The 51172-nt window shown below is 40.1% G+C and overlaps 1 protein-coding gene and 1 long non-coding RNA gene across 3 annotated transcripts in view; one reads left to right on the forward strand and one right to left on the reverse strand.

The window, feature by feature from the left end:
* Positions 1-499: 499 nt before the first annotated feature.
* LOC103396335 (uncharacterized) lies at positions 500-40263 on the reverse strand. Of its 2 annotated transcripts, XR_003048714.1 has the most exons (5): positions 39944-40263; positions 39752-39854; positions 9353-9459; positions 7948-8016; positions 500-1575 (listed from the first exon to the last, which is right to left on the reverse strand). It is a non-coding gene; the product is annotated as an uncharacterized LOC103396335 (long non-coding RNA). The 2 variants fall into 2 exon arrangements; XR_523341.3 differs by lacking the exons at positions 500-1575; positions 7948-8016; positions 9353-9459 and adding an exon at positions 22081-22230.
* An 8786-nt stretch (positions 40264-49049) lies between these two features.
* cdh2 (cadherin 2, type 1, N-cadherin (neuronal)) overlaps positions 49050-51172 on the forward strand; it is a 54344-nt gene continuing 52221 nt past the window's right edge. The window contains exons 1-2 of the mRNA XM_008334377.3: positions 49050-49115; positions 50715-50820. Coding sequence (XP_008332599.1) covers positions 49050-49115; positions 50715-50820 — 172 coding nt within the window. The remainder of the gene's footprint in view (positions 49116-50714; positions 50821-51172) is intronic.

A 51172-nucleotide genomic window follows, 5' to 3' on the forward strand; every position in this document is an offset into this window, starting at 1 on the left:
TGGAAGTTTGCTTTTCATTTCACACCGAGACATAAATGGATGGAAATGTTTAATTCCGGTGACATTTTAAATCGCTTGATTTAACAGTTTGAATTAAAAATACTATTAGTTTCTCAGGGGCCACGGCATCTAAAGTAGCACCTCTTTCTCTAAACGCCGCAATTTAGCCAATAATGCTAGTGGATAATGTGGAGTCGGACTGCGTCTCCTGCCAACACGCTATTTTACTTCAAAAGGGGCAAATCATAGCTTTGATGTATAATTGCGTTGCATGACCTTTTTTATTATAACAAGAGGAATTACATCTCAGTTCCAATCTCTTAATGTTTCTGTCAGAACCATGTGGTTTGAGCTAATGTGGACTTAATATTTCCCACAGTCCACAGCAGAAATACTGGCAAAGCCCAGAGGGAAAACCCAAGTCCGCCTAGCCTTTAATGCATTTGACAGAAAACTGAAGTAGATCAAAATCAATTCAAGATCTAAAACTTAAAAGAATCTGTACACTGTACAGGATTTAGTGACACCTGCTGGCAAGGTTACGTACACATTGTGGTTTAGAATCACAACAACAGATTCCCTTTGAGGCAAATTTGTGGTTACCATTTACCCACTAAGAGTATAGAGTTTGTTTAGTATTGTGACCCAACATGGTGGTCTGCTTAAAGCAGAGGTTCCCACAGTAGGGGGCGTGTCCCATTACAGGGGCAGAAGCCAACTTCTTCCATCCCTTTTGTCAAAGACATCCCGGTAATCTCGTGTTTTATTCCACAAGGCAGTTTCAGATTCATTTATTTATAAGAAATTCTTAACCTTGCACCTGTGATGGCATTCATTTGTAGACGCCATTGAAATTCACTCGCACTTAAAACCAGCCATTGTGGAAGCATTTTAATGCAGGGAAGTTGAAGGAAAAAGATTAATCAAAACGGAAGGTCACTTGTTTTCAATGGCTTGTGATTGTTGCATCCAGGAATGAAAACGGTGACGAAGAAGCTGCGAGTATCAAATAACTGCTTAAGTTTGACCTTTATATGTGATGTTTCATCATTTCAGTTTTATTATACATTGGTAAGTAAGTACCATCTAACACAAACTTTACTTTCTGGCTGTCACGGCCATCAGCACCGGCTCACACAACACATTTGGTGTAAAACGTTCTCTTTTAATCCTAGGAATAATTATTAGTTTTTATCAGCGGGTAAAAATAGCAGCGTGACAGATTGCTGAGGACCAGCAGACCACCCATGCTGCCTGTGGAATTTCACACAGCAGCACTTACTGCTGATTCGTTATCACTGAGGTAACTTCATTACACTCACTCAGGAGTTTTTTTTCCCTTTCACCAAGGTCAAACCGGCACGCTGTTAATTGTCTGTCATTCAGGAAGCACATGACTGAATTCCAAAAGAAACACATTTTTGAATATAAAAAAGATCTTACAAAATGAAAAACAACGCTCACCTTGGCTCATACGGTGGTTGTTTAGATGTTAGCATCAATAAAGCTGTCTTTTATTCCCGCAGGATAGTTTGGCCTCATGCTCCCTCTGTTCTTCTTTGTTATTGTTGTTACCTTTTCACACAACAGCAAAGAAATAGAGATAATGAGCAGAAAATAATGCAAGAGAAATTACTTTAGCTTTAAAAATACAAAAATGTAAACGACAAGTTATACTTTGGGGTCTTTAACTTTTTTATATGATTTATGGCAGTCAATCAAAGGGAGGAGATTGACAGTGTACACTTTTAATATTAGAACATGCTCACAGTTAATACAGAACCAATCAGACATCATGAAGGAAGATACGGCCGAGCCAAAATATTGATAGAAGCATTTTAAGTTACGTTCAAGTGTCTTCATTTTAATTTTGTTAATATGAAGTGAATGAGTGACGCCCGAAGCCAGAACAGATATTTAACAGGATAAAAAACACACACTGGAAATTGAAAGTTAATTTAGAATTTGTTAAAGGGAAAAATATTTTGCAAACCAATTACAATCATTAAAACAAACAATGTCGCACAATCCAATTATAGACTGTAATTTCACAAAATGAACTGTAATTCTATAAACAAACCAAAGGCCTCAACTTGTTAAACATTTTCAGTAGGAATGAGGAGTAGAAATATTAAATCTATTCAGACTAAATTAAAAGCTTCATTTATAAATACATTATGTATCCCTATATAACCTCATTAATTTCATTTATCAATTATACACACATTTAAATATACATATACTGTATAATTACACTAAAACTTCATATCTGTTTCTGTTCAGAAATCCCATTTTTAATCTTCCTTTTAAAATGATTCCACGTTGAACATATTTTATCTCCACATTCATAATATTCCACAATCGTAACCCTCACGCTGATATTGAAAAATTCATAGTCGGCTACTGTTGATTTAAAACAACAATCCCTGCGAGTTGTTATCTACATTTACAGTCCATCAGGCTCGTCCTCGTGACGACATTAAAAAAACAGAAATCTGTCTGATTATGGAGACTCACTGTAGGCAGCTGCAGCTTCATCGTCAGACTCATCTCTCAACCACTGTCTCGTCTGCTGACCTTTATTTTAGTTTGGGTATTTTCTACGCTCCCTTCTGCTCGAACGAGGGTTGAAAAAAACCCACAGAAATAAAAGCAGAGAGATGTGTATCTACACTGCTTCCAGAAGGCACATGCAGTACACAGTACACAGTACACAGTACACAGTACACAGTACACGAACCAGGTACAGTGCTCTTACACTGTGTTGTTTTCAATGCTTTAAAGGCACATAACCAGACCTTTTTATTTCTCCCAAGTTCAACATTGGCTCATGGTAAATATGCTTTAAGAAAAAGAAACTCTAGAAAAGTTCATACATATTCTTTAGATGTATTGGTTTCACTTAAAAGCCAAAGATCTGAATAAATTAAATGTCTGTAGTTATGTATTTTATCATAAATATAATCAGTTATGACAGACACTCGACTAAAGGAGAAAAAAAAAATCATTTAATGAAGTGAGCGGTGGAGACACTGAGCTGCATCCTCCACATGGATTCCAATTTGTCTTTAAATGTTAGACATAAAAGTTGAGGATGAATTCAGTGCGAGGACCATTTATCCTCCTTATCTGTCTACCAACCACACTGCACATTTTTTTAACGATTATAATTTAGCGCTCTCGCAGAGAAAGAAGATCATTTAAGTGAACTTTTTCTTCCACTTGTGACAGTTGCTCCTAACAGGGAATGCCTCCAGAGAAACCATCTGTCCAGGATTTGTCTGGATTTCTTAATAACCATTAAAACCCAGCGCTTGGTGCAGCATAACACGGCTCTCTATGATTCACATCACACACAGCTTGTCTCTCATTAATGGCACCATCGTGGCCACTGATGTTACACTGGTTACCCAGGGGCCAGAGCCTGTGTGTCTGAAAAAAGAGGAGGCTCAGGAAGGTGTTAAGAGTAAAATACCGCAAGAATATATTGAAGAACTAATGAAGAATGAGAGTCACATTAAAGGGTACCAGGCTCCATGAAATAAGGTTGCCACTTTGCATGTAGCATAAAAGTGTGAGGGGAATTCTGTGTTTCCATGCATGCATTACTAAAATCCTGCACAAAGTGGGTGAGAGAGAGAGAGAGAGAGAGACAATGCTCTGTGTTCCTCGTCTCATACGGCTCACAGACTGCCTACAGACTGGACTGTTATGGCACAGAAAAGCTAGCAGCTGCTCCAAGCTAATTGTGGGCCTCAGGTGAGTTTGGCAGCTGATGCCGACTAAGACACCTGAATGGTCTGACTCAAAGGAAACATTGCCGGAATATTTACAGCAGGAACCCATTTTAGATGCAAACGCATTTTAGTTTGTGCGGAAATAACCACCAAGCCTAGACCAAGACCCATAAGGCGACCAAGACACTGTGTCTCATCTGGTCAACTGACAAGTTTACACAGCCTCACATTTCAGCATACACACATGCACAGCATTACTAACATTAGATGAGTTAGTGCTATTAGCCTTCTTAGCTGTCTATTAGCTGAATCCCTGCACAAAAGATGAACCATATATAACCCACAGCTTTACTGTATCTCTATATAATACTTTTGGCCATCTGTAGAGTAATACTGCTGATTAGGCAATCCTGAGTTCTCTAATACAGAGAGGTTGTCAGGCCAGACAGTGTGTTATTGCAGTGGTGAGCACTGGAGCCTGAGTTTTGAGAGGAAGGAGTCGGTGAGAGCAGCGGGAGGGAGAGGAAGCTGCCACTGATGGCACAGTGTGGTAGAACTTCAGGTCCACTTTAGTGGAGCAGACACAGGACAGTTTGCGAAGAGTGGCACTGTTATGAATGGAGGCAGAGCCGCTAATGGATCCACGGTGATCGCTGCCTGGAAATGCTGACACGAGGCACAGAACAAGTACAATTAAACAGGCCGCTGGAGCCGAGTCTCTACTCTGACCTTTCTGCACAAGTAAGAAAAAGTTAGTGTTAAAGCCAGGAGGAGGGCAAGTTCTTAACAGCTGCTCCGAATAATCAATAAACTTTGCTTTTGTTCAGTCGGAATAAAAGGAACTTCAAGTATCAACACTGTCAATATGGAGCCAAAGATAGATACTTTATTGATCCCAAAGGGAAATTAAGGAACCTTGATGAAAAAGGAACAACATCAAGGTTTTTTTTTGTCTTTGCTGTACTTGTGTTTATTTATTTTTAAATTTCATTTTTACTATAACTTCCAACATAACTCTCAGCAATACTCTTAACAAAAATAAAATACTGATTATGGCTTGATTGTTCTATTTACTTTTTTTTTTTTTTTAAATTCAATAATAATTTATATTTGCAGGAGGAAAAATAGGTCTGTGTTGAATAGAATATTTATTGGCTTCAGTCTGAATGCCTCACACTGACACATTTGCCCCGCGTTTGGCTGGTGACCGAGCTGCTGACCTGACTTTCACCTCACGTCAGATGGGACTGCTTGTCCTCTCTGCAACCCTCAAAGGATAAGGACTGTAGATAATGGCTGCCAGACCAGGACTGAACTTTAATGTCGTTTAATGTTTTGTTGGTAGAGTTTTAATATTCTGCTCTGCACCTGAATAAAGGCTGAGAAGAGAGAAAAAAATCTGATGAACTGCAGACATTTCAGGCCAAGTGTTGGCATAATGGTGTGAAAAAAAAAGTAATTTAATGAAAACACAAAATAGATACCACACAAAAATCTTTGTAAATATAACTGTAGTATTTTAGGTAGCTGTTTACTTTTACTATAAAAACCTTTCACTGTTTTTCAATCAAATAGACTAAGCCATCAGCTATTTCTCCACTACATTAATCAGTTTTCTTTATAGAAAACCTCTGGGTCGCGGACCTATCGGGGGTCACACAGTTTTCAACGACTGCAGCTTTCGCCCTCCCTGACTGCAGAGAAGCAGCTTCTGGCTATTGCTTTAAATGACTGAAAAAAGAACAAGTCTTGCAACAAATGTGTCTAATAAACATAAAGACTGGTGTGGAACTTTTAAGTACTGTACTGTACTGCATGTATATGTGTATACGCACAGTTAAACACAAAAGTACACACTAAACAACAGCAGCAGCCGTTTTGTTGACTACCACGGAATTAATGGAATCTGCGTTCCACGTGCGGTCGGAGAAGATAACATATGTAAGTTTTAATTTATTTTCAAATTAACTGCAGCCAAATAAACGGTCTATACGGAGACAATAATCAGCTTTTTAATTATGACCTTTTCAGCGGGGCTGTCTGTTTTTCCTGTGGAGGGTAAAAGTGGGAAAAAAAAAAGGAACAGAGGGATGAAGTAGTGCTGCTTTATATCCGTTACCCCACTGGCCTGTGGCAATGACATGGTCTGTAGGAGTTTCTCAATTAGTACGCGCTGACCTAATGTAATAAACATCCAGGGCTGATTCCTCCCAGACATGGTGCTTTATCACAGATGATAAAGCCTGCTCTGCTCAGGCGAAGGGGAGGAGTAAAGAAAGGGGGCAGCAGAGTGAGGGGGCATTTTATGTAGGCGGGGGCTTTGGAGAGTGAGTGCAGTCATTACAGACAGCACAGACAGACCATCATGTGTTTGCGTCAGCCTTAAAGCCCGTGTCTCTCCTCCACTTTGTCTACATTCTGCTTCAGTTGTCAGGAAAATTGGCAGGCAGAGGGAATAATAAAAAAAAAAGGATCAAGTCGAGCAAGCGCCCAACTCTGAGGCCATGCCCAGGCACTGGGGGAAAAAAAAAAAAAAAAGGATCAAGTCGAGCAAGCGCCCAACTCTGAGGCCATGCCCAGGCACTGGAGGAAAAAAAAAAAAAAAAACGGTCCTCCTACTTGACAAAACAAGTGAAGGAGAAAAGGGGGAAAAAAGAACTATTTTTAGAGCAGCCTTTACAGCTGTGAACGTTTTAAACTGCAACCGCAAGTGGTCAGATTTGACTACGACTCCTCAGCACTAAGTCAGCACATCAGAAAAGTAGAATCAGAAAAGTAGAACAGTGTGAACATTAGTTTCAGGAGAGAGACACAGCAGTTATGTTCGGACTGAAAAGTTTTGCTCCACTTCGTCCAGTAGCAGCGAGTCCAGTTTTGGAATCTTTCACTTTGAGAAGCTGAGCCGCAAAATGAAACGTAGATTGGAACCGATTATTTAGTGAAGGATTTTCAGTGTGAGTGAGATGACAAATATGTTAAAAAAAAAAAAAGTAGGAAATCACAAGCCTGGGACTGACCCACACACACACACACACACACACACTCAGTCCTGTGTCAATAAATACAGGCTCCTACTAGTATCAAAAGCAATGAGATGGTTTGAGTGTGAAAGCAACAGAGGATTTGGTGTCCTGGTGCGTCAACAGTACCACTGCGCTTTAGTGATTAATAAACCTCCCACAGTGTTGTCTCAGCCAGTGAGAACCGTGGGAAGCCGTGCATTCTGGTCAGAACCCGTCTTAGACGTTCTCTGTGCTCCAATCGCTTAAACCAAGCAGAATTATTAAATGACTTTTGTTAGTTTTCCCTCTCTTTCTCGTTCTTTCAGCTGTGGTTGCATGACATATCAACGAGCTAATCCACTAACTAAAGGTCGTGTGCAAATATCTCCTGCAATCCTTGTTTTGCGTGTTTTTACAAGTGTAATTTGACAACATTTAAATTCCCTATGACCCAGCAATATAATCTAAGATGGTATTGCTGTATTGCTGTTGATCTACCTCGTATCATCCTCCACTTGTCCCTGCACCCATTTTTTTCTTTTCCTCATATTTGTCCAATTGCACATGACAGAAACACGTGAAGGTACATAACATTCGCCGATAAAGTATTTCAAACATTTTCGTCTCGCGTACATGACGAGCCAAGGCCGTTGGCTGACAGGACCTTGTTGCTGTGGGTCGACAGTAACATAAGAAACAGCTGTTTGGCAGAGACTCAAAACAAAATGACTGGAACTGACAGTTAGACGCGTGTGACACAGCACGGTACTTTGTGATGACAGTAATGAAATCCCAGGAGTGGTGCTTTACTTTTCAATTGCAGTGGAGCTGGTAAACAGTATGGTCCAGGTGGCCTAACAGGAGTTGCCAATTTTGTGCAATTAACGTAACCAATAGTTCGATGAAATAAAAGAATTAAGGTGGTGTTTAAAGGTGTCTGTCATTAAGTCGGGCTGCAGAGCCTGATTTTCTAACTAACCTGGGGAATCATGGTGCATTCGCTCTACACTACTTAACAAGATCCATTTCTTTCTAACTTTTTTCTTCTTCTTCCCTTTAAACTGCTGTTTTGGAGGACTTTATAAAGTTGAAAAGTAGCGATCTGTCTGTTTAGGTTTCAAGGTATACCTCAGTTTAAGTAACCGACGGTTCCAAAACTGCTGAAATTTTTATGCCGTTCCTGCAGTTGAGCTCTTATTAAAACTCACCAAGGACGGAGAGAGTGTGCGTGCGTGGTGCGGCAACATAGATCCTCTTCCTCCGGTCGGTGCAGCCAGCTGTGTATGAAAAAAGAGCATTTGATTTCACATTAGCTTGAGCAGCGAAATCGCTCTTCGCAAAATTCAAGGTAACGCTGCCTTTGAATGAAAGCATTTATAAAAAGCCACAGGGTGGCTGTCTCCAGTATTAGTGAATAAATACTAAAGCCTGTATCTCTGAGAGACAACAGGGTGATTCACTGCTAACCATTAGCCAATGTACAGAGCACAAACATGAGGAATAAGTACTTTACTATTTTTTGTAGTACTGATGTTTGTTTATATTTAACTGATATTATAGCACAGAGCACTGGTTCTCAAAATATTTTTGGCCAATGCCCACTTTGAACAAGCCCCACTTACCCTGTCTTAGTTCCCCACCCCACATTTTGACAAGCATGGGCATATATTGAGTTGTCAGAAAATAAAAATATGACCTTTAACCCTAACCCTAGAGGTCGTCGAGCTGCCCCTTTAAATCTCGGGGGAGTCAGCGTGCTCTCCGGGGGAACTGAACTCTCCTTAGCTCCCCTGTAATTCAAACCACGCGTGTTGGTTAATTAGTGCCTCCTCAGGCAAGGACAAAACTTCTTAACACCAGCTCAGCCTCATCTTTGAGCTCATACAGTTATATATTTTTTTGCGCTCAAATTTTTTTCTCCTATTTAAGAAAACCTCACACGAATGGTGGCAACCAGGGTTTAAGGCAAACTGAGGTAAAGAGGAAATAAGGAGGATGATGACATCATAACATTTTTAAGCCTGTCCACGCTGTCATACTTCAGGATCTGATTAGAACTTTGTAAACAGGTCACAAAGCCTTTTTAGACTTTTTAATTTACTGTTTTGACAAGTGTTTTATGATTTTTCTCTGACATTTTTACCAGTGTTTTGCATTAAATTTATGATTTATCTTCTCACCTGCTCTCTGTGAAAAGTTAACACGTTTTTTATTTTGTACCTAAGTAATTTTCACATTATGAAAACATTAAAACTGAGACAGTGAGTGATCTATAAATATCTGTTGTATCCACAGAAATCAAATTTGCCAGTTACTCTGTATGTTTCACCACCATGTCGGCCATTTTGAAGACTGTATAGGTCAGTGATGTGTTTTCAGGGGAGGCAGGTGATGCGGTCTGGGGGGAGGGGGGGGGGGTCATCAGTCATCACTTAAAGAAAATAAAAACTGACATAAAACAGTGTTGTCCATTGGTATTTAGTTGTTTTCCGACTGATCTCTCAGTGACAAGAACGTTGATTTATCATTGAAACTCCCTGGTCTAAATTGAACTGTTTCTCCAAATGAAGACGGAAAAAGCCATTAGCAGCTCACTCACTAGTGACTAATTACCTGACGAGGACAGGATCCAGGATGACCAGTCGTCTCTGCTCCCAGCGCCTGCCTGGTTTGTATGTGAACAGCATCTCTCAGGTAGCCGTGAACTTTTGCTCCTTCATCTGCCAGGAGGGAGATTATGAGGGAAGATTAAGGTGTAATTAACTGGAATGTTACAGATGCACTGCAGTAACAATATACTGTCAGCTTTGCTCTTTTAGTGCCGGCATCGTAAAGGGCTGTAGGTGGCTGCCAGCATCAGTTTATACAAACACAAATACCGTAAAAGGTTGAACTTTATCATGTTAGGAAACTGACAATAACGTGAAAAACAAAGTCTTATTGTAATGATTCAGTGTTTCCAAACACAGGAGAGGTGTCAATTTTTTTTTATGGAAAAAATGTTAGCTTGTTGGAGTGGCAGAGAAGTATGTGATGGTGGGTGATTAATACATTAATGCAAGGAATGTGGGAACATTATTTATAAGTATTATGGAGCACGTAGAGACATGGAGGCAAACTATTGGCCATGGCAAAGTCTTCAGAGGCCTAGCTTAAAAAAAAAGAAGAAAAAAACGTATGACGACTATGGATTTACATCTATTACAGAGTAATGTGACAGTATATGAGATATGCCTATGGAAATACATATAACGTGGTATTAAATATGTATGATTCAAAGTAACATTCAAAGGTATATTGCACCATAACCTTCACAAGTATTTCTGCATTTTTAATTCAACACATGAATATTAACATCACCAGTGTTATTGCACTAATTTCTCTTTTCTCCCGCCTGCTTGACATTCACTCATCTCACACTTGTAAACTACCGAGTCACAGAACATACATCTATTTATAAATCTGTGTGTACTTCAAGTCCCAGGAACCAGTTCTGACGTCGACATAAAAGCTGACAGTGTAATAACGCGGAATTATTTAAGCCTGCCATGATAGATAATGGCTTCTTGACTAATATGAAAATCTCATAATAGGAGTCTAACGGGGGAGGGCTGTAAACTCTCCATCGAAAGTGACATTATTAACCAATTAATCACCAAAGCCATAAACATTCATAAAGTTTAATTTACGTCTCAGTCATTTTCCCCCTGACATTGTTATGATAGTGTTACAGTAGCTGCGGCCCTGAGCTGCTGGATAAGGTGTTCATCCCACAGTTCAGTGCTATCCAGCTTAAGACTCCCACTTGAGCTGGAAATTTTTACTGCAGAGCTATCAAATCCGTCTCCTTGCCGAGAGAGAGCCGCGTTTACTTCCCGCTGACATATTTGCATTTTCATACATCTTCTGACAAATCTTGGGGGATACACGCCATTAGTAACCTGGGCTAAAGGTACTACAGGAGAATGCTAAATGAGCTGTTAAATAAAATCACCGTCCTCGTATTTCCTGTGTGAGCGGCTTGGCAGGCCCTGTCCAAGTGCAAGTTGTGACATATTGCTGCGAAAGAGAGCGAGTGGAACGTGCAGGCTCACTTGCAAAGAGGGGAGGTCGCGATGCTCATGCATTATTCGTGGGCGTTCCTATGATCAATGTGCAGATGCCAATTGTGCACTAAAGCAGGAATCTTTCGAACTTAGTCACCGGCTTGGTGTTTGTAGGTAGGACGCCTTTTTACGCTGCCTCTTCTATTATTCATCATCCATATTTATGTGCTTTACTATAGGACACTTGCCCAAATGAGACACTACATTAGTCTGACTTGTAAAATAAAAAGTACCGCATGATCTTTTTTTGAAGTTTCATGAAGCATCAAAAACAAAAACTCTATATCTATCTAAAGTCTATTTCTGCAGCCTAGCCTAGCATCTCCACAGAAATTGGGGTGTTAATTATTTACGGAATTTGACTGATTAAGAATTTATTCATGAATAAACTGACATCTGCTGCCTTCACCTTATTGGATGTCACTCCAAAACAGTATGTGTGGGTCAAATATAAAACTAAATATTTACACCAGCAGAGGGGGCACATCAGAAATTACTGATGCAAATGAATGCAATTAGCAGCAGGAGAGGAACAAATAAACGACCAGGATGAGAACGGACAGTCCTTCAAAAGACTAATGAAAATATTTGGTTTCTAAAAAACTTCGAGTTAAAAGTTTCAAAATAAATAAATCAGGTTTCCTACTAATTATTTACTCTTACTTTTTGATCAGTAGGTGCAGTGTTTGTACCAAATGGTCACTATGTCTCTGTAACCTGTGCTAGTACTGTGGAATATCAGCCCAATGAAAACCACAGTTGAAAAAGTACTAAAATAGTTGTGTATTTTACAAATGAGCTTCCTCGAAATGGGTCTATTTTGATTGTTTTCTACATAATTTATCCTCCTAATTAATAAAAACAATGTTTACGACAACACTTCAGAAAACTCTGTTTTCCCCTCAACTAATTAGGAAAAACAGACCTCACAAATGAAAATGTGAATTCCCTTTTCTAGTTGAAACTAAATTTTTTTCACAGTCACACTTTACAAGGAAACAATAGATCGTTCTTAAATAGTCCAAGTGGAAAACACATTCAAATGACTCATAGTTCTACTACTATTATAACAACAACATCAATAAAAGTAACAACAACAATAATAATAAAATCTATTTAGGTATTCATTTAAATTTCCTTTTTCCTTCTCAAAAAATGGTTTTGTCAGTGGTTAGCAGTTAGCTTTGATATGTAACTGAACCTGTAACTCCAGTTGTTTACAATAAGGCTGTCAAACCATCCTGCATAATACACGGTGCGTCCAGTTGTCTCTGCGTGTACTCGTAAGTATTCAGTCTGACTCTGTGAATACTCTGATCCAGTATCATACATAGAGCATTACTGCAGTTGCTGTTGTTGGCAGATTCCAGGACTGTGTAGCAACATTCTATTCATCTGACTGCAATTTGTTCCATGACTTGGCCCACATGGACACGTTGGCTGGGGTCCTCGTTCACGGAGTCGTCTGAGTCAAAGATGTGTTTCTTTACTGTTCTCAGGGTTTGGTTTTGATTAACATGCCATGGATTCAGTTGAATTTGTACAATGCAATGTGAAACATTGTCATAGTAGCTGCATACACACACACTCATTCTTTCAGCGTCTACCGTCAGGGGTCGCCACAGTGGATCACCTGCCTCCATCTCAGCCTATCATTTGGCTCCATTATATTTACACCTACAAGTCTCACAAATTTCACAAATTTTCTCTGTGGTCTCCTGGCAACATCTCTGCGTCTGTCCATCTTGGTGAAGTGGAAATCTTCTCCACCACCTCCAACTCCATTTGTCTCTTAACCATAAATCATAGCATTTCTCACAGTAGAACGCAGCAGTGTCCTAGAAATCTTTTTGCTTTGTCTCAAATCACTCATGAGCTTTGTCCACCACTTTTGTCCTCTGTCCATTACTCTGGATGTTTGGAAGTATTTAAACTCATCCACCTTCACGACCTCTTCTACTCACCTCACACGTCTATCAATGAATTCTTTTCTTACAAAACTATATTGATTTTAACATCACTAAACAGCAAAGCTTTCAACAGCAGTTCTCTTGATGTGAGATCACAGTTCTCTTCTGCTAATTCGGCCCACTCTAAACAGCATCAACAACAACAAATGTCTAGCAGACCCATTACCTCATTCTGCAGTTGTTGGTTTTTTTTTCCACCAGGGTTATGAAAAGGCTTTACAGACACATCCGGCAAAGCCAGAGTAATTGCAACCAGGTTTATATCTGGCTAGACCAGACAATAGTGAGGGAGATTTAGTAAAAAATATTTTCCCATCACTAAACATTGGCTTCTCGTCTGTTGTTGATTACATAAACATACACACACACACACACACACTCTCTTCCTGATGAGGCTGAGGGAGAGCTGTGTGTTTTAAATCCAATAAATCCATAAAAATATACCAAATAGTTTTTTTTTTATTTGCAACATATAATATTGAAAGTGCAAAATAATATTTTTTGCAAAGATGATAATGGTTTTCAACTAAGTGGCTGCCGAGACAAACATACACAGGTTTATGTCTCATCTTGAGCTTCATGGTTGTGAGTGAGTGAATGGGTGTGAATGGGTGTGAACGCAGCATTATCGCAACAGTCAGAAGTGGACATTAGGACGAGGAAAGGACAACAGTAGAGTGGGTTTCTTCAACATAGTGTGTTACACTCTTCCCCTCGATGGCAATTATCTAAAAACACATCTCAGCTGTGTAATGTTTTCACTCTGCCTGTGTGCAATTATCTCCACATGCGTTGTGCCTGTGCACGAGTCGTACTCTAAGACGATAATTTCCACCTCCATATTCATGCCTCCTCCTCTACTGCTTCAGTTCCAGCATTGTTTTACAAGAGCTGCATTACAGCGAGCAGCAGTTTTCTCAGCCCCTCGTATCAGTACTCCGCTCCAGTACTCTGCAGCAGTCAGTAAACCCCGGGCTATAAATGTGACGCATTTTAAAGGTAAAACATATTAATTCAGACAAAGCCTCAGGAAGTGAAATGAGTCTTGGCTACTACTCCAACACACACACACGCACACACCGTGTCAGGCTGAGGGTAATGAGTAAGACGTTGAAACACAGCCATCAGTGGGGAATGTGTGAGCGAGGAACATTGTAACGACTTTCACTGGTGGATTAGAGAGTTTAAAGTCGGCCTTGTACTAATATGGAAAAATAACAAAAACAAATGCACGGTGTTTAAGAAATGGTGCAGCAATGATTTACACATTACATGGCAGTATGACCTGGTTCTGACTGAACTCATGACCTCGTCAAAAATAATATTTGTGCTCAACTTATGTGTGCTATATTCAGATACGGATGGGGAATTATTAACTCAAGCTTCAAGTGTACACATATTACTTTATTGGCTTTTTTCAGTCAACACTTTTCTAGAAATTGGTTCTTATTTTTTTTTCTAATGCTGAATTTATATTAAGTTTGTGATTTTCTCTCCAAATCCTTGCTGCTCCTCATCGACTGAACTCCTATGTGTTTGCTGCCTTATCTTTTTGGCAAATACAAGTATTTGGATCAGGCCTCAGTTTTAGCAGATACTCACTGTTAATGAGATCAGATGCAGAACCAAAAAGAAAAAGAAAAAAGAAAGGGCTGATCTCATTTAACATCAAAACAAAGATCATGGAGTAAATATGACCCTGTGTGATTATTGGATGGTTGATTAAAAACCGCCTGGAGCTGGGGCCTCACAAAGAGCAGCAGGTCGTATTCTGATATAATCCCTCCAGTGAATATCACCTCTGGTTTTCAAAGAAAAACCAAGATGGATTCATTCGCCTGCGTCACTTCCCATTTTTATCTGTTATTTGGAGCAGAGAGTCCAACTGAACCACTGACTGGTGACAATAGGTTAATGGAACAGACGTCACCGCTTGTGTATCTGTGGTTAGTGTTAACTCAGCAGTAAGTCTCCTGCACCAGAGATCCAGAGATTTGGGCTTTAAGGTCTTCAGGTTATATTCAAAACTAATTTGTTATTCATTTTGTCTACGTGGCCAAGTAAGAAAAAAACTAGTGGTCCGATTCTGGTTCGGGAGCCAGTGATTTATGCACCACTGATTTAAAGAACACAGCGGTGGTTGGAGTGCTGCAGATGTTACTTTACCGACCAACGACTCTCATTTTATTTACTCTCCTTTTGCCCATTCTGGATTTTTCCACTTTAATTTAACTAATGCAAAAACTGCAAAACATGAAATTTTCATTATTTCAACAACATATGAATAATGACTAGAGTTCGAGAGGCTAAGCTGAGAAAAGCTCTCATTTCTGATTCACTTCCTCCAAAGAGATTTGACCTCAATAAGATTTGGAGGTATTTTATATAATTATATGAATTCCAAAACGAGTCATTCTGCTTGGGGTAAACTTTTTGGCAGACTTTTTATTTTTGTTCCATGTTCCATGTTTTTTAATTTGGATGGAGAAAAAAAACCAAACTCATTTTTAAATAAAACCTGTCATCCCACATAGTCATCATTATGAAGAGAAAAACGTTTAGAAATAACCAACAACAAAATATGTGCTGAAGACTTTTTAATTGGTTGAATCTTCACTGTTAAATGCGCTGTGACCTGGTCCACCAAGTCATTATCCATTTCTATGTCAATTCTGAACTTAGTCTTCTTTTTAAAAAAAGAAAATGTTTGTTGGGTTCTTCTGATTTGTTTCGCACTAGAAATGAAAACAAAACAAACTAATGACACAACATTAAAATCCATACTTCATGTAGCCGACTCATGTGTACTATGATGTTTACCACAGAGACAGAGGACTAGTGGTCAGGTCATGCATGTGATGCTCGTTCATAACCAAAAATAAATGTATCATACATATGAATGTAAACAAAACAGTCTTCTGCATAGATACATACGCCCACGACAACATATTCATCCACTCCGCCCGGCAACTAATTCCTGTGTGAACCAACTTTTTCCAGCATAAGCATTTTATTTTCACCGACACCAATGGGGAGAAAACCTCCTCACATGTTGACAAATGCCGGGATTGTACACGAGTAAACTTCCTTCAACATCCCAGCTGTAACAATGGGCATCATTAGCAATGATTGCTCTGCGGCGTCATGTCTAACTGCAGATAAACCAGACCAGAGGTTTAATATCTAATCAGTTTGAATGAGTTATGAGCTCCTGTCAACTCTGTTGGAAATGCGGACTTGACCACTGCGTTTGTAATTAACACCCCACTGCCCTCTGGGTACAATATATTCCAGGTGTGCCGTGTTAGTCCGCCTGATAAAATCAGACAACCTGCAGAAAAACCTACAGAAAAGTATCAGTCTGTGGGTAAAAGGAGTTCAGATTTTGTACTACTTATGGAGCGATTAGGGCAATCTCTTTATTCAACGGCAGTTGCCATGGAGATGCAGCTTGATTTGACAAGCCCAATGTGAGTGTTGAGTGTCTGCGTGTGTTTATATGAGAATATGTTCATATACAGGAGCCCGTGTGTGTGTGTGCGCGCGCTTTTTAATTTGCACAGAGGTCTGAAATGAGAGACAGACAGTTCTCTGAAATGGGTTTCCTTAGTGTTATAAAAAAAATGCACTAATATTTTATATGAATTCAGGATCTGGTTACTACGGCAACCAGAACCTATAGAGAACAAACGACATACTTCTGATGTTAAAGTCCACACATGGGCTCTGTGTTAGAAGATCCATTTGCCAGAAACATCGTTATTGAGTCAAACTGAACACAGTCTGTATCTGGCACATGGTGCAAGTGGCCCAGGGCGATAGAGAGGGCCTGGGAAACCAGATGTTATTTTGAAGTGACTGAGGGTTTTCAGCTCTAATGGAGAAAAACTTGATAGATAATGCAATCACTTACAGTACGATCGACAAAAACCACCCATCTGCACGTCTTTCTCCTTTGCCTTTGATTTACATGGGTTCGAGTCCAGCTCTGACTTAGAGAAAATGCAGCTCCTTATTTAATTTAACAGCACTTTACTCATCAGCTTTAACAATTAGAATGGCTAATTAACACAAAGAAAAACTTTTAAGTGGAGAAAATAACAAAAGTTTGTAATGGCTGCTGTTACTGTGTAAATGTGTGTGACATGAAGGGAAAAAACATATATCACCTGTGTGTACAGCATATGTCGAGCAGGTGGTTTGATGCTATAGCTCTGACACCCATATGTTGAAGAAACACTAAAGAGAGCTGAGAAAAGTTTCCTTCCTCTGCATGGATGAGTGTCGTTTACCAAAGGATAATACCAGATCTTGGACTATTTCAGCAAAATAAATGGAGCACGATGTTTGACTCAACTGTTTTTTTCTTTGTCTTCTTTTTACTGTCCCTGTGCTGTATTTTAACTACTTTTCATGTGTATTTGTCCAGCATGCAGCTGTCCAGCTGAACCATTAGCAGTAATTATCCAACCTTGAGCGTCTTTGAAAACATTAGCTCTTTCTCTGCCCCTTCAGAGTTGTTTTTTTTTTTTTTTTTTTGCAGCGTTTTTATGTTTTGAAAGCTAACGTCTTCTACCAGCTTAGAATTAATTAGTATTTAATGATTGTTTGGGGTTTTTTGCAAAAAAATATTCCTCCTAATTTGGTATTGTTTAATAAGTTATTTATTTTTGTGATTTTAAAGTCAAGCTCAGATGGTGGGATAGTGGTTAGTGGTCATGCCTTACAGCAGGGGTGTCAAACTCATTTTCACTGGGGGCCACATCAACAATACAGCCCCCCTTGATGGAATATTATTATTCCATAATGTAATAATAAATGTGTCCACAGTTAATTAATATTAATATTATATTAATATTTATTCAAGTTACAAATATTGTTTGTTTGCTCTGAGTAATAAATAAAACTTTACATTTATTACGTTAAGAAACTCTGGAGCATGGACTTTATTATAAGACAAATCTCCCGAGAGCCACATTTGATCTGCGGGCCTTGAGTTTGACACGTGCCTTACAGCATGACTATCTCTGGTCTGGTACCTTGTTCTAACTATTGGTTTTCCCATATGGAGTTTGCTTGTTTTCACAGTTTCCTCCAAAAATATACATTAGGAAACTTGTTTACAGTGAGTATGAATGGTTTCTGTCTCAGTTCTTCCGTCTCGACCTTCTCTCAGTAACAACCAGGATCGGCTGCAGCTCTGACACGGACCAAGAGTAAACTGTAGACGACGGATTCATGAATAAATCTCAAATGTTTTGAGGGCATTTTACCCTGAGCTCCTGATCATTCCTGACCTCAGTCTGGACAGTGAGCAGGTCCCTCCTCTGTCACACGTCAGTATCTGCTTCCACTTCACAACAGTAAAGACAGATGCCAAGTATTTCACCTACGAGGGCGCGTTGCCAATATTACCAAAGTATACCGTCACGTCAAATTAACTCTCCGATGCAAAATTTGACACTGGTGTTCCAGCTGCCCGGCACCACCGTGATACTACACTGAGTTGCAATAGGAAAAAATGTCTCTTTCATTACCACGGACTCACGTACACGCTGGCACTTCAGAGCAAATACTCTCTCGTACTGTACGACAAGCACCTGGATAATCTGAGGTGTCAGAATCAGAGTCAGTAAGAATCATGGCACGCCTAGATCTGTGTTCACAAAATCAAGTTAGGAAAGTAGAAGAGAAGAGAAAGAAATTTGATTTGTGATCATTGGTGGAACAGCACAAGTTCCGGGAGCGATGGATCATGAGAAGTAACTGCAGGCGAGTATTTTCTTTCAGATTTCACACAGGAAATGCACATTGATCAGGAAACCTATACTCCTGTAGGTTTTTACAGGATAACTGTCTTTAAATAAAAAAACTGACGCGTCAAGGATATGATAAAATAAAAGTTTACTCCCTTGACCTGCATTTAGTTTAGTCAGAATCAAAACTAACATCTACATTTTTTTAATTTTTTGCTCTCCAAACATTTCATTAATTATTTCCAAATTCATCTGAAATGCTGTTTTATTATGCATGCGATGAATTTGCACTTTTTGTTTTTAGATAATTACTGTTTAATACACTACTTTTCAGAATTTATTTGGCTGAGTTAGAGCATAAAAAACAAACAGAATTATTGCATTTCCTGGTGGTCACTGATGGTCTTTTGCAATCACAACTAATCACAATTATTCCACAGCTACCCTTTGATTAACATGGTTAAGAATTCCAACTGTTTGACAGCTCTATGTACTTGAATTCGAAAATGAAATTTTAGTTAGAGATAATGAACAGATCCATTTAACTCCAAAAGTTTCAAGGCCTATCGAACATTGTTTCAGACAAAGAAAAAAAAAAAAAAAAAAAAAAAAAAAGCAACAACAATTTAAAACCCAAAGGAAAAAAAGACTGAATTCGAAAATGAAATTTTAGTTAGAGATAATGAACAGATCCATTTAACTCCAAAAGTTTCAAGGCCTATCGAACATTGTTTCAGACAAAGAAAAAAAAAAAAGCAGACACAATGTTAAACCGACAGGAAGAAAAGACTTTGGAGACTTCCTGAGGTGATTCTGAATTTACTTGATCCTTTATTGCTCTGTCCTGCCGAGGAGAAAATCTGCATCATTACAGCCATTAGCTGCAATCACAGCTGACTAGTCTGCTCACTCCGGCTAAGAAAGGCTCCAGGACCGTGGCTAACTATGCAGCTATCATTACATGTGATTAGTAGCAGCTCCTTGACTACTTTCACACCGTGCTGCCGCTGCTAACTTTGATCGTACCGCTCTGATGTATGAATAGACTGCGAGATGAGACGTAGGAATGGGTTTGGTTGTCATGACAGGTGATTAATGAGGGAAGATTATTCATAGGTATTCGCCACAGGTTAATGACCACGCGTGACAAAACCTTTGAAGAGTGATACTTTCCAGCCTTATTTTCTGTCCTGATTGACAATTTACAGCCTTCAAGTGACATGTTTAGGAGGCTGTCTTGATTCTAACCAGGTTTTATGTATAAAAAAAATAAAATAAAAGTCACGTCCAAGTCCTAGTTGCCACGTGAGATCCCTGACTTTATCCTGTATTTTTTCTCAGGTGCGTTTATTATTCTGTGCACTCAGGCTGTGTACCGCGCGGCGGCAGAGGTCATCTGCAGTTGAGTCTGCAATTAACCCTACGCCATTAATTGCTGATTTCAGGAGAAAAGAGCAGTTCTGTTCAATATGACACGTACGTTTTCCAAAGGCTGGGGTTCGATTGGCTTTCACGGGAGTTTGGGCTGAAACAGTTCGTGCGTGACGTGCAGCGGTGTGCATTTGTATGCTTTTAGGTCTCCTTTTGCATATATATATATACGGATGAGTATACATTTGGCTGGAATGTATAATCAAATATGGTTTGTGTATTTCAATTACACTGGACAGAGAGCAGCTTTTATTGTATTATTGTCCAGGCCATCCATTAGTTATCCTCAACTTCCATGAAAATGTATTTAGCCTTCAGCACTCAGTGGAAGTCCGTGCTCTTTAGCGCTTTCTTCTAATTGTCCAGTTTTTGTGGAACTGCGGGTCAAAGTTGCGGAACGGTCAGAACCTCCCAGTGGCCGAGTGTTATGAGCTCTACGTGAACTGGGCTTTGATCTGTGGAGGCGTTGGGGAGGACGGGGCCGACTGTCACAGTTAGGGCTACGATCCTAAAAAGGCAATTAGGCGTCTTTGTCTACGGGAGGAAAAAGACTCAGAGACAGAGCCATCCTCTCACAATTAGCTCAAGGTCTGGCCTTTTCACCGGCAGAAGAAAGGATGCCGTTGATTAATAAAGACAGAGAATAGTTTGCAGCCTTTGAACCATTTTATAAACGACATGGAAGAAACTAATCGTGAGGAATCCAGCAGCCTCAAAGACGCGGAGATGACAGCCTAATTAGTTTGGATCCGGTTTGGTTCTGGACAGAGAGTGCTGATGCTGTGCTGTGAACCAGAGTGTAATGATGAGAGGGCTAGAGTGTGACTGCCAGCGTGGCCCTGAGACCCAGAGGTTTTTGGGAGGCGTGGGAGGAGAGGCAGCCCAGCTCTCCCCGCTGACTTGACAATGTTTGTTTCAGCATCTTATATTTGACATAACGACCGAAAATGTTAGCGTGTGTGTGCAGATCGTGTTTTGCAGTACGCTCGTCTGGTAATAAATGGGCAAAGGAAACAGAGCGCTTCGTCTGGAGCAAGGCACTACAACTTCCTGTCAACAATCTCTAATCACTGAAGACAGGATCCTATTAAAGGACACGGACTGAGACGTCCAGCCCGGTTCTGTTGGCCCTCCGAGTGCTAATCATTACTCTACAACGTGTTCAATAAAGAGATAGCCGCTCCCCCGCCTTCCCTCCCAGCACCGGTCATTAGCCAGTGTAAATATGTAATGCTCTGACATTTAGGCTAAAGGACAGGGTGTGATGTAAAAGCAAAGTTAAACCCAGATAATTAAAAAAAAAAAAAGAAGAGAAATGTGGAGAAGTTAAACGAAAATGAAGTCACAGATCTACCTTCTCCTGTTTAAAAAAGACGAGAAAATCAAACCTAATTTAATACTACATTTAAACAACGCAGCTCCTTCTAATACACACAACAGAAGACGTTCCACCAGGTTTCATTAAGGTCACACAGGCCTCACGACATATCATGGAGTGTGTATTATTTCTGCTAAACTTGGAGACCTTTGACTCTTAAAGCATGTATTGTTTTTACAGTTTTCACCGAGCAGCCAGCGTCATTACTGGCCCCTCCTCCGTCATAGATGTAAAATGTTCTGGTACTAAAATAAATCACTGCACTCAAAGTGTCACACTTTGAGTGCAGTGATTTATTTTAGTTTTACTGCGCCTTGTTGTTGTTGCCTCTAAGTGGACCGTGAAGTCAAAAACTTGGGGAAACTAATGACAAAATAAAGACAAAAAACTCATACATAGTCCTGGACATGTCTACAGTGTGTCTCACGCTCTCCCCTACAGCGTCCATTACAATCCCATGCATATCCTCCAAATTAAATTACAATGTTAATTACCCCGAGACTTTAAGGACGGCCATTAGTGACTTTCCATGCTGAGAAGTTGGCAGCGCTGAGCTGAACCTAAATGAGAGGTCTGGCCCAGAGATGATTTTCTTTAGCATGTTATTGCTGTCAGTTAGCAGCAGCACAGCAGCTGCGTTAGGGTCAACCCCTCCCTCAAGGCACCAACCCAAACATATAATTAAATCTTTTAAGGCCGCCTGTTTATTTTAGCACATATTTCATCGTATTTATTTGTCTTCAAACACGTGTCATGTAAGTCTATTTAAACATTTGTTCCCAGCACACAGTGGAATGCAGGGATACAGCATGTTGGGCTTGAAGGGATTCACACGCCGGATCTTCTGTTTCTGAGGAGCAGAAGAATGCATTCGTCAAGTGTCTCTGGAGGAGCATTCAGAGTGTCCGGTCAAACTTAAAAACCGAGACACGGTTATTGACCCAGACACACTTTATGACACGTTATTACACACTTGTGATCAACATCATTTTATTATCTGCCTCCTATTATTAAATACTATTGAAATCTTCTTTACTGTATGAGTAAAGCCCATTACAGTATATATCTGTGTACTGACACACACACACACACACACACACACACACATACACAGCACTGTAGTCTAGAAAGTTCTCAGACAAAGTGCTGAAAGAAATCACTAACAGCAGTTTCTCCTCCCAGGCCGTAACCCTGGAAACCTCATCATCGTTGCAGCTGATGACGACGACGACGACGACTGCCCCTGTGCATTGTGGTCCAGAGGATTCGGTTCATTTCATCACTGAGACGCTTCACCGTCCGACACCAAATCGGCTTTTGTCACTCCCTAACTGGAGATCCTTTTAATGTTGGCGGTGCAGGATAAGCAATTTAGAAGGACAAAAAGGGCGGACCGTGTTAATTCCAGGAAGCTCCAAACTTTTAATTAGGACAAGCCGCGAAACAACAACAACATTAACAATAGAATACGAAACAATAAAAGGGTAATTATCGTGAAGCCATACTGTGGCTGCCAAGAACATCATAAAACTAATTACCAGTGTCTGACAGCAGATGGTTCGGGGGTGGCAAGTATAACTGGGACGGTATATGTGCATCAGAGGGTGTATTCGCGCATACTAGTAAAATACATAAATAAGTAAAGGTTCCAAACTGAGAGCTATTTGTAGGTCTTGCCTTAATTACAAAAGTGATGCATTGAAGTTGTCGTCCTCAGACCAGCGGGCCTCATTTATATCAGTAAATAATACCGTTTATTGTTTAATACTTGCTAACTTAATTATTGCAAAGGACTCAAACAGCGGAGATTAATGAGATCAGAGTCAAGGTGAGGAAAGGAGTGTCAAAGTACAATTATCTCCACAGAAGCTGTGTGAAAAAATAACTAGACAAAGATCACAGACGTGAGGCCAAAGTGGACTGACTATAAAGGACTGGAGCAGGTCCATGTCAAACTTTAATTCACAGTGGGTCAAAATAAAAAACTAAATTAGAAGTCTCGGGCAAAACTTAATATTTATTGACAACAATTGTGCATATGTTCCCTTCTCTCCAGATCTGTAATGTTGAATTTTTTCATAAGGAAACAAACTTTGCCCATTGAAGAACCTCAGTGGATTCTCTATGCTTCATAGGTAGTAGTGACCTTTGCTCTCTCCTAACAAGAGGGCAGACAATGAAAGTGTTGAGATTGAATCGCACTTTCTTTATGTCAGGCAAAAAGCCCTGAGACTAAGTCAGACTAAAGAGAACACGAAGAAGAAGAATCGCCTTTTATTGATGCAGTACATATACAGACAAGGAAATCTGTCAAATGCATGTCATCCATCGACCCAGTCTCGGTGAGCAGTGATCACATTAAGAAGCAGGTTTTGTGCTGCACGTTTAATGTGGCCATGATTGAATATGACTGCCTGTAGATGTGAAAGAATGGATTTAAGTGGAGTGTAAATGGCCGGGCCAAGGTCAACTAATGTGTTAATTAAAGAGGAGAACAAGCAAACATGGCCGAGTCGAGCAAACATCCTCGGAGCCATTTTGTTGACATAACACAGTTTGATGTACACGCTGTCAAACTGTTACAACCTCCGCTCGTCACCCATGCAAAACAAACCCTCCCCTAATGGAAAAGAAAAGATATTTGTGTGGACTAGTGTCCCACTTGGCAGTGATCTAACATGGTCAGTCTCCTATGTAGTTTAATGCTGTTGACATTCCGTCTCACATTAATATTAAATATATTAAAATACCAGAACCATACGAGGGCTAGAGAGGAATAGATGCTGCTTATCAAATTCCCCCACTGATGCTACAGCCACATTTGGATAGCCTGGACTGGGAACACGTTAAAGACGCCGCTTTATATTCCTGAAAGCATCGTGGCCACATTCCAGAAGCGCAGGAATAAATGTAATTAACAATTATGGTCTGCCCGGCTTGACATCTCATTATTTGAGCTTTCCTGCGTGTCCTTCGCTTTTTGCTGCACGCATCTCCATCGCTTCGCCACAGGAATACTTTCGTCAGTTTAAACGCACAATGACAGCCGGGGCTGAGACAGACAGGAGTCGAAGGGAACGCTCGTGTTTAAGTACATTTTTGGCGTGAGCTTCAGAACGGGGGGACTGAAAGAACTTCAAGCAAACACGCAGATTAGAGAATCCATTTGTGAGCAGTGACACCGCGCTGCCCACTGATATTCCTACATGAAAAGAACCGCGGCTCGGCAGAACACGCAGAAGAAACACAGAGTCAAACGTGTGGCAAGCCATTAGGGCCCAGGTAAAGTGGCTGATGGATGATATCTCCATCGGCCTCAGCATCACTCACAGGCAGCCAGGGCTTTATAGAGTGACTGGAAGAGGTCTTGTAAAACTTCTCAAAGTCAGAAAGTGAACCAACTGTCTCATCCAGCTCGTCTTTGAGCATCGTGGCAGCAACATATGTTATTCCTCCTTAGAAACTGAAAAGGTTTGAAGGGTTTTTTTTGCCTCCCACAGACACATGCTTTAGTTTTATACATTAAACACTAAGGATGCAAAAAAAAGCAATGTGGGATAATAAGCATACTTTTTTTTTCCAAGTCAAAGAAAGGTTCCAGTGGGACATTGAAGAGGACACACACAGAGGCAGACTGTCTAAGATGTCTATATGAAGAGAACACCCTTGTCTTTCCCTGTGTTTCCACATTAACGTCAGGCTCATTACCAACCATCACTGGTCACATGCATCAAAGATAACTGGCGCACGACTGATGAAACACACAGAAACTGACTTTCAAGCTCTTTTAACTGTGTTGACAGAAAACTGTTACTAATACATACACGCATGTATTAAAGGGACTACAGCGTTTCAGGCTCAGTTCAAGGCAGTTTCAATTAAGTTTCAATTTTTTTTTATTAATGTGATTTTCAAAGAAACACGGCCTGAAACGAGGCCACAGAACAATACGCCAAGAAGAGGTCAAAGGTTATTTTAGCCAGCTAAAAAAATGTTTGTTTTTTTTTCTCAGCCATGGACTGCAGTAAAGTTTCATTCATGTTTTTTTAGTTAAGGTAGAGAAGAAATAAGTTAAGTTTTTGTACAGATTTTAAATTTACTTTTGAAGGTTGAACTATCCCCTTGAACAAATCTAGTGGTCTGATTTTACAAAACAAAAGTCAGAACTTTTTAAATCTGATCAAGATGTCCGTGAGATGGTGTCGTAAAAGACCTTGGTTGGTAAAAAAGACAGATTTTTAAATCATAGCGTCTGTCTTCAAACTTTTTCCCTTTACTTTCGGATGTTAAATTTCTTTTTGTCTTTAGAAGCATCACATGACGTCACTGTGGCTGCGTCTGTATTTTTTTAAATTTTCACAATAAGAGCAGTGACTTTCACAATAATAGATGAAGTGTTTGCATTAGCTCTTTTTAATATTTATCTACAATCTCACAGCTAACCAGCATCCAATCATAACAGAGATAGTTTCCACATGTAGAAAAAGAACTTGTGTAAACTCCAGCACGAACAACTACTTTTCCAAAGCCCGTGTTTTTCTGCATTTCAACCACGGCAGGAAACGATACTTCACTGTGCTGACATCGTACGAAAATATTTACCAGCAGAAATCCAGCTTTTCGCCATTCTCCTCCACCGTATCAATGTGAGCAGCTTGTCTGGATGTAAGACTTGTGGCCCAGATAACAAGCAAGAGGAGTATTTTCTCTGGCTGCTGTGAGAAATCCCTGCTAAGCGGTAACAGAGAAGCCTCACTTCGGAGAGATCAATAAGAGCTCTGACCAAAGTAAAATGGATGACAAGTCTGACCCACGGAGTTTGTTGGAACAAAAAGTCGCCAGACCATTATCAGTGCATTTGTTCAGGATGCACACAACAGCAGAGAGAACAAGGGCAGACCTCCTGGAGCAGGTGACTGAGGACACACAGCCTACACTGGCTGAGGGAGACAATGTTGCTACGTGCTAGGGCTGCCACTTCTCAACTCAAGGTTTTAATATCTGTTCAAACTGCAGGTAAAAGTTCAAAGTTCACATCGGAAACTTTACGGTGCTTCAACAAAGAGCACTAACTTTAGATTTCCTGTTTGACTGTTAAAACACAAGGCCGCTCTGAGCAGAGGTTTGTGTTTTTATGTTTTCTGTTGCCTTTGTGGCTGCACACATGAGTCAGGCTGCTCGCTCCACCTCTGATGCAAACAAATAGAACACGGTAGCATCTGAAAAACAACATTTAAAAAAAAAAATCTAAGCAGTTTGTAGAATTAAAAAAATAATGTTTTTTTTTTCACTGTTTCTTTTTTCTGTGAATTTAAAATACTGCCTACGCATTAGGAACAAGACGATTACTTTTAACAGCAGAGTGCCTTTGCTGACTGTCTAGAAATAATTGGTTGTTGTTTTTCTGTTACCTTTGCAACTAATTTTCACTTCTGCTGCTAACAATATTTCTATTTTTGGTAATTACTGCTTTGTGTCCCACTTTTTCTTTTGATTCACGCTACACTTTGTTCTTTAGATTAAACAATTAAAAATGTTTATCCCAATTAATATGTTTCTTGGTTACTCACCCGCAAGAGGAAAAAACAGTGGGTTACAGCCCCTGGAAGACGGTGTATTTACAGTTCTGTGGTAACAGAACCCTGTATTCATGTTTGGATTCCAGTTACAGTTCTGTGGTAACACAGAACCCTGTATTCATGTTTGGATTCACACTAGTGAGAGAGGACCGGCGGCAGTGTTTCAGATGATTGACTTGTAATGCCTCTGTGCCTGCACAAGAAGTAAACACTACTTACTAGTACAACTACTTACAGTACTTCCAGTACAGCGAAAAAGTATATCACAACTATTTGTAAAGATCGTTACTGTAACAAACACATTTCTCCTGGTTAATATCTTCACTTTGTCCTGATTCTTTCTTTACTCAAACTTTCCTTTTGGTCCTATTTGTCCAGTGCACTCGTGTTGCTGTCGGTCTGAGCCGTGTCTCCATCGATCTAATGTAGCCTTTTCATGTTCCTTTCATCAAATAACCTCCACGTATCGATCAGGTCTGCCTCACACTGCCATGAGAGGAGAATCACAGGGGAAACTGTCTCATAATTAAGAAGCTGCTCCAAACCATTAAAGCGCTCTGTAGCTCAATCCTCTTTAGTTTGGAGAGCACAGCCTCCAATAGTCCATTAGGTTGATCTACAGGTCACACCGGAACAGAACTCAATACTCCGGCTTAGTCAGTGTTATGAGCTACATCAAGTTCAGTTTCAGTGTTTCACAAAACTCCGGAATTTTTCTGCAGCGGATAAAATGTGTTTATTAAAGTAGAAAGGAGAGAAAAGAAAAAGAAGAAAAAAGCCAGCAGAAGTATTGCTGGTTTCTAGCGCTTCAGTAATGCAGCTGTTTATAGAAGTGATGACAGATTAGAAGTGCTGACAGATTAGTAAGAAAATCTCAATAACAAGGATCTCATATTTGAACCAACCACGTAAATAAAAGCTGTCATCTATAAAAGCTGTCTTCTTGCCACATTGCAATGTTAAAGACACATCTTGAAGGATGGAGTTTTACAGTATAAACTTTGTAGGACTTTTTATGATTTACTTATACCACTAACCTCATTACCAGAAAAAAAACAGTTGTAGTAGTAGTTTAGTAGATGTAACAAGTAGTAGTAGTTTAGTAGTAGTAGTAGTAATTTATATTTATTATTTATATGTTTTTTTATCTGTTATCATCTTCACACAGCGATAAAATGGTACACAAGATATCAATTAAAAAGGGCAACACACACACAATACAGTGTAACAGCAGTGAGCCATCCACAGTGACTGAGTGATGATGTCATCACACCCTGGGGTCCTGCAGCATTCAGTACATTTACCATCTGTGTCCGTCCAACACCTGACGTTGTTTTAACAGCACATTTATCATGAAATTACTCAATATTTAATCACGTATACAGCACGCAGTTCAAAAGCAGTGGTTTCACACCCACAGTCATGATGTAACGTTCCTTTTCATCAGCAAGTCAGCCTGTGTGTTATTGAATAAGGCCGCCATCACAGGAAGCTAGAGCTGCTGCAGTGTTCCTGGGCCAACAGGGTTTATAGGGAAATAATTTAAAACATTATCTAAAATTCTCTATTTTCTGACTGAAAAAAAGAAGAAAAAAAAAGGAAAAATTAAGTGAACCAATTTTGTGTTTTCAGTATTAACTCAGGCAAATTTTCCTGGTAATTACCTACATAACTCAGCAATAGCAGCAGACTAAAACAACCTCTCTGGCCTCCACCACAGCACTACTGCGATAATATTTGATTATATCAGCATGCAGGTACAGTATGTGGTAACTGATGTAGTCTTGGTCGAGTACTCTCTATCATCTGCACTAAACTTAGAGTAACATTTGGTGGGCTAATTTTTTTTACAATACACAGTGAACTGCTTTTATTCAATCCAACAATCGATCAATTCTATCTAATCAAATATATAACAATATATACATATATATATATATATATATATATATATATATCCACTGTATGTAGTCCTTTCAGCCACAGTCCAGCCTCCTGTCTACCTGAACGTTTCCTCTTCTAGGAACTTTAATTATATCATTTATGAGCTGAGTAGATTTCCCACGTCAGGTGAGGAGCAATATCCTCGTCATCATCGCTCCCTTCAGATCACGCCTGTCATCTAATGTGACAGCAGCAGCGGCGGCAGCATCATTTGAGTCCGACAGAATTTCCGTACACTCTGTTCCCTGACAGCCGTGATGAAAACTTCACAAAGACTGTTTTTTCTTTTCTTTTTTTTTAACACATTCAACCTTTTGTTTGTTTCTCATTTCAAAAACAGCTTTGATGATAATGAGGCTAAACTAAATTTAGGGATGTTAAGCATCACTTTGACCAACACACTTGTCTTCATTAGCTCCAGTAGGAATGTGAAAATGAGAAATGGGGTTTTTAAAATAACATCAAGTTGTTCAGTGCACTCTTTAATCTGGTTCACTGATGATGGAACACATTTAGTATTACATTTATTGACTATTGGCGTCAAAGTATTCTTTCTTGTTTTATTTTGGCCAAATCTCAACAGATGGTGCTGTGCTGGACTACAATTTCATATGAGACAGAAATTCACAAACATATGCTAGAAGACTGGAGCGACAAGAAAATGACTTTGGGAAAAAGGATGTTGTATGTTGTGAATTATTCATTATTTTTTAAAACATTTATTTAAAAAAAAATCTTTAGATTTTAAATCCTGACATTCAGACCGAGGAAATAGATTTTAATCACAATTCTGAAAAAAATATCAAGTTAATACATTTGTGTAAAAAAAACTCAATCAAGATGACCTCCAAACAGCAAATAATTTAATTTAAAAAATATAGAAATTGAGCTAACAATAAGCATGGGGGAAAAACAAACATTAATTAAAAAAAATAATTAATGAAACAGCTTCTTCTTCTGGGTTGTCTTTACGATAACAGATGTGAGCAAATATTAATGAAGTTTATTTTGATGGTTCTAAATACTGTAGGTCTGTGTTTCATTTTGTTTTCATCTCAACCATTGTTGGAATACTAAAATCTCCAGAGCCTCCTCACACGCTGCGTGCACATACTTAACAAATGTTTTAGCCACCTGTCTTTGCTGATTTATCCTCTAGAGATATTTCTTTTTGTATCCAGCATATTTTTAATGGTCGGCCCTGACGCCGTGTCTCCCATTGAACCAGGGGACAATGTCTGGGGTTCGAAAAAAGGTCAAGTTTAGTGCAGGAAACAACAAACCCGAAGGTCGGTCGTACAGCAAAGAGCGCACCAGACAGAATCAATATGCAGTTAATGCCACTTTCAGACCAAACTTTTCCTCATTCTGCAGCACAATGAAAAACACTACAGAGCTCCGACAGGTCACTGCCGGAAAATAATGTTTCCACGGCAAACAACACGGCGACAGTACGTGCAGTAAGTACATTAATTCAGGTGCAGCAAAAAGCTTCGGTTTGGATAAAATAGAAGAAAAAAAATTCCATTCAAATAACAACCCTATTGTTGCAGCCGCATCTTCCGAGTGTGACGAATGGCTCGGCAGAAACACCGTGAAAGAAATTTCAGTGTCGGAAAGTTTTACATTTGACAATGGCAGAAGGTGGGAGGCTGATGGTGTTCAGATACTGCAGGAAGAATACGCATTCACAGTTTTACTGTGTACTACTGTATGGAGCAGGAGTGGAAAACACACTGAGATTTAAAAGAACAGTACGCAGAATTTCCTTATAAAAAAACAGTTTTAGATTATTTTTTTTTTTAAATAGCTTGTGTCTTTCGGTGTTCTCTCTGCTCACACTAGAATTGTAAATGTGTCTTTGCTGCTGCACAGATGACGCAGGATCTGACATCAACATCTCCCTGAAGAGGATTTATGAAGTTATGTTCATCATGTTTTAGATATCTTTAGGAAAATATATGGCTGGGTTTATTGATACTACGATGAAAATGAACTGGAACGACACATTTCTGACCACGTCACTGCCTTTACATAACAAAGATTTCTTATATCTCGTCAAATCCTATTTTATTTCCCCATTATTTATGAGCTTCCTGTGTTAGCAGCAGTGACGTCCTCTAGGTTTATCCTGCTCTGTAAAATATTCAGACTCATGTCCTTGGGATAACCCGACGGGTTCTGCGTTCTGATCGGTGCCGTCCGCTGCTCTAGGTTCTCTTGGCGTTGACTGTGGATCGACGTCAGTCTCGGCTCATGTTAAATTTTAAATTTCCGTGATCACAACATGGTTGTGGAGCCAAGTCCCAGAAGCCCTGAGATTTGCAAAATTAAAAACACTGACTACGAATCTTCACAGTAATGACTCCTCTGGACATTCCAGCTGTCACTCACTCATGCTCTCCACTTTTATTTATTTTTTTCTTTCGTTTCTACATAAATGACTTCATAATTCACTAAGCTGACATCATGTTCTTTAGAAGAGGGTCTGGTACTAGCAATTGAGACTGTAAACGCCTGAGGACAATGTTTACTGGCAATATAAATCTAGGGAGAAGCTCTTTTTTTCCCCCTTATATGTGGTCTGTGTTTGCTGGTGATCCATGGCCTGCGGTAAAAGGCAGCAGGTTCTGGCAGAGAAGCCGAGGCAGCGGGTCGGCAGTGGAGGGGGGATGAGAGAGTGCACCTGACAAGCACCGGGCCTGGAGGCCAAACCTCTGTGGCCACGGGTGTGTTTACAGACCTCGTCTTGTTTTACTTGTTTGTTGCACTTGCCTCGGCCACAGTCTATTCCCTCTGTCGCTGCTGTTCCCAACAACAAGCTTTCCTCTGTTCACTTTTAACTATAGCCTATTTTTAAAGTAAGTTCAGTCAGTGCCAGTGAGTGCTGTGACAATGTTTATCTCACGTTTCAGTCAAACGGTTGGAAGTTCTGCAGCGCCACACATCAATCAGCAGTGATTTATTACTGTAGTGTTTATCAACCTTAAGGGTCAGGACTAATTATTATTTTTTAAATGAGAATTAAAAACGCCTCACACAATCTTAAAATAGCTGTGTACTTACACTTTCATGGATGTAAATCAAGTTCAAAGTTCAATAATTAATTCCTCTAGTTCTCCATGCCAATGTTTCCCAAACATGTAACCGACGGCACATTTACATCATCAGGAAAAACCCCACGGCACACCACCAGACAAAACGTATATGCTATGGAATGTAATACACTTCTAGTTTATATTTACTAAAAATGTACTCCTGTTTAGTTGAAGACAATGCTAATATACTGGCAGGAATTGAAGAAAGACCCTTAGAAAAACGTTAAAGAGCTCCGATTATTTTTTTATAGCCATCTGCTGCCACTTAGTGAATTTAATTGTTCTGCCTCTCACGCATTAATGAACAAAAAATAAATAAATATTTGCAATAAATGAATAATTATTTTTGAGACCAATTATTTAAAATTTGATAATTTTCCACGGCACATCTAATGATCTCTCACGGCACACTTGACCTTTTTACTAATTTACCTTTAAAAACAACGTAAAACATTTTCCAAATAGGCTAGGTTCAAAGTAACCAACAAAGGAACGTCTGTTGACAGTAAAAAATGGCGTCCCCTTGACTGTTTCAGCCCAAGTACTAAGTTGTGATCCTGATTTATTAAATTATTTCCCTTCAAGTTAGCCATTAGCAGCTTTTGATGCTTCACACATGTTAGTCTTTTAGTCCAGCGTTTATCAGAGGAGACTTCCTGTCTGTGTCGTGTCACTGTCGCTGCGCTCCCCCCCAACTGTCATCGCGCTGAGATAAAACACGTGTGACTTGTGCCAGGTCAGGGAGGATGTGTGAGCACAGCTCCGAAGTATTTTAAGTGAAAGCTCTCAGGCCGCGGCCTTTAAAGATACCCCCGCAGTGAAGCTGAAAAGTTGGCCAGCGCCACAGTCAAAGTCCAACAGTCACTGTGGTACTTTGGGCCAGAAGTTGAAGTCGGGCCAGTGAGGTGTTAAGTGTTTGTGCAGCCTATCTGACTGAGGCTACTTCAGACATGTTTATTTTATTACATATTCCCAGCAGCAAAACCATTTTCAGGAAGAGGAAGAGCAACGTGAGAATAATGTCTCCTGCTGAAATCTGGCACTTGTGAGTATAAGAATAGTAAACATTTGCTTCGAAGCTGATCTACTTACTCTCAACTCCCACTTCACTGTATTATAATACCCTTTGAATCTGAGGAGAACAGGAGTTTATGTGATATTGATGCAGTCTTGGTTTTGCTCTGGTCTAGCAGGGATTTCTGCATCCAATTTTTTATGATTACCCAAATTGGAAATAATCACCTGAAAGTCTTCTAAGAACCTAACTGCTCCATTTCCCTAAAGGCTTAAGGAGGCCACGCATGGGTGCAACTAGTTTTGGTGCAACGGGACGACGAGCAGATCATTTTAATCTGACAGTTCCCACTGGGCAGGGGGGGTGTTAGGCACCTGCTCTGTTTTAAAACCCATTATTCTTTCTTTAACCTGGTGACCACTATTATGATACACTGGGCTTATTTAGCTAATAAGTGCCGATTATGGAAGCCTGTTGCAATAAACAGTATGCAGCCTGACACGGTCATTTGTATTTGAGTGCTGCCGTTAAAGATATGCAATTTAGCCAATCAGCAGGAGAGACCATAACCACAAATAATCGTGGACCACGGTGCGCTCCAACCGGACAAAACCATCAGCGGAGCAGCGGGATGCTGCTAGCCTGCGTGCCGCATCTTTCGCCAACAAGGGCAGATAAATGAATTTGTTAAACTGTCATTTTAACACAATTATTTTCCCTAGAAAACACAGTATAAAATCATTACATTTGTTTGATTCCGAGCCTCTACAGATGTGTACTGTTGTGTACTGTGTTTCACTAATTAAATAATTAAAATGTACTACGTACATTATGTCCGTGTTGTTTTGCCCTCCATTTTCTGGTTCCCTTGATAAGCAGGCCTTTGACCCAAAAGTCCAGAAAATAAGACTGGAAAATAAATCAACTCCCAGACAACGTACAACAACAACCACTTCCTGTTAAAGGTCGTTAGTTAAGGCTAAATCAGTACAAGTATTACAGGGAGTATGTCACGTTCTGTTGTCAAATGTTATCTTTATCTTTCTTTCTTTCTTTCTTTCTTTCTTTCTTTCTTTCTTTCTTTCTTTCTTTCTTTCTTTCTTTCTTTCTTTCTTTTTTTAAATAGCTGAAACTCACACTTTCGCCCAGCTTCACTCTGACTCCAACACCCTCCTGGTTACAGAAGAAGAAAGAAGGCAAATTATCTCAGTGAAACAAACAGTGTCATGAGAAGGATGGAGTACAGTTCTCACAGCACTGCAGTATCACATGCTTATACAGCTGGAAACCTATGTAAACAGTCGGTCACGCTTGACTTACAAACAACACTGTCTGCTTTTTGAGATGGGGAAAAATTAGCCCTGTTTGGGAAATTACTTCAGTGAAAAGTCAGTGGATCGAAACAACAAATTATTCTCTCATCACCGAGGGGCTCGGCAGCAGAACACAGACGTTTCCATTCCATTTGTGGGATTAATATTAATCATAAACACAAGTCTGTCTCCTGAAGGACACTGGTAGGACACGGCTGTTTACCATGTCAGTGCACACATGAGGAATCTTATTAGCTAATATAATAAGTAAATACTCTTTTTTTTTTCTACTTAACATGCGGCGAATGTGTCCTTTCATCATGAAGCGGATAAATGAACGTCAGAAGATTGCAAGGACAATTTCCAGCATTCTATTCATCATAACTCAGAGCAGAGTGGATATGTGTCAATTGTGTCATGTTCAAGAAAAGAAGAAGAAACACTCAGTCTTTAAAGTTGTTTTTTTCCTATATATGTTCTATTTTTGACTGACTTATTTTTTTTAAACCCAAAACAATAAATATATCATCTCCATGACTGGTGTTGATGCAATAACTGTTCATTTTCCATTTTTTCAACTTTAGAAATAAAGATGATTTTCATATGAACTTTTCATTTATGTTGATCTAAAGATCGGCAGCGCTGATGGTCTGACCAGACAAACTGATTTTCAAACTCTTTTCAATGGTCTATTCATTTCTTTTATGGAGAAATAAACAGCTCTCAACGTTTGGCTGCACTCAGACGTACTGTCAAACTAAGACATAACGGCAAATATAAAGTTCAACTGCACCTTTAACCCTTTCGGAGGCTTGTTCAGTTAAAACAACAAAGTTTACAAAACGTTCGAGGTATTCAGTGCATCAAAAGTTGAACACCGGTTTAAAAGAAGCATGCTAACTGCTGCTACAGCTGGTCAATTGAACTATTTCAACAATAAAAACACAACACGACAATTTATTAAATCAGATACTGATATGCATCTTTTATTTATTATTTTTCTTTTATTTATTTATTATTATATTGACCTTATTTTCAGGGAAAGGTAAAAAAAGACAACAGTTTTGACATGAACATCATCGTCATCTCTGAAATTATCAGGACACATCCACAGCAGTAACAGTCCTTTGAAAATCCACCATTTCAGTCCTGATGAAACAGTCATTCATAGCATGTACAATGCTGCTTTAATAGAATACATTAGTTAGAGCTCCATGAAATTAGCTCAGACTAAAATTCCATAAAATACGATTAATTAAAAATCAGAAGATAAGAGCCGAAGATGAAGCTTTCAAAAACAAACAATGAGCCAAGGACGACACCAGAGTTAAAGGACGAGGGAAAAGGGCAATTGTTACACTGAAGTTTTCTTTAAATTTCCGTTAAAAGCTTATACTCGGTGGAGTGAATCGTCTGACGGAGGTCATGGAGTTTAGGGCGCGGTAACCTTTTCTTCCAGGTTTCTCGCATTTGTTTAAAAGAAAGATTAAAAATAAATCTCAGCTAATGGAATGTGGTAAATCTCAGCTGGACTCCTTCTCTGCTCTGCCACCGACTCTCTCTGCACAATGCCAGGGGGAGACGGGGGTGTGAGACCTGTTCTAATTTTAAACTGTGGACAGGGAGATTAGATAATCACTGGCGCTTATACCTTTGATTTGTTTGTTCGGCTGATACCTGGAGGAAAGAGCGAAGACTAGAAATCTGAATTTCAACTCACTACTTGACCAGTGCAGCCTCGTCAGGACAGAGCGGCTCCGTCTGCTGACTGACGTTCTCCACCTCAATGCCACCTCCTTTAGCCTGAACCGCCAATCTCCCGGCAGCTAATACGGGATGACACTTTGTCACCACAATCCTAAACTCCAGCCACAATACAATTTGTCATCAAGTTCCACAGCTCATGACACTCATAAGAGCCACTCTGTCAGTGTTAATTTCACTCTCATTTTAAGGGTTCGAAGCTCTGACACACACACACACACTGACAGACACTGAAGCACTGTCCACAAGCTTCATTACCATCACCAAGCCATGAGGAGCAGCTACCCAGACAGACGGGCAGATGGACGACTCCATCAGCTAATATCAACATCTACTCACTGCTCATACTTATATATTTGTCGTATTTCATAACCTTATATTAACTATTTTTATTTTTTACGTCAGTTAGCTTACCTTTAGCTATTCAAAACTAATTTAAATGTAATTTCAGAACTAGTTTTTTCATGATTTTATGAATTGTGGCCCAACGTGAGCTAATTTTAAATTTAATTCTTATTATTTTTGGAAGTTTTTCCTATTATCATATCAGATATGTCAAAAATTAACCAGAAAATTGATATTATACATTACAAAAATTTTAAATAAGTGCCTCAAATAGTCACAACAGTCTCTTCGAAAAACATCATATCTTTTTTTGTCAAAAAACTGACTAAAAGAAAACACTTTTGTTGAAAAAAAATCAGATTCTTTGCATTTTCTTTGTTATGAAACACTTTTAAACTAAACAATTCCTTCTGAAAAAACACACGGGAGTTGTCATGTTACCTCAGAAAAGGGGTGAATTTAGATATTTCAAGGGCATTTTGCCCGAGGCCTCTGTAATTTCTAACCCTGGTTCACGTTACACGAGTGTGCAGCTAACGTGTGTCACACAATACACGGTCTTTCACCAGTACAAGCTGCCGACTCGTATGTCCTGACACAAAAACACACATGGGGACTGATGCATGAAACCATGTTTGCTCTGTCTTACGTTTGTGGGTCAATGGCTGGACTGAGGCACAGCTGTAGAGGATCTCTGTCATATTTAAAAAACATCATCTTTATGAACTACTTTTTTTCATGTTTCAGCCAATTTTTAAAAAGCAAACAGAACTGAGATCAAACTTTTGTCAGTGGGTTATGGATAGCCACGTCTCTGCATATTTCACATCTGACATCAGGGACGTGCTGGTCCAGGGTCAGTTAGCTGTGGCCTGTTGGCGCGGTGTAAACTAAGCTTTGTTGACCCGTGAGGCTGAAACTTGTTACAGCAGCCTCCAATCAAGGTGACGTGCGTCTAATTCAGCCCCGAGGCAGAACTGAAAACTGGTCTAATGATATGTTTATGAAACATAATTTCCGACCCTGGAGGAAACAAAGCAAACAAAGGCACCAGTGCCCTAACATTTCAGCTTTTGACCTGGCAGTTATTATGCTAACATTTACATTAGTGACCTCGGGATAGTGGGAGAAACACCGAGATGGTTTTAATTGAAGGTTGAAATGACCTTTTCATCTGCAAGGTTGGGCAATCAGTCTTAATGTAGGGGGGTTCAAAGCTCAGTTAACCTGCTCAGGTCACATCACATCTAATATATCTGATTTTGCAAACTGCCGGCATTAAAAAAAGCAACGTAACGAACCGAACACGGATGTAATTAAAAGTGGACCGCGAGTGTGTATGTCAGAAGGTCAGTCCGCCTGTCACACTGTACACCCAGTCTCACAAAATTAACCTTGTCCAGTTAGATTAGGTTAAAAACACTTACTAACACAAACACAGGCGACTCCATGAAATCAATGTGAATTTAAAAGGTGAGGTCTGAAACCCCTCTGAGGAACCATTTCCCACAACGAGGCCTCTCCGAGTGATTAATCTTGCTATTTTTAGATTAGTTTCCTACCTATTTCTTTCTTCTTTTTTTTTTTTAATGTAGAGAGTAGACGGCGGCTCTGCCAACAGAAATACTTTGTCAGCAACTTGATTGCATTTACATGGTAGAGTGAAGCCAAAGCTGGGGCAAATTAGAGAGCTCAGCCACAGGCTGTGCTGAAATAAAAGGAACTTGAAGAAATGCCACGTGAGGCAACATCTCAAAAATCAGCCGCTTGGGAGTGTGATTTGTTTTCCTAATGCGTTCTGACTTCAGTAGTACTCACAGCTTTTGTTTACATGGTATCTGTGTGTCAGTATTTGCCTTTAATACTTTTGGTATACCTGATTCCAATTCTGATGAACAGCAATTCAACAGCAATGTCTGATTTTAACTGGTTAGTTTTCAGTAATTTTTTATTAAATATGACTTTTGTCAGTTTAAAGTTGTTTCAATGATTATTGTCGGTTTTTGACCACCTTATACTGAACAATTGAGGCTAGAACCAGCAAGCACTACAAAGATATTTTGTATATAAAATGTGACCCCTTTTCCCTGTTCAAAATTTTAATTTCCATATATATTTCCATATATATATATGGAAATTAAAATTTTGGATTTTTAAGGATTTCAACAACCTTGGAAAATCTATCACTGAGACTCTACTACCTGCCATTCTTTACTTTGTTAGTAGATCAACATAAATATATGAATGACATGTATTTGAGGTTCTGTGAGGTTGGTAAGAAAAGAAAAGGTTAAACTCCGGTGTTGGCACTATCAAAAAGACAGATGGCTGAGCTGCAGGGGGTTTGGCAATGCTGAGATTCTTTTATAGAAGAGACAAGAATGGACGGAATTAAAATGAAGAGATCAGAGGGACAGTTTAGCTAGGGCAAAAAAAAAAGAGAGTCAATGTTTAAAATGACGTTTGAGTTTGACTTGAAAGGAAACCAGTGGATTCACTGGACAAAGACACTGGGAATATGGAGCTGCCAGGTAGGAGGAAAATAAGATGTAGAAAATGAGGACATGAAGACAGTTGGTGTAACAGGAGACGAGGCAGGGGATGGAGTGAGACGGAGACAAATAATCTGCCGTAGCGACCCCTTCGGAGGGAGCAGCCAGAAGGAGAAGAAATTTTCCATTGTTGTAGATTTTGATGATGGCCGCCGTGGAAAACAATCCCTCAGTGACCTCATCTCACATATAGTCACCAAGCAACAGGGCTTAAGGTAAAGTACCGGGCTTTACCAGGAGCTGAAGAATTACAGCTCCTCCTCCAACCACAGAAACTGTCAGGTCAGTGTGGAATTGACTAAACATGGTCAAGAGTGAAGCATTTGTAAACATGAGAGGAGACAAGGAGGAGGAGGAAGAGGAGGAGCATAGGAGCCAATCACAGCAGTCATCGACCAGGACAGTTCTGCCCTCCAGTACATCATCACAAACAACCATTCTACCTCATCTGAGTGTACAGATAAGCTATCACTGCATGATCATAGACTGTGGGAGGAAACTGGACAACTTGGAAAAAACCTTACATGTGACAACATAAAAACCTCCTAAGGCTTAAACTGGCGACTTTCTTTCTATAAGGCGGGGCACTGACCACTCTTTCACCGCATGACCAACATGTTTCAAGTTACTTTTTGTTTCTATATATATATATATATATATATTTGCCTTTGAGGTACTTATTTTTAAACACAGAGTGGGCGTACTTATGTAAATACACATTTGACAGGTATCAAACATTTTAGTTTTCGATTTTTACTTACCTCAACAAGATGCAACTGGCAATGCTGACCAAAAGCAGAAACACAGCAGAGGTAGATAGGGAGTGCCGACATCTTTTCCAGGTAGGTAGGTGAGGTCAGGAAGCTGGTGACAGGTGAAAGGTGACAGGTATTACAGGAAGCAGGTGAGTCCAGTCCAGGTGAGGAAGCACAATAAATACAGGTGAACAGTACCTACACTGTGATGGTCCCAAAAAAGGTGCAGGCGGTGACAAAGTTCTGGAGTCCGGATTCATAAGACAAAGTTAGTGGTTTGTAAGACAAACTGAGAGTTTCTAAACGTCAACAAATGAGCACAGCAGACAGAGTCATTGTGGAGCTGCTGCTCACAGCTCACAGCTCACAGCCCACAGGCCACAGCCCTCTGCTCTGCTGATTAGAGGTAAACGCCTTCAGGTGTGCTGCTCATCCGTGCTGGCCCAAAACAGACATAAAGCCCACATCAATAATGTTTCCATGAAACACCATCACATTACATACAATCACACACACCATTAAATATAAAAAAATGTGTAATATATTGCTCCCATATTTAAGAATGTGTTGTGTTAGCAGCAAATATGCTGTAAACAGGCTGCCCATAGCAAGCACCAAACATGTGATCCCTCTGGGAATTGAACCCATGATTCTCTACTCTCTGCTTCCAAGGCCCACAGGCTCAACTTTTATGAATATAGCACATAATGAATGTATTGACTGGTACCTATTTCTGCACGTCTTAGTCCTTCTGTCCAAAAGTGCTCTTTATACAGTGATTTTCACCACATGTTCTAGGAATTTAATTTCCCCCCATTTTGTCCACTTAGATTACAAATAGCTCTAAAATGAAACAAACTGAGCTTCATAAAAACACCGGTGGTCCATGAAACCCTAAATTAAACAATAAAAAGACCAATTTAAGCTGTGAATTTGGATCATAGCGTTGTGAGTACAACAGTTATGTGAGGCTGATTCATGTAATCTCACCCTCTCTGGCTCCAGAGTCCTGCTGACACAGCAGCTGTGAGCAACACGCATGCACGGCCGTGCGCGTGTGTGTGTGCAGGTGGTACGAGGGTGGGACCACAATGCCTATGAGCTGAATAACAAATGTAGCATACAGCACACCTGAGGAGCTGTCACTGTCATAATCAGCCGTTTATAATGCATGGCAGAAGGAGGACAGGAGTGGAGAGGAGGAAACGGGGACACGGTTGGTATCAGAGCTCAGTCTGTATTACATCATTTTCTTTTCTTATCCTCCCAACGCCTCAATCAGGAACTGGCTTTTTAAATCTTTTACTCTCAGCTCAAATTGTCTCCAGGATATTGGATACATCTCTGTCTGAGCCACTGATCCACAGATGCTACATATGGAGAGCTGGACAGTTAGCTTCACTACCTCTCCTATTTCACCCTTCCTCATCCTTCACACCTGGTCTGTGTCCGGACACCTCCTCCGGAGAGCTCAAGGTGACGCATGGCCACTCAGAGACACACTGTGTCCCCGGCCCCTTGACGATCACCAGTTGGTCCCTTTGGTTTTACCCCCCTTTACAGCTGCCTGAAGTCCCTGGGCTGTGGGTGCAAACATTTCCCTTTGAGTCCTATTGTTTTTCCCCAGTTTGACACTATAATCTACAGCTACAGGAACTGCAGGTTAACCTACTGTACTTCAACTCTCCAGTATAACCTTTCAGTACTTGCAGGGTATGTGCATGCAGTCAGAACTGCCTGTTAGACAGCAGGCCTGATATTTTTCTGCAGGGTCAGCAGAGAGTCGGCCGGGCCAGCATCATGGAGGAGTGAATCGATGAAACCCAATTAGAGCCCAAACAAAAACAGGTCAAGAGGAAAACTGGGCTGCTTGAAAAGCAGAGACAAAGACAAACAAATGACTCTGTAGACCTTTGTCCGACTGTAAATAAAATATCTCTACCGTAGAGGCAGGCCGGTGAGGAAGCACTCTGTGTTTGGTAGTGAAAAATCTGATTTAAAGACTGTAACTCAATACAGCTTCACTGGAGATTCATGGGAGTGCTGCGTGGGACACTGTAGAGGAAATTGAATGGTGTAATACAAAAGAATTATTATGCTTCTTTTTGAGAGTATTAAGGATATGTGATTGCACAATTAAATATATTTTAAAAAGCTAATGGATTAAAAATACAATCTGTGATCTTAGCCCTTCATGCGGGGAACCGAGACCAGCAAAACACTGTATGTAGATTTAAAAACACTATTTTTTTGGCATTAAAACAATCTAACAGTACTGCTGGGTGTTGTGCCAATTTTCTTCTGTGTAACGGCTGCAGTCATGTGTATGTGTGGAGGGCAAAGTAGCAGCAATATGTGTCATGATCACCTCTGGTGCCAGCTAAATGAAGCATCCATGGCTCTGAGCAACCTGCCACTAACATCTGCTGCTTTGGCCACCAGTGACCTTCCGAGCTCTATTTATTCAGCCCTCTTATATATTTCCACCACTGTCTACACCAGACGGTAAAAAAAAAAAAACTCTAATAAACCAGGAATGATTCATTTTTATAAACTATAGTCTACAGAACAGAGTGCGGAAAAAAATCAATTTGAAAAAAAAGGAGCGGATGCGGTGACAGTGATCTGCGATGTGATTAACTGCTGGTTATCTTTTCTTTTTCTTTTTATCGTCCGTAACATTCATCCTTCTCACATGAAAACATCATATTAATTTGTGAATTAGTGAAAGAAAAATATTTTTAGCTTTTGATAGCCTGCTGACTGCTAATGAGCTCGCATTTGGCGCTATATAATAAGCTCTTTCACGTTCACAGCAAAGAAATCAGATACTAATACCCACAGGCGTGCGTAATGCAGTAGGTACGAATGCAATCAACATGAATTAAGTCATGTGATAATCTGATTAAAGCTCCCTATCTGGTGTCGTATCGACAATACTGACAGTTACTTACCAGATAAAGTTTTCTGCTTAAAACAACATAGTGTGTATGTTAAACCCACACCATCCCAGTCGTAAATAGGGACATATATATTTTTTAATATGGTTGCATAAAGACTTTTATCATATTTTAATAATGGTTTTAATCCCCTTAATGAACAAACTCTACCTCTGTATGCAATCAGGGAAGCCATTTGCCTCCTGCTTAAGCCCACAGTAATTATTAGGCAAACACATTTTCGTAATCAGGCTTCCCTTCCATTTGCATGAAAGCAATCGAATGTAAAAAAAAAAAACTCCCCCAACAGAAAACATAAGATAAAAAAAAAATTATCAAAGTTACCCTCACTGTCGTTGCGTCTGTGATTACACAAAAGGTTCCCACTCCCACACTGCCTCTAAAATTAAGCCTTCGATAAGGAGGATTAGTTTGAGACAGAGGAAGGTGCAGAGGTGGATCAGAAGCCACAACAGCCTTCATAAATCCATCCTGGCTCCAGTGCTCAGACAAGCTTTTGGGTCTGCTCCTAAATCAGGCCTGTCAGGACCAGAGACAGTCGTGCTGCAGATCAATGCCGAGCAGGGAAATACATTTTGGGCGCAAATGTTCCAGAGGTCCAAGGGGGAATTCGCATTTAAAAAAAAACAAACATATAAATTATATTACACAAACACAAACATTATTTCAAACGCTTAGTATTTTGACTGATAAACCAATTAGGGGTGAACTGATAGCAGCTCCAGTATCAGTATAATCACACTGAAAAACAGATAATGATGAGGGACTTGATGATAACTGACAGGCCGTGCCATTTTCTGTGTTGATTATGTACTTTTAAAGAGATTACCTTCACTGTCAACTCCATATTAAATAAGGATTGAATTAAGGCTTGAAAAATGATTCAACCTTAGATGAACAGCTCTGTTTGGAGTGAGGAATGCAATGTGTTTGTGTTCTCCACACCAAAATGTCTACAGAAATGGCAATTGGTTTGTAAGTTGTGCCTGTGTGTGTAAATGTGTGTGTGTGTGTGCCTACAAACACTTCAGTGGCTGATCATGTTTGGAAGATAAAGCTATTTATCAAAACAAAACTTTCCAATTCCACCCTGAAAGCTAAGATAACAGCACTGCAGCCATTTATTATTTTCTCGCTCGCTGCTTGGAGGAGGAATACAAACTTGCTCCGTGCTCGGCGTAGCTGCGTGTTTGGAGTCACAGAGAATTGAACGGCAGATATTTCAACTGTTATGTGTAGTTTTTGGTTTTATTTATGGCCGGTTTCTGCATCTCTGGCATATATTGAACTATAGAAGCAGCTGTAGGATTAAATGTGTTCAAACCAGTCTTTTTACACAGTGAGTGTATGTGACTCATATGGATGCAGTGCTGGCTGGAAACTGTCATCCACATTAGATTGTTTGCAGGCACGTGGTGATGTTTAACTACAGCTGGAACCCTTTGAGACCCAGACTGGGTGAAGACCAGCATTTTAATCATTTTGACAAATTTGAAATGTTTCTTATGAATGAAAGTCTATGACATCATAAGGCTCCTTTTTTTCATCTCAGTCATTAGCCCTCTCAAACTTTTTCTATTTTTTTTAAGTCTATGGCAGCATTTTATTTTAAAATATTCTTTTACTAACGAATAAACACAATAAAACCCGGATCATGTTTCCCAGGAGTTTATAAATAATGTCTATTGACTTTGGTCACAAAAGTTTGTGACTTTTAAAATATGGGTCCCCAGAAAAAAAAAAGTGATGTGAAGTAGCATCTCCCAGAATTCTAGAGAAAAAGTGCCTTTGGAAATGTTAAGGCATAAGTGGAGGATATTAGAGCAATAGCTTCACCCCTGTAAAACTGTTCCCTGTGCACAGAACTCTATTAGACAGCTGTTGAAAGTGTTGCACAGCTGTCTAATGGTAGTGCTATTTACAACATTGGCACATTAGAAGAGGACCAATCTTGGGTCTCAACTCATAATAGAGACCCAAGATTTTCAAGCATATGTTCCAACATATCTACATCACAATACAAAAGGATGAAGTGATGTCATTTTCCTGTTTCCCTTTCATGCGCTTCTGAAGAAAAAAATGACTTTGTCATAACTTTGCAACACCTGGACTTTAAATATTGTGACGAGGACAACGTAGCATAACAAGTGACAATTACATGTCGAAGGCAACAACGCGATGAACAACTGTGTTGTTCAAATGAATAGCGAAGCCTCTGTGGCATCGCCGACTAAAGAAGCTTTGTTCTAGGATTCAAAACAATTTGTCTTAATCGGGCAATCAATCACAGTTAGCATGCCACATGAGCACACAGCAGGCAGATGCGACCCTTCCTGCCAAAAATTCCAAATCCCAAATTGGGGCAGACACACACTTGTGAGAGCCCAGTGACACAGCAGACTTTGCCAGGGCTGCTGTCAGTCGCTTGCGAGGAACATTTTATTTTTATTTGTTGACAAGGAGGTGGCGCCACACTGCTTTACTATACAGACATGTCTTCTCACAAGCAATTACAGGGAAAGCACTCAGTGGACACATTTTTTGATGTCTTTGTCCCAGTTTGACACTTTGCATACCACATTATGCAGTACAGTTAGCTCTTCTCAAGGCTGTACATTTTCAATAAAGCAGTACTCTATGTTTAAAACATGGTGGACGCGCGTGACGTCGCTACGTCGCGAGGACACAACATCTAGAAATCAGATGAAATTTTACACGTGCAGTGATATATCACCCTTACACAGACACGGCTCTATTTGGCTCTATTGTTCACATGTTATAAAAGACTGAATGAGTCGATTTGGCAGGAGTGGAGAATAATCAGAGTACTTCTCTGGTCCTCAGAGATCCTTTATTGAATGCATCACAATGAAGCTTGATTGGAATAGATAATGGCTTTGAGGACTAGGTTTCCCCTTTCCACAGACTAATTTGTTCCAAAGCAACCTTTGACATGCCAGGGATTGACAATGACAGTGTAATTATCCAACTGTTGAGGAGAACAAAAAAAAAATCTGTGTTTATACCAGAATATGCGCTGCCAAAATAATTGATCGCTGTGGTCCGGTGTCATTTTAAACTCTTGCAACTGTCTGTGTCAATTTGGATTAGCCACCGGTAAATTCAACAGGATTAAGCTGTGTGTGCACGTATGTGATGCCGAGGGATGTCGTTTAAAGTTGGTTTGGGGGGCAGAATCGACTGAGCTCAGCAGTACAACATGTGGGAGTAGGCGGTGGAAATATATGATATTACAGTAACAACCAAAAATCCACAGGAAGAACGAAGAAGTTCGGCAGATGCGAAATTGCTGCTGACCTCGTTTTTTCTTCCAGCGCCATCCGGGCCACCGCGCTGCAGTGCTGCATCCAATTGTGCAGTGTTAAAGGTGCGGGGCCGAGGGCTCGTCCAGGCCAACGGTCCTCAGACACCTGCGCTTACAAGAGTCAACTGCGGTGTCAGCGTGGCAACCAACATGCATCATCTGGCTCCCCTCCCACAAGCCTGCAAAACAACATTATCTGTCAACACAGACAGTACATTCCTGCGAATACATTAACCTCAGACTGCACAGTGACCGCAGTGCTACATTTTTGACCATGCCCTATTCAGGTTGGAGGTGGAAACAGATTTCTCAGGGGGCACCACATCAGACTCATGAATCCTGCAACGTGATATTGTTTGATTGAATGCGCTAAGTCCAAATTGGATTCACTCTCCCAGCTCCTCCCCTCACTGCCAAGACAAGAACTGATGAAAGATAACCGCCTCTGCATTAATCAAAGAGATGGAGCACTCTGTTCCCACTCTCTATTGGATTAGATTGCATATATATTTAATAATTTGTACAAAATGCAATATCAATTATCGACAGGTCATTCAATGTCATCTTTTGTCCCCCTCTGTCACAGCAATAAAGCAAAATTAGATTTAAATATCTGCAGTACGAACATGCTTTCCATTGTTTTCCAGTAGTTTTCACTGTAAAAAAAAAATCTCTTGTTTTGTTTATCTAGATTTACATCAAGAAACACTTAGTAATTAGACATGTTAATCAATGTTAAGTGACAGGAGTCTGTTCTCGAAGGATGTGAGCACACTTCTCAGTCTTCTCTGCTGGTGTGTGTGTGCGTGTGTGCCACTGTAAGTGGGATGTGATGGTGCTTACTGTTTGTTTAGGATTACAACACACTGTCAGCGGCGGCTCCTTTGATTTGTAGTCGGAGAGGGAGCGGCATCGCTCCCATCACACACTTGCCTGCACCTCGAAACGCCAATAACTTGAAAAACAACACATTGCCCAGGAGAAGGTGAACCAAAAGTCAGCCCTTGTTTATTATGTGTAAATAGAATTTACCTTTAAAACAAACAAACAAACAAAAAAACTCTGCTAAGGTAAAGGTTCTTTTTCTTATCACAGTAACAATTAATTCCATTGAGCCACCTCATGACAGTTAATTAGGTGTCAGCAGTACAGCCGAGGTTATTTAACCTTCATCAGGCTGTATCACATGACATGATAATATAAGGGAATTATTCATTGCATATTTTATTAGGACATGAAAAAATTACTTACAAACTCTAGGCTAAAGTAAAGATGAATCAAGAGAATACAAATTTCAAAGCGTCGTTGTGATCAAGCCCCTACTGAAACAGTGGGTGTACAACAGACCAGTGTGACTATTCCAATCTGAAGTACACAGAGGGAGGGAAAACAGCCATGCAAGATTATTTTTCTTTACGCCAAATCATTGACAATTAATAATCTCTAAGATCAAACGTGCAGTAAACAGCAATTATCTGAGGGCAGAGTGATCAAAATGGGCCGTCTAATGATCAATACGGGCTGAGCTCTTCATGCAGGCTTAGAGACAACTGTCTTTCTAAAGCACTTTTCTCACAGGAGTCTGGAGCTAATGATCATTGAATTGAAATTAGAAACAGTAGATGCACATTAAACCCAGGATGTTGGAGAGAGGGGGAAAAATTCTCAACAGTGAATGTTTTGATCATTTGTCATCCATTGTGTTTTTCAAAGTCATTTAAATATAATGTGCATGAGTAACTAGAAACCAGACAAAACCCTTCAAGGGCGTGACCTCAAAGGGAGCTGTAAGAAAAAGAGATAAGGTACTACAAAGAAAATGTAATTACACCACTAACTTGCAGCCATTAAAATGTTTGTTTGTTTGTGTATTCTGCTTGGCAGTACATTACCTCTCCATCCAGCAAGTTTCTAAGGGCTACTATCCTCGTTGGCTTGTTTTATTCTAAATGAGTCACAACATCTGTTCAACAGCCGTGCTTTTCAAAAGAAAGGCCCAGAAAACTGTGAATTCTAGGTACTCCAGGTAATCAGATAGGTAGATTGTTTTACTGTAGTCATATAATTAGGGCTGAATAACATGAAATGCATCAAGGGAAACTTTCTAGGAAGCACTGACCAAACTTTTAAATAAAATAAAAAATAAAAACATTGTTTGAATGGCAGAGTTGCATTATTTGTTATTTTAAGTTCAACCACATTTTGTCACCTGTCATATACAATATAATTGAATAAAATAATTTAAAAAATGTGAATCAATATTTAATATATATTTACATGTGATTAATGTGTTTTAATTTGTTAACATCTTTCTACTCGTTTTTTATTGACTACATATACTGTATAGGTTTCTGTAGCTTCTCTGCGTGTCATGAGGTCAAATATAATTTTTTTGTGAGAGAGTATGTAGGGGAGATGGGGGGTGGAGGGTGCACCAAATAGGCTGTGCAACCCCCCCCCCAAAAAAAATAAATAAATAAATATAGTTTTAAGCCAGTCACTCTCTGCATTGCATGATATAACAAAGCCTATTGTTGGTGTGAGTGTTTGTATACATTATTTATATGTAGGTTATTCATTTGCATAATAGCTGGACTGTCCGTCCAGGGTGTTGGAATGTGGAGTTGGCTTTTTTGACCGGTAGGGAGAGACAGTGAGATGGGCGGCTGAGTGGCTGAGTGGCTCTGGCTCTTTTTGTTTTTGTGTCGGGCAAGAGTAGATGGGAGGAGGGAGGGAGGGAGCAGCCTCAGTACCAGTCTCTCTCTGTCTCTCTGTCTCTCTCTCTCTCTTTCTCTCTGCCTCGCTGCTGACTGGAAGTGCATAGACAGATAGAGGAGAAGGAGGAGGAGGAGGAGGCTGCAGACTGTAGGCTGCCTCCACTACTAACACCACCAACGCCGCTGCTGCTGCCTTTGGACGCTTTTGACCTACAGAGGGATACCCTTCCTTTTTTTCTCCATTTCTCCTTCTGTTTTTCTTTAAATTTTGGATTTGCACATTTGCCGTGACGTTCGCACCGATGTACTCACTCCACGAGGGCAGCGCTGTGCTGCTGCTGCTGCTGCCGCTCTTGGCCGGACTGCAGGTAAATGGAACATGGGAACGGACGGAGTTACACCGGACACTTTACTTGTTTTTGACTGTAGCGATGCTGTTTCTTGGGGTTTCTAGAGCTGCAGAGTTAAGGACACACTACAAGTCAGCCCGGGTTGTTGTACAAAAGAGAGAACATTTCTATATGTGAAGGCTTAGAATTAAAACCTCGGTAAAGTAGGTCCTGTACGGGCTTCACTGAGCGACTAACGGTTTTTCCTCTGTTCAACGCCCACGAGATGCTGCCCGTTAGAATAAACACTGCGCACGTTTAAAACCGCTATACCTGATCAAATAAAGAACACATATACTAAAGCATACATCCAATAAATATATTTAAAAGTTAATGTTTAATATGTGTGTACTGTCGTCCCCTGTTTCCCTGTGTGAGTTGATTATAAATGATCCACTACGTAAGAAACGCACTTTAAATACGGGCTGTATATGAACATGAGTAACAGGATAATGACTGTTGACTAACTCTAAAGAATATAAATATTTCCTCAAAACAATTTATTTTTCTTGACTTGTGTTTGTTGGAGCTGTGCTCCTCCCGAGCAACACATGGACATAAATATTAAATAGACCAGTTTGGGTATTTCCAGTGGTTAAAAATCAAAAGAACGTGTTTTTTTCTTTACTTAATTAATCCCAGAACTGAGTACTGAGTACTGTACAGCAGCCTGGTGCCATTGTTGTAATATTTTCTGAATTCCTGCTCTTCCCCTCCTTCTCCTGTTACTTTCCTCCCCATTTAAATTCACATGATTAAAAAAAACGCAACTGGCACAGCTACCCACAATGCTCCTTTTCAGCAGGGCTCTTCTCCTCTTTCGTTCTTGCAAGAATGCAATGTAAAGAAATATGGCTGAAGCCAAGGGGCCAAATCAATGCTGAGGTTGTGATGAAGCACATTGGGATATGCATGGACGTCAGAGTTATGCATCCCTTCTGCTGTTTTCTGTCTGTTTAATACAGTGTGACTCATTCTTGCTTGATTGATGCCTAACCCAGACAACGTCCACAGTCATTTACAATTTTTTTTGCATTCATTTATTCCATGCATCTTTTGTGCTGTCACTCAGATTAAGTTTTTTTTTTTTTTTGAATGAGGCGAATCCTAAAAAAAGACTCCATTGATCACAGTCGTGGCTCCTGCAGATTCCTTTCCCCATTGTTTATTCTGGTTTTCACACATGCATGTTTATTCCCGCAACAGTGGATCGTTAGCGTTTACTTTCTTTATTATCCCTTGTTCCTCCACTTCAAAGTGGAATGTTTGTCTGGGTCGGTGTGTTGTTGATCAGAGGGACTGAATGAGAAACGTTGGTCATAACCCTACACTGTGTCTGGGCCCCTCCGGGGGACAAATGGGGCTTGTTCTTGCCTAGCCATGCTTCTTGGCTAATGCTTAACCCTTTTGGCCTCATTATCCTAATTGCAGTCCCTGCTATAAAAACAACAGATGCTTTTGTACAACTGTGGGGACTCAAGAACGTGACCAAGAGGTTTTGGAGGCAACAGGGTGCATTTTAGAAGGTTGATTTACGAGTCATTGTCTCACACTTTTTTCCTCCCCCCACTATTGCAGATAGCAGAGGGCAGAGGCACCACGCCATGCAGGCTGGGCTTTTCTGAAGATGTATACAAGGTTGTGTTGCCAGATATCGCGGAGATAGGACAGCCCCTCTTCAATGGTGAGTATGGAATATTCCCAGCACTGTTCCTGTGGTGGATTCTTGTTATGTCTGTGTTTGATTGACTGTGGGTATGTGTCGGCATGTGTGTGCTTCCCCCCATGTGTTACATTTCAGGTGGGAGAGGGCGGGGAGGGGGGGGGGGGGGGCAGCACAAGCCTGACATATTTAAACAATTAGCTTCGGTGTAGCTGTGTGGCATTGTAACTCATGTACTTTCCCTTGTAAACCAGCAAAAATGTGGTTTAAATTTGTCGAACTCACGTAGCCGGTTTGCTTACATGCTGTTTTCCCCTGTATTTCAAAGCAGACACACACACCAGCAGATTGCTTCCAAAAATGCTGGGTCTGG

Source organism: Cynoglossus semilaevis, chromosome 20 (genome assembly GCF_000523025.1).
Source record: "Cynoglossus semilaevis isolate Cse_v1.0 chromosome 20, Cse_v1.0, whole genome shotgun sequence".
Taxonomy (NCBI): domain Eukaryota; kingdom Metazoa; phylum Chordata; class Actinopteri; order Pleuronectiformes; family Cynoglossidae; genus Cynoglossus; species Cynoglossus semilaevis.